General features: G+C 43.1%; 3 protein-coding genes across 7 annotated transcripts in view; 2 read left to right on the top strand and 1 right to left on the bottom strand.

Moving 5' to 3' along the window:
- Positions 1 to 25,847: 25,847 nt before the first annotated feature.
- On the top strand, positions 25,848 to 51,768 carry PIGZ (phosphatidylinositol glycan anchor biosynthesis class Z). Of its 4 annotated transcripts, none has more exons than XM_068281124.1 (4): positions 25,848 to 26,365; positions 45,667 to 45,786; positions 49,183 to 49,272; positions 50,257 to 51,768. In XM_068281124.1, exons 2-4 carry the CDS (start codon positions 45,669 to 45,671, stop codon positions 50,742 to 50,744), a joined length of 696 nt encoding a protein of 231 aa, XP_068137225.1. In that variant the 5' UTR covers positions 25,848 to 26,365; positions 45,667 to 45,668; the 3' UTR covers positions 50,745 to 51,768. The 4 variants fall into 4 exon arrangements, with proteins under 4 accessions (XP_068137225.1, XP_068137224.1, XP_068137223.1 ...); XM_068281123.1 differs by adding an exon at positions 40,357 to 40,490 and having other exon boundaries at positions 49,183 to 51,768; XM_068281122.1 differs by adding an exon at positions 40,332 to 40,490 and having other exon boundaries at positions 49,183 to 51,768.
- A 12,690-nt stretch (positions 51,769 to 64,458) lies between these two features.
- Positions 64,459 to 66,086, bottom strand: NCBP2AS2 (NCBP2 antisense 2 (head to head)). 2 transcript variants are annotated; one of them, XM_068281118.1, is made up of 2 exons: positions 65,978 to 66,086; positions 64,459 to 65,897 (listed from the first exon to the last, which is right to left on the bottom strand). In XM_068281118.1, the coding sequence occupies exon 2, from the start codon at positions 65,868 to 65,870 to the stop codon at positions 65,562 to 65,564; it is 309 nt and encodes a 102-aa protein (XP_068137219.1). In that variant the 5' UTR covers positions 65,871 to 65,897; positions 65,978 to 66,086; the 3' UTR covers positions 64,459 to 65,561. The 2 variants fall into 2 exon arrangements, with proteins under 2 accessions (XP_068137219.1, XP_068137220.1); XM_068281119.1 differs by having other exon boundaries at positions 64,459 to 65,900; positions 65,978 to 66,077.
- Positions 66,087 to 66,091: 5 nt separating this feature from the next.
- The window catches only part of NCBP2 (nuclear cap binding protein subunit 2), a 27,587-nt gene continuing 21,589 nt past the window's right edge, over positions 66,092 to 72,089 (top strand). The window contains exon 1 of the mRNA XM_068281117.1: positions 66,092 to 66,228. Coding sequence (XP_068137218.1) covers positions 66,163 to 66,228 — 66 coding nt within the window. The 5' untranslated portion in view covers positions 66,092 to 66,162. The remainder of the gene's footprint in view (positions 66,229 to 72,089) is intronic.

Here is a 72,089-nt window from a genome sequence, read left to right as displayed (position 1 = left end):
GATCTATATTTGTATGACCCACGAGAATTAGAATCAATATATAGGGGGATTAGCACAAAAGCAAATACCTGTTGCATGGCAGCCCTGCTGATCCTCTGCCTCCAATGCTAGGTACACATGATGCAATTTTCTGACAAATTTACTGTCAAATCAGCTATTTCCAACATGTCCAATGTGATTGCCGATCGATTTTCCGATCAATTTTTCATAGAAGTGAACAGAAAATCGTTCGGAAAATCGATCAGAAATCAGATCGGACATGTTGGAAATATTCGATGTGACTTTAATCTGTCTGAAAATTGCATTGTGTGTACAAAGCATTATACTTTTAGCCACAGACCCTGAACAAATATGCAGCAGATCAGGTGTTTCTGACATGATTAGCTGTATGCTTGTTTTGGTGTTATTCAGACACTGCTGCAGCCAAATAGATCAGCAGAGAGTACAAATGCAAAATCCACGGAGAGTAACCGCCAAGGAGTAATCTCCTGGACCTGGGCTTGTGCGAAGCCTCGAGTGGATTGCTCAAACAGTCTTGGTACTAACAAATCGAAGAAAGAGGCGGCACACCACTGCCTGCAAACTGTTGCTGTATTGCGGAACAGACACTACAAGTTACTACAAGGTCCTTCATCAGGAGTATATATGCCGCCTCTTTCTTCAATTAAATAGATCAGCAGGGCTGCCAGGCAAATGGCATTGTTTAGAAGAAAATGAATATGGCAGCCTCCATTTTCTTCTCACTTCAGTTGTCCTTTAAGTCTAAATTGCTCAATGAATATGACAGTGAGAACACTTGTCTTCCTCCCCCTCACAAGGCCTGAGGGCCCTTTTCCACTACAGCATTTGTGATTGCTTAATCGCAAAACCGCCAAGCGTTAGTGATTTTAAAAATCGATACGGTTTGCTTTTTAACATAGGAATTGCGGTAGGTAATTTCCACTACCGCGATTCGTCTTTTACTTAATCGCGTTCGTGCCGCGGAACGATTTTTGCCGCGATTTTGCTATGCAGTGCATAGCATAGCAAAATCGCGATCGCAAACGTCGGGAAATCGCCGGGAATTTTTTTCCTTTTGCTAAATCGCTAGCGCTCAGCACAAACGCCAGCAATTGCTAGTGGAAAAGGGCCCTGAAAGTGGTTTTAATTTGCCATGTTGTACATGTCATCATACAGCACCACTTCTGTTATTTGTAATGTTTTCATTAAGAAACTGACGGCCACAATGGGCAGCTGCCCAGCAGCATTATTAAAGTGGATCTGAGATGAAAAATTAACTATAACAAGTAACTTGTCTATATATCTTATCTAAAGTTTAGATACAGTGGCTTGCAAAAGTATTCGGCCCCCTTGAAGTTTTCCACATTTTGTCCCATTACTGCTACAAACATAAATCAATTTTATTGGAATTCCACATGAAAGATCAATACAAAGTCGTGTACACGTGAGAAGTGGAATGAAAATCATACATGATTCCAATTTTTTTTTTACAAATCAATAACTGCAAAGTGGGGTGTGCGTAATTATTCAGCCCCCTTTGGTCTGAGTGCAGTCAGTTGCCCATAGACATTGCCTGATGATTGCTAATGGCTAAATAGAGTGCTCCTGTGTGTAATCTAATGTCAGTACAAATAAAGCTGCTCTGTGACGACCTCAGAGGTTGTCTAAGTTAATATCGGGAGCAACAACACCATGAAGTCCAAAGAACACACCAGACAGGTAAGGGATAAAGTTATTGAGAAATTTAAAGCAGGCTTAGGTTACAAAAAGATTTCCAAAGCCTTGAACATCTCACGGAGCACTGTTCAAACGATCATTCAGAAATGGAAGGAGTATGGCACAACTGTAAACCTACCAAGACAAGGCCATCCACCTAAACTCACAGGCCGAACAAGGAAAGCACTGATCAGAAATGCAGTCAAGAGGCCCATGATGACTTTGGACGAACTGCAGAGATCTACAGCTCAGGTGGGGGGAATCTGTCTATAGGACAACTATTAGTCACGCACTGCACAAAATTGGCCTTTATGAAAGAGTGGCAAGAAGAAAGCCATTGTTAACAGAAAAGCATAAGAAGTCCTGTTTGCAGTTTGCCACAAGCCACTTGGGGGACACAGCAAACGTGAAAGAAGGTGATCTGGTCAGATGAGACCAAAACTGAACTTTTTGACCAAAATGCAAAACGCTATGTGTGGCGGAAAACTAACACTGCACATCACTCTGAACACACCGTCCCCACTGTCAAATATGGTGGTGGCAGTATCATGTTCTGGGGATGCTTCTCTTCAGCAGGGACATGGAAGCTGGTCAGAGTTGATGGGAAGATGGATGGAGCCAAATACAGGGCAATCTTGGAAGAAAACCTCTTGGAGTCTGCAAAAGACTTGAGACTGGGGCGGAGGTTCACCTTCCAGCAGGACAACGACCCTAAACATGAAGCCAGGGTAACAATGGAATGGTTTAAAACAAAACATATCCATGTATTAGAATGGCCCAGTAAAAGTCCAGATCCAATCGAAAATATGTGGCAAGATCTGAAAACTGCTGTTCACAAACGCAGTCCATCTAATCTAACTGAGCTGGAGCTGTTTTGCAAAGAAAAATGGGCAAGGATTTCAGCCACTACATGTGCAAAGCTGGTAGAGACATACCCTAAAAGACTGGCAGCTGTAATTGCAGCAAAAGGTGGTTCTACAAAGTATTGACTCAGGGGGGCTGAATAATTACGCACACCCCACTTTGCAGTTATTGAATGTTTGGACTCGTGTATGATTTTCGTTCCACTTCTCACGTGTACACCACTTTGTATTGGTCTTTCACGTGAAATTCCAATAAAATGTATTCATTTTTGTGGCAGTAATGTGACAAAATGTGGAAAACTTCAAGGGGGCCGAATACTTTTGCAAGCCACTGTAGTCTACACAGCAAATCTAGCTGCAAACAGCTTTAACCACCCTGGCGTTCTGATTAAATCGCCAGGGTGGCTGCGGGAGGGTTTTTTTTAAATAAAAAAAAAACTATTTCATGCAGCCAACTGAAAGTTGGCTGCATGAAAGCCCACTAGAGGGCGCTCCGGAGGCGTTCTTCCGATCGCCTCCGGCGCCCAGAATAAACAAGGAAGGCCGCAATGAGCGGCCTTCCTTGTTTTGCTTACATCGTCGCCATAGCGACGAGCGGAGTGACGTCATGGACGTCAGCCGACGTCCTGACGTCTGCCGCCTCCGATCCAGCCCTTAGCGCTGGCCGGAACTTTTTGTTCCGGCTACGCTGGGCTCAGGCGGCTGGGGGGACCCTCTTTCGCCGCTGCTCGCGGCGGCGATCGGGCAGCACACGCGGCTGGCAAAGTGCCGGCTGCGTGTGCTGCTCTTTATTTCATGAAAATCGGCCCAGCAGGGCCTGAGTGGCAGCCTCCGGCGGTGATGGACGAGCTGAGCTCGTCCATACCGCCCAGCTGGTTAATAGAATATAATTATTTTTTCCTGTGATATGACAGCAGCCATGGTGTTTGTAAACATTACACAGACGCAGGCTTATCTGCATCTTGAGCAAAAAAACCTAATCCCCCCTCCTCCTCCCTCCTCCCCTCTGCCTCTGAAATCTCTGGCTAGTAACACCCCCTCCTCCTCCTGCCCAGACTGAGCTCCCATGAGCCCTTGATACTGTCTGAAAGTGCCTTGGCTCTCTGAAAACCTGTGGGCGTGGCTTGTTTCGTTTATTGGGAATTAGAGTATTTAAACAAAAACAAAAAAGCATTTGGCTTGAGGAATGCCCTATAAGCAATAGGAAAGGAACACAATTATGCAATGTGTAAAAGTTCATCTCGGATCCACTTTAAATATGTAAGTACAATCTACTGGTTCAGATTCCCAATAAGGTATTAAAAAGATATTTGTGTGTCAAACCTATTTGTTTCCAACACAGTAAGAACAACATTGTATTAAGTGAAATGATGTATGGCTGTTTGTTTTGTATTAGTATTATGTATATTTTCATATACAGTGTTTTCATGTTTAGAACTATTTGATGTTTATATGTATATACCTTTCAGCAGTGTTTTACAGAAAACACGCACACATGAAAAGGACAGACAAAAACTCCATGCAGGAAGTGTCATTGGAAATCAAACACATCACCTCAGAGCAGCAAGGCAACACTGCTAACCACTTAGCTTCTGTGCACTATGCAACAAGCTTTGCTCTAATAGGACTGAAGCACTTTCTGCAGCTATAGAACAAATACAAGTCATTTAGAGAGAGTTGGTAGGAAGGTATGGTGGTGTAAGATGTCCTTGGATGCTATTATATTTCACCATTTCTCTGGTTTAGAATGTAGACTAATAAATGATGATTGTAAATTATTTGAAATAACATGCATTTATTTTACATCAATAAAATAAGTAGTAAAGTCAAGTCCTTCTTGTTCATGAAAGCTGCAACCTGCATACATTATCTCACAACTAAAAACAGACAAAGTGCATAACAGTAGCAGTAGCCCTACGCTTACCTCACTTTTGCTTAGTTACTTGGCTCCTTTCTCAAGGCCAGCTGATTCTAGGTGCACCCTTATGCCATCTAGTGTCTTTATTAGAGAATGCATGACACTCATTGTCCAACATGTCTGTGATATTAGAGACAAAGAACATTTATATTGCGCTTTGGTGGACTCAAAGCACCATGGCTGCAGCAACTTAAGGCACGCGCCATGGGCAACCAGGATTATTGGGGAGCCTTGCCCAAAGGCTCCTTACTGTTTTACATACGAACCCTTTTCAAAGGGCTCAAATCCCACATCAAAGGCAACAGCTTTACCAGTTTGTTATCCAGTTGACCCTATAAGAGGTGAAACATACAGTATGAATTCTATTCCTGACATTTTGAGCCATTTCAGGTTATTAATATGAAATACTACTACTATGACTGTGACCTCAGTGTCTCATTGACTATAAGCTGACCATTAGTTATGGATGTGCAATTTTATTCAGCCTCACCACAGCTGTTATATGTAGTATGAGAATCATCAGACTGAATATACTCTGAAGTGATGTAGTCCCTCACACTACAAAGAGGTGGTAAGATATGACAAGATTGTACAATTAAGATTGTGCTGTGTAGAGACTTCTACTGGCTGATTTAAGCAGAACCTTTTTCTCTCATTAGACTCTCTCATCCACAAGAAATGACCAAACACAGGTCCTAATAATTGTAATTCTTTCTCATGGGGTTAAAATATGTGACTACTCTACCTAACTCTGTCCTCAGTTCCCCCTATTTTCTGGAGTGGTTTTGTATAACACCAGTGTTGCATCATAGCAGATGACTACCACTCTTATTTTCATCACTTGTTCTCATTCTTTCACTGAGGGCCAGTGCACACCAAAAAGCACTCGCATTAAAGCAAACTCTTAGCGTTTTTTGAAGTGATTTTTTTAGGGTGAGGCATGTGCCTAGCAATTTTCTAATCATGCCTACCGATTTTTGGAGCGTTTTTAATGTAGTATTTTTTTATATTTTGTTACAATAGAGCTGTAGTTGAACAAAGTGTTCTCCCCAGGCTATTTTAGCCAGGGTGCTCCACCCGGCTAGTTTTTGTGAGCACCCGGCTGACTTTGGCTTATTTCCTCCTATGCTGTAAGCAGTTGTGCAGAGAAGTGCCGGCCCTGTATTCTCTCATCTTGCCCCACCTGGCAACTTTTTCATGCCACCCGGCTGGAAAACAATTCTGGGGAGAACACTGGAACAGCTTCTGTAACAAAAACACTTGGAAAATCGCTCTGATCTAGCGCTTTTCAGAGCGATTTTCCATTTTCCTATACTTAACATTGAGGCTGAATCACCTTAGAAATCAGCCCTTCTCAGCTATACTTTACATCTACAATAGCTACAAGCTTGGTACTCCTATCTAGCAGCCTATTAAAAACGCTGTTGTTTTTCTGCAAACAAAAAACCAACAAAAAAAGCCCTTTCACTTTCGTATCGCACAAACCCGGTCCAAATAATCTTTTTGAACAGCAGAAGACCCATATGCAATTAACTTTTTCTCAGGTGGTTTCTCCTAGGTGATATTTTAACACCTTGTCAATAAAATTACTTTTAAAGAGTAAACTCTCCCATCGCTCCACCAGGGCGGCTCCCCTCCGTGAATCCCTCCACTGGCTTCCTATCCAGTCCAGAATCAGATTCAAGATATTGTGTCTGACGTACAAATCCATCCACAAAACCTGTCCAACCTACATTTCTGATCTTACTCAGAGATACACACCAAGCCGCTCACTCCGCTCCTCCAATGAACTTCGCCTGACCGTCCCCCGCATCACCCAGTCCCATGCACGCCTCCAAGACTTCTCAAGAGCCGCTCCGACACTATGGAACTCCCTACCTCCACCCATTAGGGCAGCCCCCTCCTTCAACACCTTCAAGAAGGCCCTCAAAACTCACCTTTTCACTCTTGCCTACCACCCCTCACAATTGCTCTAAACCCACAGCCGAACTCTGGTCCCCTACCTCTCGTGTCCCTACCTCTCCCTCTAGATTGTAAGCCTTTGGGCAGGGTCCTCACTCCTTTTGTGTCCTACCTGATCATGCACATCTATTACTGTGCACCCATGCTATTCATTTGAGTGAACCTAACTTGCCTAACTCCATGCTCCCATCCAGTGACTGACTAAGCATTACCTTGTACTCATACTGTGCTGTGTGATCTGGTTTTCTTGTATTCCTGTATTGTCATATTGCTGTTTGTCACCCCTAAATATTGTCTGTAACCTAAATTAATGTCCAGCGCTGCGTAATATGTTGGCGCTTTATAAATACAACAAATAAATAAATAAATAAAATAAATAAAGAGTAACTGTTAGGCATAAAATCCTAAATCAATTCTCCATTAGTAGCTATTAAATATGTAAAAATGATGCTATCCAGGCGATTCAGAAGTTTAAACTCAATCTCACTTTTTTCCCCCAATAGATTTCTCATTCCCCATGCTCCAAGGCTCTTATTTGGTACAACGGCCACAGAAGGGAAGTTGCAGTGCATGCTAATTCAGCCTTATTGGCTGAAGCCTCTATCACTCCCATTTCCCCTCCCACACCTCTGTTCTCCTCTCTGATTGGCCGCCTGCTCTCCTTCACTAATGGTCGCAGAAAGCTGCTAGGGTGTGGGAGGGGGGCCAGAAGCTGTTCTCTGTCACTGTCCTCAGCCCCCTCTTGTAGTGTGCCATCTTTGCTTCCTCTCCGCACTCCAGCCTCCGCATCCCCCCTCGGCATCTCCTCTCCTCCCCGCACTAACTATTACAGAGCACAGCGGGGAGGAATAAAGGCAGAGCACACAGACTCACCTACTAATGGTTCCAGGCGCTGGAGCTCCCAGCTATACTCTGCACTACCGCCGGCAGTAGTGCAGAGATTATAGACGGGAACTCCAGCGCCTGGAACCATTAGTAGGTCGAGTCTGTGTGCACTGCCTTTATTCCTCCCCGCTGTGCTCTGTAATAGTGCGGGGAGGAGAGGAGATGCCGTGGGGGGGATGTTTCAGCCTGTGGGACCCAAGATGGCCCCTGCCAGTTGCAGATTTATCTTGATTTACTATATAAAAATCTCTGAAATCAAAACGTGGACAGTACAATACATATGTCATGTAAGTAGAGCCATTAATTATCTACTTGCATATGTATTTTTTATAGTATGGCTAATAGTTGTTCTTTAACCACTTCACATCCAGACCTTGTTTTTCCCTAATGGACCAGAGCTGTTTTGACGCTTTAGCTATGTCCCTGATTAATCAGCAATAACTTTTTCCCTACTCACTACACCTAAATGATCTATATATCATTTTTCTCAAGACAAACTAGGCTTTCAATAGGGGGTATTTAGTCCAAATAATTTTTTTGTTTTCTAGGCATTTTCATGGGAAAAAGAGGGGAAAAAATAAAAAATGCCTTATCTCTCAGTTTTTACCAATTCCAGTTTAAAAATAAAAAGCGCCACTGTGATAAAAAACCATGCCACCAGTTTTATGTCCCCCTAGTATAGTCAGATGTGTCCCACGTAGCAGCCCACTCCCCCCCCCAAGTATAGCCAGATGTGTCCCCAATATCAGTTCCCCATTATAGTCAAATGTGCCCCTTATATGTGCCGCCCCCAGTATAGATAGACAGCAGCACCCCCAGGATTGGCACCCCTCATTACATTCAGATATGTCCGCAGGATAAAATGGTCCACTATTACAATCAGATGTGCCCCAGGATTAGTGCCCCCCCATTATAGCCAGATGTGCCCCAGTATTAGGTTATCCCCCCACCGCAGGTTACCTAGATGTGCCCCATCATTAGATCCCCCCTAACCCTGATGCCTGCTAGTTACCCTGATGCCCCCTCCATAACCCCCAGATAACAGACCCCCCAGTGGCCATATAACAGCCCCCCCCATCAGATAGCCCCCTCTGTGCACAGATCGGCTATTAAATTCAGCAGCAAGCAGCCTTTCTCACCTTACGTCGTTCCAGCGACGAGCCTGCAACCCAAGCCTCCGATCCCCGCTCTGAACTCCACCGTGTATTGCCGGTTACCCGGGTCGGGACCCGGATATTCGGCATTATGCGGCTGAGTTCAGAGCGGAGATCGGAGACTCGGGCTGCAGGCTCGTCGCTGGAACGAGGTGAGGTGAGAAAGGCTGCTTGCTGCTGAATTAAATAGCCGATCTGTGCACCGAGGGGAGAGATGAAGGATTACCGCTGTTTGCTACGCGGCTAATTGGCTACAAGGGAACATGATCCCTTTCACCAATTAGTATTGCAGCTGACAGTGCCGGGGGTGCGCTCTTAAGCGCACCCGATCGTGCACAGCAGGGCTGCAAGCTGAATCAGTATATCCTGGTGGCTTGGAGCAGTGTTTCTCAACATTTTATTGGTATGTACCCCTTTTAAAACACCTGTACTCACCACGTATCCCCCTTGCATAGGAAACATCATCACAAGTACCCCTTGACAAATATATGTTTATTCATAGTACACGATAATTAGTTCTAAACAATTTACAACTATCGCTTTTAATAAGCTAAAACACTAATTTGGTGTTGTGTAAGTAAGATTTATCATTTTCTAAAACTCTAAATTTGTTATTCTTGGTTAAGTATATCAAGCCTGAGTACCCCCTGGGGTACGCGTACCACATGTTGAGAACCTAGGGCTTGGAGGATGCCACAGGTGATGTAGATATACTGTAGCAGTGGAAAAAGTGGTTAAATCACCAGCAAGCAAGAAAATGCTCCAAATACGTTTCATAGTACTTTTTCACATAGTTTTTGATACTTTTTTAATTGCAGAGCACTGTAAACTATTTCAAAGAGAAGATTCAAATATCTCCAAGGAGAAAACTCAGGCGAAAAAGTGAATTAAATAAGGGCTGCATTATTATAGAATGGCATGTTTCCTCTCCCAAGTGCAGTGGGTGCGGAATACACAGACAGGGCCGGATTTACCATAAGGCACTGTAGGCATGTGCCTACGGGCGCCTGATGATGGAAAAGCAGCTTACTCCCCTCCCTGAGTACTTCCATCCTCTTTCCCTATGCAGAGTCTTAATAAGAGTATAAATGAGAGGATACTCACTCTGCTCTCAGTATTCCACTGACCAGATCTCCCTTCAGTCAGGGGCACCAATAGCTACTTGATACAGTACAAAGGTTCCTCTGGTTACCTAACAATCGGGGGCACCACTAGCTACTTATTATTATTGAGGGTATTTCTGGCTACTGAATACTAAGGATCACCTGTAGCTCCCTATGATGGGCAAGGGAAATAAAGCTGTGACAATCAGCACACTTGTAGGGGGAGTTTGTAGGTTCATGGAGGGTGAAGTCTAGAATGCCAGGAGGTCTGTGCCTAGAGGCTCCTGTGAAGTACATCCGGGGCAGGTTGCAGCATATACTATATGATTGTGCTGCCAATCTGGCAAAGTGTGAAATAACCAATATTTAATCATCTTTTCAAATACTTTGATTACATTGCTGTGCTCTGAACAGCCATGTTGTATCACTATATAGATGGGTAGTAGTAATGCAGCATAGTGACTGAGCTCCTTTCACTGAACCTCTGTCAGTCTGGCATGATGATTGAACTCAAAATAAAGTTGAAATATTCAATATAGTGAACTCTAAGCAAGTGTAGTTGGCACAATAGACTACAGTTTATAGAGCCCTGCTGTTGGTAATGAGCTCCTATCTTCGTGATCTTTTGCTGACACATCCATGCATAGTTAATTATTGTATAGCTCTACTGGCAATCACATTCTGTCCAAGGACTGAAGTGACCTGTTATTACAGGGAATGGTATTTTTATGGAATTCTTTTTTATTAGGAAATAATAGTTTGCTCTGACAGTGGCAGGTCAAAGGTTTGCCCACAGGAAATTAATCGCTTTGCTGTTACTGTTGATTATAAGGGCCCTCAGAGCCATTTTGTCGATTGCAATAGCACCACAATTTACATATAAATCCCAGTGCTAATTTCCACTACCGCGCTTCGTTTTTCCTGAACGCAATCGCTGATCACAATTTGTGTAGTGAGAATAGAGTTCAGTATAGTAGACCGCTGCGGGGAAGAAGCTGTTCCTGTGCCTTGAGGTCTTGGCGGAGATGGACCTAAACCTCCGGCCTGAAGGGAGCCAACTGCAGAAGCAGTAGCCTGGATGTGAGGGATCGTCGGCGATCTGCAAAGCTCTGGAGCGCAGTCTGGTTTCTTAAAGGAGGTACAGAGGGGAGGGGTTTTCCAATGATTCTCTCCTCTGATCTGATGACCCTCTGTCGTTTACAGTGCTGCCCATAAGTATTCATACCCCTGGCAAATTTTGAATTAAAGTTACTTTTATTCAACCAGCAAGTAATTTTTTGATGGGAAATGACATAGGTGTCTCCCAAAAGATAATAAGACGATATACAAGATTATTGCATTATTGTGGGGAAAAAAATTCTCAGCTATTATTTACATTTGAGCAAAAAGTGTCCAGTCCAAAATTATTCATACCCTTCTCAATAATCAATAGAAAAGCCTTTATTAGCTATTCCAGCAATCAAACGCTTCCTATAATTGCACACCAGCTTTTTGCTACAGAGGTATTTTTGCCCATTCATCTTTAGCAATGAGCTCCAAATCTTTCAAGTTGGAGGGTCTTCTTGCCTTCACCCTGATCTTTAGCTCCCTCCACAGATTCTCAATTGGATTCAAGTCAGGACTTGGTTGGGTCACTCCAAAAAGTTAATGTTGTTGTCTGCTAACCATATCTTCATCACTTTTGCTGTCTGTTTTGGGTCATTGTCATGCTGAAATGTCCACTGGTGCCCAAGACCAAGTTTCTCTGCAGACTGCCTGATGTTGTTGTTGAGAATCTTCATCTATTGCTCTTCATGGTGCCGTTTACTGTGACTAGGTTCCCTGGTCCATTGGTTGAAAAACACCCCCAAATCATTAGGTTCATGCCACCATGTTTGATTGTGGAGATGGTGTTGTTTGGGTTGAAGGCTTCTCCTTTTTTATGCCAAATGAAGGAAACATGATTGTGACCAAACAATTCAATTTTTATTTCATTTGACATAACGCAGAAGACCAGAAGTCTTCTTCTTTGTCCAGATGAGCATTTGCAAAGGCCAAGCAAGCTTTTGTGTGCCTTATCTGGAGAAGTGGCGTCCTCCTTGGTCTGCATCCGTGAAACCAAGCAGTGTGCAATGTCCGTTGGATTGTCTGCCTTGAGACATTACCACCAGTAGAGCCCAGATTCACCAGGATGGCCTTGATAGTGAACCTTGGATTCCTTTTCACCTCTCTCACTATCCTCCTGGCCAGCACAGGTGTCACTTCTGGCTTCCGACCACGTCCTCTGAAATGTTCCATAGTGCGGAACATCTTGTATTTTTTAATAATACTTTGCACTGAAGCCACTGGAACTTGAAAACATTTATAAAATGGCCTTGTAGCGCTTTCCTGACTTGTGAGAAGCCACAATGTGCAGCCACAGGTCCTCACTGAACTCCTTTGTCTATGCCATGACTGTCCACAAACCAACTGCAGAGAGCTGCTGTTTTTCACCTGTTGAGTTGATTAAAACAGTTGTTCCCAATTCATCAGGATAAATAGGATGCTTTAGAACAGGTTGGACTATTTGGAATGGTATAGAACTTTGGTTTTTCCCACAGACTGTGACAGTTTGTGAAGGGTATGAATAATTTTGGACTGGACACTTTAAGTCAAAATTTGCCAGGGGTATGAATAATTATGGGCAGCACTGTATGCATATTGACAGAAACTCATCTGTATGGCAGCATGATACTTGCATTAAAAAACCTCGGGTGAGAGACTATTATAATGCCATGTACTCCACTTACTCCAGAGGTGTGGCGATTTTGATACACAAAACCCTACCATTCCAGTTACACCAGGTCATAACAGATGACAAAGGCAGATATATTATCGTTTATGCTAATATACACGGGGAAGATATAATCTTGATAGTCTTGTATAAGCCTCCCCAAGCCGACCTTACAATGCTTAACCTCCTGATCGGTACGCTGCTCAGGAGGTGATGAAACTTTGTGCCCCCCCCCCCGCTGAATAAATGTGCTGTAATACCTGCAAAACCTTCTGCTAGCACCAGGCTAGCTAGTAAATGAGTCCTGCACCCTCCGATCTCTGCCGCTCCCCCGTTTATACATTACCCTGCTTGGATCCAGTGATCGGCGCAGCCTCCGCGGACAGCTCCGGTCTTCACTATGGGGAGTCTTGCACATGACTTGGGGGGGGCACTCAGGAGGACAGATAGCGGTATGCCCGACACAGTGTCAGGCATACCACTAAGGAGGTTAATGAAGCCATGAGCAAAGTAGCGAAATTCCCAACCTCCAAAAATACTGATATGATGGGATTTTAATATGGTGAGGTCCCCCCTTGAGGATAGATTAAAACCAAACACCAGAGACACTTAACACCTTCAAAACTGGGCTCAATCCTATCACCTTTTAAATATTTGGAAATTATGAAACACTGCGCAGTCTGGATTTACATGCCACTCCGTATCCTACCAATCTTTGTCAAGAATAGACTTTATCTTAGCTACTCCCACAATGGCCATTCAGATCGGTCAGGTTAGACTTCTTCTAAGAGGAATCTCAAACCATGCTCCACTAGAAGCAATCATAATCTCCCCCCCCCCAACGACCAAGCCATTACGGAGATTGTCAACAAAATTGATGACCTATGGAGGAATACTGGGTGTTCAGTGATCGTACGGCTGATCCCTCGGTGGTATAGAACTCCTATAAAGTGACTACGAGTGGACATTATACTATCAACAAACCAATCTTTGCTTCCTTTATAATTGTTCGTAAACGATTGTTCTCATCCACGGAGATTATTTACAACCTATCCGATCATAATTTCTGATCGCTCTGATTTTTCGCTAGCAATTGGATAGTTTGTGGCCACCTTAAGGAATCAAAATAACCAGGAATACAACAGACATCGCTAAACTAAATCTGAAACCCATCCTTGACAAGCTAAAACAGAAATGTAAGACATGGCGGCCTCTACCTTTGACATTGGTGGGACGTGTTAACGCAATTAAAATGAATATGCTGCCTAACTTTTTTTTTTTTAAATAGCCCAATTATGATCTCAGCAAGTTATTTCAGGGAAATACATAAAACCATAACATCACCACTATGGTTCCCTAAATACCCGAGGATAGCACTTTCAGTCCTGCAACTAGCTCAAGGTCAAGGAGAAATTGGTCTACCTGACTTTGAAAGATATTATTGGGCCTCTGCACTGGTTATGGCTCGATGATGGTTTCAGCAATCCCCACAAAACCCAGCCACAGCATTAGGAGGAAATAATGGGTGTGACGCCGGGTGACGCCCAGTCGTCCAAAATGCCATCGCAATCGGTACTGCACCGATTGCCAGATCAGGATCTCCTGTTTGGGAGGGGGTAGCAGTCCCTCAGCCTGGGTCTCTCTTTTGGGAGATCTAACTTTCCTAGCTGCGGGAGGAAGTCTTTTCATAAGTACAGGATGCCAGTGCCTTGGTAACTGACTGGGATCTGGCCCTTGGCAAAAGCTTCTCAGGTTGTCCGAGCTGATCTCACTCAGATGCTAATTAAGCATCACAAGGCCTTCCTGGCCAGATACACCAGGTGTGAAACTTCCCCAGCAGCAAGCAGATGGCCAGTGTCCTGCCTTTGAAAAAGACAGGATGAGCTCACACAGCTCACACCTCAATGTGAATTGACTAGCAAATGGGGCTTCCCCCTGCTCTCCAGACAAAGCGTCTCCATGGTTCAAAAGGGATAGGATGCATGTGATTTATGATTTCTGCTTATTAAAGGAAAACCGAGTGTCACCCAGAGGTGGGAGTAGTGTTTTCGGATTCACTAAAATTTGATCAACGTCGTGGTATACAAATCAGTGCTGGGCCGAAATTACGCATTAGCGTAATTACGCATCGTAATTCACTACAAATGCACCGTAAGCGTTACGTGTAAGGTTACGGTATTACGCGTAATTAATTACACGTAGACCATAGGGTTACGTTTTACGCGTAACAAATTACGCGTAAGACAGTAAACTCCCATTGAAATTACACAGTCTGCCGTAATCGCGTAATATTACGCTCCCGTATAATATAAAAAAGCCGCCGACTTTAAAGAGACTCCGTAACAAAAATTGCATCCTGTTTTTTATCATCCTACAAGTTCCAAAAGCTATTCTTATGTGTTCTGGCTTACTGCAGCACTTTCTGCTATCACAGTCTCTGTAATAAATCAACTTATCTCTCTCTTGTCAGACTTGTCAGCCTGTGTCTGGAAGGCTGCCAAGTTCTTCAGTGTTGTGGTTCTGCTATGAACTCCGCCTTCCAGGCCCCTCTATGCACACTGCCTGTGTGTTATTTAGATTAGGGCAGCTTCTCTCTTCTCTCTTATCTTTTACAAGCTGGATAAATCGTCCTCTGAGCTGGCTGGGCTTTCACATAGTGAGGAATTACAGACAAGGGCAAAGCTGTTTGCAGGAAGAAAAGAGCAGCCTGAAACTTCAGTGCATGAGAGATGCAGGATGAGAGAAACACACAAATGATCTCTTGAGATTCAAAAGGAAGGGTGTATACAGCCTGCTTGTGTATGGATGTATTTTCTATGTGTGGACATACTGTACATCAACCTACTTCCTGTTTTGGTGGCCATTTTGTTTGTTTATAAACAAACTTTTAAAAACTGTTTTTAACCACTTTTAATGCGGCGGGGAGCGGCGAAATTGTGACAGAGGGTAATAGGAGATGTCCCCTAACGCACTGGTATGTTTACTTTTGAGCGATTTTAACAATACAGATTCTCTTTAAGGGTTAATAGCAAAGCCCCCTTAAGTGCTAAGAGCCTCAAATTTGGAGAATATATTAAGGAGATCAGAAGGAATAAGAGGAAAAATTTTTTTTTCAAAAAGACCTTATAGTTTTTGAGAAAATCGATGTTAAAGTTTCAAAGGAAAAATATATACATTTAAAAACCCGCCGACTTTAACGGTTAATAGCAAAGCCTGCTTAAAATTTAGGAACACCAAATTCACAGGGTATATTAACCACTTGCCGACCGCACACTCATAACGTGCGTCGGCAAAGTGGCAGCTGCAGGACCAGCGACGCAGTACTGCGTCGCCAGCTGCAGCCTAATTAATCAGGAAGCAGCCGCTCGTACGAGCGGCTGCTTCCTGTCAAATCACGGCGGGGGGCTCCGTGAATAGCCTGCGGGCCGCCGATGGCGGCTCGCAGGCTAGATGTAAACACAAGCGGAAATAATCCGCTTTGTTTACATTTGTACGGCGCTGCTGCGCAGCAGCGCCGTAAGGCAGATCGGCGATCCCCGGCCAATCAGCGGCCGGGGATCGCCGCCATGTGACAGGAGACAGCCTGTCACTGGCTGCACAGGACGGATAGCATCCTGTGCAGCCCGGCTTACCAAAGGGGGCCAGGTAGGAGAGGGAGGGGGAGCATTTCGCCGCGGAGGGGGGCTTTGAGGTGCCCCCCCCGCCAGCCACTCGCAGGCAGCAGAGATCAGACCCCCCCAGCACATCATCCCCATAGGGGGGAAAAAAGGGGGGCAATCTGATCTCCCTGCCTGCACCCTGATCTGTGCTGGGGGCTGCAGAGCCCACCCAGCACAGATCAATCAAACTAGCGCTGGTCCTTAAGGGGGGGTAAAGGGTGGGTCCTCAAGTGGTTAAGGGGATCAGTGGGAATAAGAGGAAAATTTTTTTTTTCAAAAAGACCTTATAGTTTTTGAGAAAATCGATTTTTAAGTTTCAAGGGCGAAAATGTCTTTTAAATGCGGAAAATGTCAGTTTTTTTTGCACAGGTAACAATAGTGTTTTATTTTCATAGATTCCCCCAAGTGGGAAGAGTTTTACTTACTTTACTTACTACCATGGACCATGCGGGATGGTATAGTCAGGGTGCGGAGCCCCACGCGGCCGGTGCTCCGCATTCTGGCTATCCCAGTCTGCATGGGGGACAAGGGGTTAAAGAGGTCTGGGAGGGGGGACCCCACGTCGTTTTTTTTTTATATTTCCCACACTCAGAACGAAGTAAGTAAAACTCTTCCCACTTGGGGGAATCTATGAAAATAAAACACTATTGTTACCTGTGCAAAAAAAACTGACATTTTCCGCATTTAAAAGACATTTTCGCCCTTGAAACTTAAAAATCGATTTTCTCAAAAACTATAAGGTCTTTTTGAAAAAAAATTTTTTCCTCTTATTCCTTCTGATCTCCTTAATATATTCTCCAAATTTGAGGCTCTTAGCACTTAAGGGGGCTTTGCTATTAACCCTTAAAGTCGGCGGCTACCTAACATTGATCCATGCGTCAACTTTTCCGCTTGGCAGCATGACCTTACGCATTAATTGCTAGTAGGATTTTACGCGTAAACCTATAACGTAATAACCTGAATTACGGTATACTTACGCGTAATTGCGTAAGTGCTACGCGTAATTATAGACATGTACCGAAATTGACTGTCTATGCCGTAAGCGTAATTTCGTAATGCGTAATAGCGTAAAATTCCGCGTAATGATCCGTAAGCGTAGCTTTCTCCATTACGACCAGCACTGATACAAATCATAATCCTGCCTTGTTCGGTTACGGCGTTATGGACCCCTCGGTAACCATACGCCCTAACACCTGCATCCAAGGTATCATATTAATCGGTCGGTTCTCGGGGTCGATAATATGTAATTATTATTTGTGTGCCGGCCTTGTAGGTCGGCCTAGAGAAAATGGCAGGGTTATGGGGCTTGTGAAAGGCCCTGCCCAGATGTGATTACCATAGTCCGGCCCGGGGGCCGACTCTGGAAGCCCGCCTCTGAACGCAGCTCCATTAAAAGTACATGAGCTGCTCGGGCAATTCAGTCCTCCCCTGTGTACCATCACCTGATCAAGCCAGTCAGAGGACCATGTGGCTGGCGGCCATTTTCCTGGACTGAAACAAAGGACATTTTCCATGTGCTCTGATTTTCCCAGAAAGGACATATTTCCACGAACTTTATACTTTTCTGTATATATTAATTATTTATATTGCATTTCAATAAACCGACGCTATCGTCAGTTGTTTGTCCAGCTACCCTATTATTCAGCCACACACAGAAACTGAACCCGGGTCTCTGAAGAGACGCTACTATTGTCGCTAGCTAGACAGAATAGAGTGTGTTTAACCGTTTTTATTTACAGGTCTAGGCTCAGCCAGTCAGTGGGTGGCTCTGTCCCATGATAACAGAGGTGGTGGCAGTTATACCCTTAAATAGTGTGTAATTTGTAATTACCGTAACTCACAGGCTCCTTTCTAGTTGGTCTGCTGCCAAAATTCCAGCGGTTTCTGCGCACTGATCGCGACCACAGCTTGCATGGTCTGTGTGCTGAAACCAATTGGAAGGCATTTTGCTTTCTGGCCACTAGGGGCCCTGTGACAATGGGCTCCTACCTACCACTTACCAGCCTCCCATTTAGAGGCAGCAAACAAATCCCACGAGCCGCTCCTAATATGCTGCCAACAGTACAAGTATGGGAAAAAATAAATAAAATGTGTAACCAACCAGGCCAAATTTCACCTCGTACACCTCTTTGGCAGAACCCATCTCTGCCTGAATTTCTAACATTACCTGATCCTAAAATTATGGGCAAGACATGGAATCTACAAACTCACAGATATTGTAGCTGACAATTCACTTAAAACATATACTGTACTTAAACGCGAGTTTCAGCTGCCTAACCACATGTATTTCAGGTACATGCAGCTAAAACACGCATTTGTAACGCAATTCTTTTCCAGAGACAGTCTTCTGCTTGTACAGTCGCATACCACCGAGGGGAAATAGCTAAAAGAGAGTTGGAACATGTAGTTTCAGTTTTATACAAAACCTTTCCCTTTAAAGAGAACCCGAGGTGGGTTTGAAGAATATTATCTGCATACAGAGGCTGGATCTGCCTATACAGCCCAGCCTCTGTTGCTATCCCAAACCCCCCTAAGGTCCCCCTGCACTCTGCAATCCCTCCATAAATCACAGCCACGCTGCTGACAAACAGCTTGTCAGAGCTGGCTGTGTTTATCTCTATAGTGTCAGTCTGCTGCTCTCCCTGCCTCCTGCAGAACTCCAGTCCCCGCCTGCATCCCTTCCCTCCCTGCTGATTGGAGGGAAGGGACGGGGGCAGGGACCGGAGCTATGCAGGAGGCAGGGGAGCAGCTGAGACGGACACTACAGATGTAAACACAGCCTCACAGCACAGCTGTGATTTATGAGGGATTGCAGAGTGCAGGGGGACCTTAGTGGGGTTTGGGATAGCAACAGAGGCTGCGCTGTATAGGCAGATCCAGCCTCTGTATGCAGATAACATTCTTTAAACACACCTCGGGTTCTCTTTAAGGGTCAGCAGCTAAACTTTCCTTAAATGGAAGGAAAATATACCTGATCTCACACCGGACTCCTGGAATAAAATGACGGGATATTTTATTAGTACTAACATCTCAGCAAGAGACAGACTTGTGTCGCTTACATTTTTACACAGGAGCTATCTTTCTCCTTTGCGACTACAAAAAATAGATCCCACAATGCATGGCCAATGTGCCAGATGTAAACAACAAAGAGCTGATTTTTTTCCATATAGTATGGCAATGTCAACAAATCCAGAGATACGGGTCCCAAATACATGCTGAATTACAACGCATATTAGGTATCTCAATAGATTATGCTCCAGAGCCCTTGTTGTTTGGAAATCTGGCAGATAATGCCCTTTCAGCACATCAGAATCTAATTTCCTATGCTCAGAAAATGATTATTTTTAAATGGAAGCTGCCTATACCTCCACGGAAAAGGGATTGGATAACATACGTACATAAAGAATTAGCCCTTCTAAAACGTGTATACCAAAAAACGTAAATGTTTTTAAAAAGTATGGTCGTGTTGGACTTTATTTTACAAACTGCAAATTGAGGAATAATATACATTGCTATAATGTATTACAAGGGAGTCTATGAGTCTTTGGGGAAGAAGGGGAGGATGACATATCCTAAATACTACCAGTCTATACTGTATGACGGACTATATTTGCCAACAATACACTTTGCATACTGCTTGTACACCAAAGAAAGCCACATTTTTTTTCCTGTTAATGTTATAATTGTTTATTGTTAATATTGCACTATAAAATAAATAAAAAATATCCTTTAAAAAAAAAAAAAAGAGTTCCTTAAACTGAAAAAATAAATAAAAAAATATTTTTTTCAGAGAGAATATGGTTGTCTTTGAGTTTGAGTGACAACTGTGCTGCTATGCCTCAGTGACCTTTTACATGATGTTTTGTGCCCAACTGTAGATGGCTGAAGTAAATGGCCGCAGGCAGACTTTTTGAACTCTTCAGTGACAATCACCAATCAGCTGACAGCTTCTCCTGTATACTAAAAGAATAGGCATTACTGTAACCTTGAGTGGCACCTTTGCAACCTAAACTTTGTTTCCCTTGAATCTAATTAGTTGATGCAGAATAACTGCAAAGGGAGAATCCACCTCTATAATAAAACCCCTTTGTCCCTGCGTCATGCTGTCCCTGTGTAGCTGGGTCCGTGCTTTTTGCTACTGTGCATGTGTGCACCACAGATCCAGCCTCAGAGAGACAGGGGGACGGGGCCAGGGAGCGGGCAGCCGGGTGTGTGGCGGGTGTGCGCGTGGCGCAGTAACATGCGGCGGCGGCGAGAAACACACCCTTGAGCCCGTTTTTAAAGGGGTTCCTTAACTGAGAGGGATAGGGATGTTTCCTTTTAAACAATGCCAGTTGCCTGGCAGTCCTGCTGATCTATTTGGCTACAGTAGTGGCTGAATCACACACCTGAAACAAGCATGCAGCTAATCCAGTCTGACTTCAGTCAGAGCACCTGATCTACATGCTTGTTGAGGGGCTGTTGCTAAAAGTATCAGAGACACAGGATCAGCAGGAGAGTCAGGCAGCTGGTATTATTTTAAAAGGAAAAATCCATATCCTGCTCAGTTTAGGTTCCCTTTAAACGGGCTTGGGTCTGCTAGTTATTCCATATAATGTAAATTAGAATGTACTGCACACTTTACAGGGTTGCTGCTCCTACATTCGTCTTTTAAAAATGTCATGTGAATAATTCATGCAGCAACACTAATACTGTAGTAAGGCTAACTATTGCTGTGTAGTAAGCCCTGAGATAACCTGTCAAACAGTGACATCTGCAGGGTAAAAAGTACTGATTGGTGTGTGCACTGGAATGACACATAAATGTAACAGTACTGATTGGTGTGCGCACTGGAATGACATAAATGTAACAGTACTTATTGGTGTGTGCACTGGAATGACACATAAATGTAACAGTACTGATTGGTGTGTGCACTGGAATGACATATAAATGTAACAGTACTGATTGGTGTGTGCACTGGAATGACATAAATGTAACAGTACTGATTGGTGTGCGCACTGGAATGACATAAATGTAACAGTACTTATTGGTGTGTGCACTGGAATGACACATAAATGTAACAGTACTGATTGGTGTGTGCACTGGAATGACACATAAATGTAACAGTACTGATTGGTGTGCGCACTGGAATGACATAAATGTAACAGTACTGATTGGTGTGTGCACTGGAATGACACATAAATGTAACAGTACTGATTGGTGTGCGCACTGGAATGACACATAAATGTAACCGTACTGATTGGTGTGCGCACTGGAATGACATAAATGTAACCGTACTGATTGGTGTGCGCACTGGAATGACATAAATGTAACCGTACTGATTGGTGTGCGCACTGGAATGACATAAATGTAACCGTACTGATTGGTGTGCGCACTGGAATGACATAAATGTAACAGTACTGATTGGTGTGCGCACTGGAATGACATAAATGTAACCGTACTGATTGGTGTGCGCACTGGAATGACATAAATGTAACAGTACTGATTGGTGTGCGCACTGGAATGACATAAATGTAACCGTACTGATTGGTGTGCGCACTGGAATGACATAAATGTAACAGTACTGATTGGTGTGCGCACTGGAATGACACATAAATGTAACCGTACTGATTGGTGTGCGCACTGGAATGACATAAATGTAACAGTACTGATTGGTGTGTGCACTAGAATGACACATAAATGTAACAGTACTGATTGGTGTGTGCACTGGAATGACACATAAATGTAACAGTACTGATTGGTGTGTGCACTAGAATGACACATAAATGTAACAGTACTGATTGGTGTGTGCACTGGAATGACACATAAATGTAACAGTACTGATTGGTGTGTGCACTGGAATGACACATAAATGTAACAGTACTGATTGGTGTGTGCACTGGAATGACACATAAATGTAACTATATAAGTAAATCAACTGTGTGGGTGTTTCCTAATTTCACTTGCGGTTCTCACATAAATATTAATGAATACCAGCTCTATCCCTAGTTTATCTTTTTACATTCACCTCACACAGTAAATTATACAATATTGAAATGAATTATAACAAATAAGAAGGCTTAAACATACATATCTCTCCTTACAGATTATGCCCTATCTATAAAGAAGGTGAACAGGCTGTCCAATAGAAATAGGCCACACACAGTATCTTTACATCCCCTGATGTAAAAAAAAATCCATCAGATTAAATAATCACCATTTCTATACAGGATCACCTCTTCCTGTGGGATTGCAGAACCACCATTATTAAACATACTTTAGTGTGGATCACTGCATTTATAAAGAGGCAAACAACCTGATAATGCTTTACAGATCACTGTACAGTGTCCCCACTTTCAAAGTGGCAAATTCCATATGCTGTAAAGGAGAATTTTCTCCTCCTTCAAATGTTGGTGTCTTCTTCAAACACTACAAAAGCAGGATTACAGCTAGTTTGTCCAGTGGCAGCGCCCTGGTGATGATCACTGGGGTTTGCCTATGCTACTGAATAGCACCTGCAAAGCACCCCCTTGATTTTGTCTGCTGAAGCTGTTGCCTTAAAGGGAACTTGAAGCGAGTAAAATTATTTAAAATAAACACATGCCATAGCTGGGAATGAATATTGCAATAGTGCTGAGTCTGACCAGAAAGCTGTTATGGGGTAATGGCCATTTTTAAAATGGAGGACAGAGAATTCCATTGATCACAGTGGACAAATGGGACGCAGGAGAGGAGAAAGAGATTGGGGAGTAGACTACACAAGAGGTAAGTATGACCTGTGTATGGTTATTTTGACTTTTTATTTTCAGTTCAGGTTCTCTTTAAGTCCATTACCCACACTAGCAGGGGCATAACAATAGCCCCGTGACCTGAAGTTAAGGCTTTCAGCACAAAGCAGCAGCCGTGTAGTGCCTGACTTCAGTGCCGCTATAGCACTAGTGCTATAGTGTGCACTCCGCACACGGGTAATTTGGAGTTCTGGAAATTGCTGGTTTCCAAATTACTTCTCCCTGCAAGTTGCTACTACTCGAAGGGGGAATAGTATTTTATGTTGCCGGGAATTTGAGCAGCAGCAGGGTGAGCCGTCATTCAGCTCACCCTGCGCCCAACTCACCGGTGGCATATACATCTGTACACCATGTGTCCTCTGTAATTGCGGGGGCCCACCTCCTCCCTCTCCCCACCCACATGCAGAGTAGCACAGGAAGTGGGTGTTTTATATACCTGTTCCATTGCTGCAGGTCTCCTTCACTACCATTCGCCTCCTCCCGATTCACATGACCGATACGTGTCACATGTTCGGGAGCCAGAGGATGGCAACAGAGAGTGTGCGGCATGGAAGAGACCTGTGAAGCATGGAAGAGACCTTCTCTCCTCTCCACCCCCTACCCCATTACAATTCACTTCTCTTCCCCAGGGCCTGGCTGCTGCTCTGTCCACCTACCCACTAGATCCCCCTCCCAAAGCAAATTCACTGCTACCATCCATAATGACAGCCCAGCACACTGAATATCACCAGGAAAAGAGCAGAAATCCATTTTTCCCTTTTATCCGTATGTCACTTAGAGGGGTTCTCCTGCGAGCGTCATCGGGAGCTTACTGCGCAGGTGGGATCGAGCATGCGCAGCCGCAGTTCTATTTGTCTAGTTAGATGAATAATCGCATCGGTGCAAGCGGCAGGGAACGAGTGATCGGAAGAGGACCGCGTGGGACATTACAGCTGCAGGGGGCCGATAGAAGCCCCAGGTAAGTGTCAGTTTTAGCTTTTTAAAAGACACAGGAGAACCCCTTTAAAGTGTCCCTGAGATCTGGCTAAAATAAATAAATTATACACACCTGGGGTTTCCTCCCGTCCCCTTCAGGCTGATCAACGTCTTCCCACGTCACCTGGATCATGATCTGGGCAGTCCGGTAATTCCGCCACTCAGTACAGGCGCAGAACAGCTGGGCAAGCTCCCCCATCATGCACCCGTGGCTGTTAGGTGTGGGAAAGGGGGGTTTTAGGGTTAGAGACTGGATAGGAGGATTCTGTGTAAGAGCAGGGTTAGGTTCAGCTGTAGTAAAATATCGGTAACATTTACTAATGCTTTACTGTAGTTATTACCACTGTAAATATTTATCATTTTCATTCAGTGCCCAATCCACAATGGTATTTATCATTTACACTTATATCCGCTTCACCCTGTGCCCATTTTTCCTTGCGCCCCTATTTCATGCTCGTGTGCATGCTGCAAACATGTTGTGGTAAATGATTCATATCTTTGTAATATCCATTGTTTACCACACTGCTGTAATGTCAGATATCAGCGGAGATATGATTGATTTTTTAAAAGCACAACTATAGTGAAAAAAGTAAGCAGTTTTAAAATCTGACAGAACCGACAAGTTTAGGACTAGTCCATCTCCTCATGGGGGTTTCTCTGGCATTTCTTTGTTTTGAAAAGCATTTCCTGAACAGCAGAAGTCTAATTGCCAAAATACTGTAGTAAGATACCAGCCAGCCTCCCCACTAGCTTGCACACTATTTTGAGAGTTGGACTGAGCAACTGCTATTCTGGAAATACTCGAAAACAAAACCCTGAGGAATACCCCATGAGGAGTTGGACTAGTCCAAAACCAGTCAGTTCTATGAGACTGCTTACTTTTTTCGCAGTAGATATCTCGCAGTAGATATAATGCAAGTGATGGCTTCATAGCTGTGAATTGCATTGAGCAGTACAAAGCTAGCAGGGACAGCAGGGCATGGGCAACAATGATTTTTGCAGCTAATTATTCATGCGCCAAAGTATTAGGCCTCATTTCCATATCTAGTCGGCGCAGATGGCAGTGCGATCAGAATGCAACGTGTACAATCGGATGCCATCTGCGCCGCTACCTGCTGCGGTGCTGATCCCATCCATTGACATAGATGGGATCAGCTCTGCGCTTGCGGGCAAAATGCAGGCTGCAGTACGCAAGCGCTTCATAGTGCATCGTACTGCTGCGCAGAGCAGTAGATGTGAATGGCAGAAGGGCTGTCTATGCCCTTCTACCGTTCCTGTGTGTCACCATGTCATATACGCTTCCAAATGCGCACGGAAGCGCGTATGATGTGATCGAGGCCTTAAGTGAGCTTCTGTCCGCTTTTTATCAGCACATCAATGTTACAGATTGATACATGTTGCTGAAAAGCAGACAGAAGGGCACAGATGGAAACGAGCCCTTAGTTTTTACCCCCTTTAGTTACCCCTTAACTTAACCACTCTTAACCCCCTATCCTTCCTTTCCTATCCTTATGCCACCAAACCTGGCCTCTCCTTCCTTCTTCCAGACCCCAACTTGACTCCTTCCTAACCAACCACCCCAACACACTGTGTCCACTCATATCATGGGCTAACCCCTCCCATCTATTCTACTGCCTCACCACTTCCACTACTACCTAGCTCGCCTCACCTGCCTGACCCACCACCATAAAACCACCACCCTATTATAATGTCCCCATGTTCACACGTCCTGCCCCTCTATTTACATCTTACCCACCCACACTCTGTGCTCAGTCTCCTTCTTATGCACAAGTAGAGATGGTTAAAAAGATGCACATCCTTCTGGATTGCATTCAAAATGAATACATAATGTATGCAGCTGGACCAATCAAATGTCCAGGAAGTGCATTTTGATTAGCCAATTCCAAGCTGCATGAACTTTGCATGCAAGCCAGAATTATCTACCTATCATTGACCATCTCTGGCCAAAATGATGACTCGCATTCTTTGAGCAACTGCCTATATGCAATCTTCATCCTCCTCTTGCCCTACCCATTCCCACTGTTTGATATATGTATATATATATGATTTATTCCATAAGGTAGACAGAAGAACAATGTGCTGGCACTGCTGGCTAGCAGGGCTCATGCAGCAGGATGGATGGGCACTAGCACTGCAGTAATAGCATTGCCAGTGCTGACCCGATTATCACAAAGACTCCGTTTTCCCACAGCTGACCCCATTGTTGTCACAAGGAGGACTCGCTCAGTGCTGGAATGTCCCGGCTGGCAGCACAGAGCTGGTTAATGAATGAGCGATCTGCCTGCCCGCTCTTCATTGGATTGTCTCTGCTGCTGATGCAGACAGTGATGGTGTTAAGAAGATTTAAGCTTGCGAGGAAGGTGATTGTCTGGGGATTTGTGCTGAGTGGTCATCAGTGTCACTAGAAACGATTTCTTTCAGCCCCCTCAGCACAATTAATTAGTCGGCATTATGTATGACAGCCCCCAACCATGGCTCAGCTATACCTGGAACATCTGATGGACCAATGATTGCAACGTGTAGAATAATAATAGCAACCTCATAAAGAGCAAGACAAGCACGTCCATCTGAGACTAGCCAGACACTAGAGGTAAGTCATAGCCTGAGGTTGGTAATATTGGGAGATGCACAGCATAATAAACAATGATAATAATAATTATTATTATTTTTAGATTGCACAATACTGCCGGAAATAGCATAAAACTGATTTCATAAAGCTATAGTAAAGATGAGGTTAAACCTGCCATAATTTTCACTGAGTTCTACAGCGACCTCCGGTGGCTAGAGTGGGAACAGTGTTCAGCTGTCAAGATTTTCAGTAGTAATCTGCTATGAGCAACCTACGGTACATGTCTGCTTAACCGCACATGGAACCATTGTTTTATTATTGCCTGAAGGGGAACCTCTGCTATTGATACTGGCACGCAAGATCAGTCCCTGACTGATAACATTATGTGCCAGAACATATATAGATTCTGTGGAACATAATTCATATTTGAATACATTTTGAAAAAAATATGAAAGTAAAGGAAAATGTAGCTGCAGAATAGAAATACTCACAACCCATGCGTAAAGTTTGCACCTGCCCCATCTCCCCCTACCCTACCTTGTATTGTTAGAAGACCACTGATATAATATGCCATATTCGAATCATATTCTTATATCAGACTGTACAGAGAGACGAATGCACAGGTTGATAACAGGCTGATCTGGCAAGCTATTGGTCAGTTTGATTGAATCTGCCAGCAAACTGAACCTATGAATTGCTGTGTTTAAGGTGTGTACACACACTAGACTAATGGCCAAGGTGGCTGCCAGTGCTGAGGATGTAGTGTGTGCACTGCGGCCCTGATGTGTCGGCAAGAGATCCGGCATACTGAATCATCAATAAAATTGGCAAGGTCGCAAATCGACAGTCCGCTGCTCTCCATATTTACAGAATGTGACATTAGCCTACAGGCTAGCAATGTGTTTGTACAGCCTCATCCACACATTGTCCCTCGAAGAAACACAATATTATTGGTGCTATTTCTCCCGAATATTTCTACTGCCAATAAAATCGATTGACTGACATGGAAGGTTAGGGTTAGTACATTCTGTGGGCTCTACCCATGTTCAGTTGCTTATACTAGTCACACACAGAATGGGGTGCAGCTGAGAACTGTGCAGGGAAAACTTACTCTGTAGTCAAATAGTGAACTCCGCTCATCACAGAAACATTTCTGGGTATTTCGGTGTCCTTTGGCAAGACACCCATTGTCACGCTAAGGACACTGTAAAGATTTGACAAGAGAGGGATCTATCCACAAGCACACAATAAAAAGTCTTCATAGTTACAAATAAATTCACTGCTGGGTGTTCTGGGTGTGTTTAGAGAGATATCAGTCTGTATAATTAGGGGTTATCAGCAAGTGTTAATCAGGGCTGTGAACTGTGCCTAAGCTGTACTGTGCCTTTGTGTTAATAAAAAAGTAAACAATGAAGATTAATCCTTTCTGTGCTCCCACTTCAAGTTTTTTTTTTTAGGATTTCCATAAAGCTTATTGAAGACATTTTTTCTCCTAAAGGTTATCATGCGTATTTTTAAAAGCAGAGAGGAATTTCTGAGATTAGTTCTACTTTAAGTACAAATCTACAAACCCTTAGGGCCTGTTTCCACTACACACACGCAGATTGGATGCAGAATGGAAGCAGAAAAACTGACTCCAATGTATGCCTATGGGAAAATCTGCATCAGAAAAATCGCGTTTATTGGAAACAGGCCCATAGGCATTCATTGGAATCAGTTTTTCTGCATCCATTCTGCATCCAATCTGCATGTAGTGGAAACAGGCCCTTATTCTATTGGAGATCCCAGAGCGGTGCTTCTCCTGCTCAGACTCCTCCTTCCCGCTTACAGAACAGGATTCTCCCCAAATAGCCAAGCAGTATGTCCATATAATGATTACTCCAGCATCATGCTATCCCCGCTTATGCCAGATAATAGAGACCCTACTATATATTCATAATAAGCCCACACAATCGTGGGGAAATTGCTGACTTGACAGTTATTCAGAACAGTTTTCCATCTAGGTTCCTTAACATGTGGTACGCGTACCCCAGGGGGTACTTCTGATGGTACTAGGGCAGGGGTCTGCAACCTTTAACACATAAAGAGCCACTTGGACACGTTTCCGAAAAGAGAAAAAAACTGGGAGCCGCAAAACCATTATAAAACAAATCTAACACTGCATATATTGTTTCTTACCTTAATGCTATATACAGGATCAGATATGACCCCAATATGCACAAATCGTTAGCAGATATGACCCCAATATGCACACATTGTTAGCAGATATGACCCCAATATGCACACATTGTTAGCAGATATGACCCCAATATGCACAAATCGTTAGCAGATATGACCCCAATATGCACAATCCTTCAGCAGATCTGACCCCAATATGCACAATCCTTCAGCAGATCTGACCCCCATATGCACAATCCTTCAGCAGATATGAAAAGAAAAACCCATTTACTCACCTAGTCAGAAGACCTCCTGTCACGATCTCCTCCTGTCCCGACCTCTGGTCCCGACCGCCTTGTGGCGCGCAACTTCCTTCCCGACGTCAAGTCCTGCCTGCATTACACTGCAGGGCTACAGGAAAATGGCTGCCCGAAGCCCTGCACTGCATCGGTCCGGCGGCCTCTCTGATAAGCTGCCGGCCAGCGGCAGCACACGTCACACGCGCGCCGCAGCCACTGACACACACTACCTGAGCCGCAGCTGAGCCGCGGCCTAGAAGCCGCTGCAAAGGTGAAAAAGAGCCGCATGCGGCTCTGGAGCCGCGGGTTGCAGACCCCTGTTCTAGGGGGTACCTGGGCTTGATATACTTAACCGAGAATAACAAATTTAGAGTTTTAGAAAATGATAAATCTTATTTAAACAACACCAAATTAGTATTTTAGCAAATTAACCACTTGAGGACCCCCCCTTTACCCCCCCTTAAGGACCAGCGCTGTATTATGTGATCTGTGCGGGGTGGGCTGTGCAGCCCCCAGCACAGATCAGGTTGCAGGCAGAGCGATCAGATCGCCCCCCTTTTTTCCCCCCTATGGGGATGATGTGCAGGGGGGGTCTGATCGCGTCTGCCTGCAGGCATGTTGCGGGGGGGGCACCTCAAAGCCCCCCTCCGCGGCGACATTCTCCCCCTCCCTCTCCTACCTCCCTTCCCCGGAGATCTGGGCTGCACAGGACGCTATCCGACCTGTGCAGCCAGTGACAGGACGTCCCCTGTCACATGGCGGCGATCCCCGGCCGCTGATTGGCCGGGGATCGCCGATCTGCCTTACGGCGCTGCTGCGCAGCAGCGCCGTACAATGTAAACAAAGCGGATTATTTCCGCTTGTGTTTACATTTAGCCTGCGAGCCGCCATCGGCGGCCCGCAGGCTATTCACGGAGCCCCCCGCCGTGATTTGACAGGAAGCAGCCGCTTGCGCGAGCGACTGCTTCCTGATTAATCAGCCTGCAGCTGGCGACGCAGTACTGCGTCGCTGGTCCTGCAGCTGCCACTTTGCCGACGCACGGTATAAGCGTGCGGTCGGCTAGTGGTTAAAAGCAATAGTAAATGCTTGGAAATTGTTTAGAACCAATTATAATGTACTACGATTAAATATAGCAGTAGGAGAACAGAGGTGCCAGCAGGATAAAAGTGGATAAAAACTTTAAAATTTGCTGGGAGGAAGTGGTGGACTTACCTCCATAAAGCAGACACGAAAGACTGTCTGAATAGTAGCAATCACATTTATTAAATAGTACCCCAAAAAAGTGCAAGGCGTTTCGCAGGCCCAGCCCGCTTCATCAGGCAATAAACATGGGGACAAGACAGAATTTCAGCAATAGCAGGTGTAGTGCCTCAGTCAACTGAGTCAACTGAGGCGCTACACCTGCTATTGCTGAAATTCTGTTTTGTCCCCATGTTTATTGCCTGATGAAGCGGGCTGGGCCTGCGAAACGCCTTGCACTTTTTAGGGGTACTATTTAATAAATGTGATTGCTACTATTCAGACAGTCTTTCGTGTCTGCTTTATGGAGGTAAGTCCACCGCTTCCTCCCAGCAAATTTTAAAGTTTTTATCCGCTTTTATCCTGCCGGCGCCTCTGTTCTCCTACTGCTATACCGTGTCCACCACTGGTGGAGGGGTGATCTACCCCCTTTCGCATCTACAGAGAGCAACTTCTTATCCCTGAGTGAGGACATGTCTAATCTCCTCACCTGCCTATACAGTGGTTGCCTTTGTGGTAACCCAGGTTTGTGAGTATAATTTTCTCACGATAACCTTTACTTCATTTATGCTTAACATACTACACTATATTGGGCTCTCGGTTTCTCTACACGATTAAATATAGATTTGTCAAGGGGTACTTGTGATAATGTTTACTATGCTAGGGGTTACTTGGTGAGTACAGGGTTTTAAAAGATGTACATACCAATAAAATGTTGAGAAACACTGGTCCAGAAGATAGTCATTGACATCCTCCACAAGGAGGGTGAACCACAAAAGGTCATTACTATGCAAGCTGGCTGTTCACAGAATGCTGTATTCAAGCAAATTAATGGAAAGTTAAAGCGGATTCGGGATGAAAAACTAACTATAACAAGTAATTTGTCTATATATCTTATCTAAAGTTTAGATAGTTTACACAGCAAATCTAGCTGCAAACAGCTTCAATAGAATATGATTAATTCTTCCTGTGATACAATGCCAGCAGCCATGTTGTTTGTAAACATTACACACAGGCAAGCTGATCTGCATCTTCAGCACTCAGCCTGCGAAAAAAACCTAACCCCCCCTCTTCCTCCCTCCTCCCCTCTGCCTCTGAAATCTCTGGCTAGTAATACCTCCCCCTCCTCCTGCCCAGACTGAGCTCCCTTGCTACTGTCTGAAAATGCCAAGGCTCTCTGAAAAGCTGTGGGCGAGGCTTGTTTAGTTTATAGGGAATTAGAGTATTAAAACAAAAACAAAAAAGTATTTGGCTTGAGGAATGCCCTATAAACAATAGGAAAGGAACACAATTATGCAATGAGTAAAAGTTCATCTCGGATCCACTTTAAGTTGAAGTAAAAAAAAAGGGGCAGAAAAAGGTGCTCCAACAACTGGATTAACCGCAGCACTGAGAGGATTGTAAAGCACACTCCACTGAAGAATTTGAGGGAGATTCACAAGGAGTGAACTACAGCTGCAGTCAGTGCCTCAAAAGCCACCACACAAAGATATATCCAGATCATGGGGTACATCTGTTGCATTCCTTGTGTCAAGGCACTCCTGTACCATAGACAACGTCAGAAGCTTCTTACCTGGGCGAAGTAGAAAACAGACTGGACTGTTAGCTCAGTGGTCCAAAGCCCCTCTTTTAAGTACATTTTGCATTTCATTTGGAAACCAAGATCCCAGAATCTGGAGGAAGAGGCACATAATACTAGTTGCTTGAGGTCCAGTGTGAAGTTTCCACAGTCGCTGAAGATTTAAAGCGGACCCAAACCAAACATTTTTTTAATTCAAAATATTTAGTTGCACCACTCTGACACATACAAAGATAAATAAACACTCCTTCAAGCCTATGAGCATTTCAGTGCATGCTTTTCACCCTTCTCTTTTCATTACTAGGGTTATACTGGGGGCAGCCATTAGCAATTCCTCCATTGCCAGACACCACCTACTTTACCAGTTTGCCGGGTTCTGTCCCGGCAATATGAAAGGAAGGGAGGGGTTCCTCCAATAAATGTAAAATATTTTATATTTCTCATCATGCAGCTGAAAAAAGGCTGCTCTTTAATATTATCATTTAGAAAATAGTTTTTATTTTTGAAATCTTGTATTTTTAATTTGGGTCCACTTTAAGGAGCCATGTCTAAGTCCAAAGTCAGTGCTGCCATCTACCAGGAAATGTAGGAGCATTTCATGCTTCCCTCCACTGACAAGCTTTATGGAGATGCTGATTTCATTTTCCAGCAGGACATGGCACCTGGCCATGCTGCCCAAAACACCAATACCTGGTTTAATGGCCATGGTTTCACTGTGCTTTATTGGCCAGCAAACTGGTCTGACCATGAAGTATTGCCAAGAGGAAGATTAGAGACAACAGACCCACAATGCAGATGAGCTGATGTTTGCTATCAAAGCATCTTGAGCTTCTATAACACCTTAGCTGTGCCATACACTGATTGCCTCCATGCTACACCATATTGAAGCAGTAATTCATGCAAAAAGAAGCCCTGACCAAAAATGTTGTACATGGACATACTTTTCAGTAAGCTAACATTTCTTTATTAAAAATATTTTTTAATTGGTCTTAACCTCTTGAGGACCATAGGCTTACACCCCCCTAGTGACCAGGCTATTTTTTAAAATTTGGGGCTCTGCAGCTTTAAAAGCTTGCTGCCGAGCCATACCACGCAGCACACAAATGAATTACCCCCCCCCCCCCTTTTCTGCCCACCAACAGAGCTTTATGTTGGTGGGTTCTGAACGCTCCCACAATGTTTATTTTTTTTAAATAAATTTACGTATTTTTTTAAATTATTTTTTCCCCTCCCTTCCCCCACCAGCCAATGACAGCGATCGGCTGTCATAGGCATCATATTTTATACAAAAAACACTAGCCGGCGCTGGAGCACTATCTCCTAACAAGCTGTGTGACAAGTAGAGGGATCCCTTAACCCCCAAATTGCTTAATATATCCACTTAAATAATACTGACACGCGCTATATCTATCTATTTTATTGATATCTTCAGCACTAATTTTCATTAAAACATAGAAAACACATACACTCATTCCAGTGTCAAAACACAATCATAAACATTCATCCCTAGAGAGGCCTCTCTTATATGATAAAAAAGAGAAAAAAGAAAAAAATGTTTCCTATGATTCCTCATAAAACACAGTCTTATAAAAAATTCCTTAAAATTAGGTATTAATTCATCAATAAATTGAATAGTCCGTTTTCCTCAGCAGATATATGATGGTAACCTTTAGTACATGCAGTAGATTATCCCAACTGCTCCTCCAATACACTTTACTAGTCCGTGCCAACCGGTTTATCACCTGCACCCAAATATAGTAATCTTGCACTCACGGTTTCCTCCTCAGATACTCCACCGTTTAGTCAGGTCCACTTAGGATCTCAATAGGATAGCCGTCTCATTGCCGCTCCGGCTCCCAAACAGCCCCGTACAACTGTCTCCGGGGAATTTCAATCTGCGTGCCGCTCTTCCGACCGACGTCCTCCGTACAGCATGCGTCACTTCCGTCTGTAAATGCCAGAGGTCCGCTCACTGTACCACACGTATCTCGGTCTTCCGCAAGCACTTTCCTTTAGGTGACGTCACCACTTTAGGTTACTGGAACTCTGTTGGCGGCTGCTGCGCGCTTACAACACGCCAATTCCAGGACCCATACAGATTGTTACACGCTCTCCAAACACTTGAACTAAGCACCTCAACGCGTTTCTGCCAATTATCGTTGGCCTTCTTCAGGAGGGTTCAAAGCTGCGGGGGCTGCTGCATCCTTCCATTTTTATAGTCCTCTAACCATGATTACTCTCAACTCCTCCCCACTCAGGGCACATTTCCATTAGCTGACGGTCTCCATTTTTTTGAAGTCCATGGACACTACTCATACAAATTTTGATGTTATTACTCATTCATCCACTTCGCCAGGCTAAATTATTTAGCTTTCATATCACACACATAATAAAACATGCTAAAATATATTCCCCATCTTCCCCCCATACACTCCATAGCTCCCCAGAAAGAGACCATTGATATTCCTAAAAAAAGGCAAACAGCTCCATTTCGCTGTTTAAACCTTTAGGCATTAGTGTCTCCAATTGATAAATCCATTTGGATTCATTTCGAGACATCTTTTGAATATAGTCACCCCCCCTTCTCCCATGGCCAATAATCTCTAGCCCGAAGAAAATTGTTCCTTTAAGGCTTCCCCCATGTTTCTCTTTATAATGTTTTGACAGTGGGTGCACTTCACTTTTCTTTTCTATTTTATTAAAATGTTCCCCAATCCTACTCTGCAACATTCTCTTGGTCCTTCCCACATATCTCTTCTGACAGGGGCACTGGATACAGTAGATCACACCGCATGTAGTGCATGTGATTCGGTCCTTAATTTTATACTTAACTGTATCCAGTGCCTCCACTTCCACTATCCTACCCGGGTTGCTGGTTCTCTTACAGTTGAAACAAAAGCCACATCTCACAAAACCAGCCCTCCCCCTCCCATTCACCCCCTCAATTGCCACACCTTTGACCTCATTGGCCGCAGTTGCTATGGATAGTCCTATATTGGGGGCCCTTTTAAAAATGATTTTCGGTATTTCCGGTAATAGTTCCCCCAGGGTTTTGTCCTGTTTCAGTACATTCCAATGCTTGTTAATAATATGCTTCATTTTCTTTGATTGCACACTATACTGTAGTGTCACACTGAAATCAGTTCCACCCCAGTCCCGTTTGTTGCTGGGTACCAGCAGCTCATTTCGATCCCTCTGTCTAACCATTGCTTTGGACTGCCCAACCTTATCCGCTGGGTATCCCTTTTCCAAGAGGCAGTTCTCCAGTTCCCGCGCCTCTAGATCATATTCCTGTATATCTGTGCAATTTCTGCGCAGCCTGGTGAACTGCCCCTTGGGAACCTCATTTAGCCATCTTGGCAGATGGCAGCTTGTATATAAAATATAACTGTTGACATCAACTGTTTTCTGAAAGGTTCTCGTATTAAAGAAGTTTATACCCATATACACCTCCAAATCCAAGAAATGTATACTCTCTTTACTGATCTCCGTAGTGAATCTTATCTTCCAATCATTACCATTGATTAGTTCAATATACTCCTCCAACACCATTCTATCACCGCGCCATATTAATATCACATCGTCGATGAAACGGCGCCATAGGACCAGGTCCGCACCCGGACCCCCCATTCCATAAACATATGTTTCCTCCCAATGGGACATAAATAAATTTGCATACGCAGGTGCGAACCTGGTCCCCATCGCCGTTCCACCGATCTGCAGGTACCAGCAGCCGTTATATTCAAAATAATTATGTTCTAAAATGAACTTTATTGCTCTTAAAATAAAATCTTTCTGTGCATCAGTCATATTCTCATCTTTGTCCAAATAAAACTTAACTGCTTCCAGTCCCCTTTTATGTTCAATGACGGTGTATAAAGATGACACATCCATGGTACACTTGTGTACCATGGATGTGTCATCTTTATACACCGTCATTGAACATAAAAGGGGACTGGAAGCAGTTAAGTTTTATTTGGACAAAGATGAGAATATGACTGATGCACAGAAAGATTTTATTTTAAGAGCAATAAAGTTCATTTTAGAACATAATTATTTTGAATATAACGGCTGCTGGTACCTGCAGATCGGTGGAACGGCGATGGGGACCAGGTTCGCACCTGCGTATGCAAATTTATTTATGTCCCATTGGGAGGAAACATATGTTTATGGAATGGGGGGTCCGGGTGCGGACCTGGTCCTATGGCGCCGTTTCATCGACGATGTGATATTAATATGGCGCGGTGATAGAATGGTGTTGGAGGAGTATATTGAACTAATCAATGGTAATGATTGGAAGATAAGATTCACTACGGAGATCAGTAAAGAGAGTATACATTTCTTGGATTTGGAGGTGTATATGGGTATAAACTTCTTTAATACGAGAACCTTTCAGAAAACAGTTGATGTCAACAGTTATATTTTATATACAAGCTGCCATCTGCCAAGATGGCTAAATGAGGTTCCCAAGGGGCAGTTCACCAGGCTGCGCAGAAATTGCACAGATATACAGGAATATGATCTAGAGGCGCGGGAACTGGAGAACTGCCTCTTGGAAAAGGGATACCCAGCGGATAAGGTTGGGCAGTCCAAAGCAATGGTTAGACAGAGGGATCGAAATGAGCTGCTGGTACCCAGCAACAAACGGGACTGGGGTGGAACTGATTTCAGTGTGACACTACAGTATAGTGTGCAATCAAAGAAAATGAAGCATATTATTAACAAGCATTGGAATGTACTGAAACAGGACAAAACCCTGGAGGAACTATTACCGGAAATACCGAAAATCATTTTTAAAAGGGCCCCCAATATAGGACTATCCATAGCAACTGCGGCCAATGAGGTCAAAGGTGTGGCAATTGAGGGGGTGAATGGGAGGGGGAGGGCTGGTTTTGTGAGATGTGGCTTTTGTTTGAACTGTAAGAGAACCAGCAACCCGGGTAGGATAGTGGAAGTGGAGGCACTGGATACAGTTAAGTATAAAATTAAGGACCAAATCACATGCACTACATGCGGTGTGATCTACTGTATCCAGTGCCCCTGTCAGAAGAGATATGTGGGAAGGACCAAGAGAATGTTGCAGAGTAGGATTGGGGAACATTTTAATAAAATAGAAAAGAAAAGTGAAGTGCACCCACTGTCAAAACATTATAAAGAGAAACATGGGGGAAGCCTTAAAGGAACAATTTTCTTCGGGCTAGAGATTATTGGCCATGGGAGAAGGGGGGGTGACTATATTCAAAAGATGTCTCGAAATGAATCCAAATGGATTTATCAATTGGAGACACTAATGCCTAAAGGTTTAAACAGCGAAATGGAGCTGTTTGCCTTTTTTTAGGAATATCAATGGTCTCTTTCTGGGGAGCTATGGAGTGTATGGGGGGAAGATGGGGAATATATTTTAGCATGTTTTATTATGTGTGTGATATGAAAGCTAAATAATTTAGCCTGGCGAAGTGGATGAATGAGTAATAACATCAAAATTTGTATGAGTAGTGTCCATGGACTTCAAAAAAATGGAAACCGTCAGCTAATGGAAATGTGCCCTGAGTGGGGAGGAGTTGAGAGTAATCATGGTTAGAGGACTATAAAAATGGAAGGATGCAGCAGCCCCCGCAGCTTTGAACCCTCCTGAAGAAGGCCAACGATAATTGGCAGAAACGCGTTGAGGTGCTTAGTTCAAGTGTTTGGAGAGCGTGTAACAATCTGTATGGGTCCTGGAATTGGCGTGTTGTAAGCGCGCAGCAGCCGCCAACAGAGTTCCAGTAACCTAAAGTGGTGACGTCACCTAAAGGAAAGTGCTTGCGGAAGACCGAGATACGTGTGGTACAGTGAGCGGACTTCTGGCATTTACAGACGGAAGTGACGCATGCTGTACGGAGGACGTCGGTCGGAAGAGCGGCACGCAGATTGAAATTCCCCGGAGACAGTTGTACGGGGCTGTTTGGGAGCCGGAGCGGCAATGAGACGGCTATCCTATTGAGATCCTGAGTGGACCTGACTAAACGGTGGAGTATCTGAGGAGGAAACCGTGAGTGCAAGATTACTATATTTGGGTGCAGGTGATAAACCGGTTGGCACGGACTAGTAAAGTGTATTGGAGGAGCAGTTGGGATAATCTACTGCATGTACTAAAGGTTACCATCATATATCTGCTGAGGAAAACGGACTATTCAATTTATTGATGAATTAATACCTAATTTTAAGGAATTTTTTATAAGACTGTGTTTTATGAGGAATCATAGGAAACATTTTTTTCTTTTTTCTCTTTTTTATCATATAAGAGAGGCCTCTCTAGGGATGAATGTTTATGATTGTGTTTTGACACTGGAATGAGTGTATGTGTTTTCTATGTTTTAATGAAAATTAGTGCTGAAGATATCAATAAAATAGATAGATATAGCGCGTGTCAGTATTATTTAAGTGTCATAGGCATCAGCCTATGAGAGCCGATCGCTCCTGAGCCTCCCAGGTGGACAGCGTTACCGTAGATTGCAGTGCTGTACAGTGTAAATAGATGGTGGTTTTGCCATATAACTCTCCTGGCGAGACTGATGACAGAGCGGAGGTGATCAGAGATGCTCGGCATCTCCTGCAAAACACGCCCCCAGAACTTGATGCCAATTGGCGTTACGCGGTCCTGGGAGAGCCGCCGATTTCACGCCAATTGGCGTGACGCGGTTGTATACGGGTTAAAGGACCACTATCGTGAAAACATTTTAAAATTTAAAATACATGAAAACACATAAATAGAAAGTACATTTCTCCCAGAGTAAAATGTGCAATAAATTATTTTTCTCCTATGTTGCTGTCACTTACAGTAGGTAGTAGAAATCTGACAGGTTTTGGACTAGCCCATCTATGTGTAGATCCTCTGCAGGGAATGCTTTTGTAAAGATTAGAATAAATTAAATACTAAGAATCCCCTATGAAGAGATTGACTAGACAAAAACCTGCCAGTTCCATCAGATTTCTACTAACTACTGTAAGCAACATAGGAGAAAAGTTATTTACTTTTGAAGAAACATACTTGTTATTTGTATGTGTTTACAAGTATTTTAACATTTTTATGATACCGGTCCTTTAACTAATTATCTGGGTTACGGAATTTTGGGTTTTCATTACCTGTAGGTCATAATCAGCAAAATGAAAAGAAATGTTTGAAATATATTACTCTGTGTGTAATGAATCTACTGTATATTATATATGAGTTTCACGTTTAGAATTGAATTGCTGAAATCAACTTTTTGATGATATTCTGATTGCACTAGTACTATTAACACTTTAATATGAGCATTAGCCTATGAGAAAGGATCGCCCTGAATGGTTCTTGGGGGGAGGGAGAGGAAAAAAAAAAAGAAAATAGACATATTTATTACGAATAAAATAACAAATAAATTAATAAAAACAAAACAAAAAACAAAACAAAAACAAAGCCTGCAGCAGCGATCAGAGCCCCCCAACAGAAATCTCTGTTGGTGGGCAGAAAAGGGGGGCAGACTAATTTGTGTGCTAAGCTGTATGGCCGTGCAGCACACTGTTAAATCTGCAAAGTGCTGAATTGTAAAAAAGATAGCCTGGTCACTAGGAGGGTGTAAGTCTGTAGTCCTTAAGTGGTTAAAGGAAACTCAAGGTGAAAATAAATTGATGAGATAAACAGTTGTATCTATCCTCTTACTCCTGACAATAACTTGTTTTTCTAGATTCTTACAATTTTATTTTATTTTTTAAAAAAAAGCTAAACATGTAGGTTGAATGTTGTACTGTCTCACATGAATGATAGAGTCTTTCATGCAGTTTCAGCATCCCAAAGCTAAACTACATGAACTATTGACTTTTGTGTATATTCCCTGCACTCAGATGCAGTTCTCTGCCAGGGAAGGGTTTAATAGCTGTATCCTTATGTATTTCTTATCAGCGAGGAGTATGCTATAGTCTGACTAGAGAGAAACTGTCACTTGCATACCTAAATGATTAACTCTTTCAGGCAGAAAAGGAACACAGTCTAGTTAATTGTATGCCTCTGGTACCCTTTAAGCCAACCTATGGCGGTGTGCTTAAAATTATCCTAGTAACAAGCACATTTCTACTGACTCAAGAGTAGAAAGACATTGAGCCAGTTACAGCCATTAGTTGCCTCTCAATTATCCGGCAGCTAGTTAGGTAAGAAGCAGCTAGTTCTCATTGGCTAGAATTCTCTTCCTCGGTTAGTTGTATATTTGCATGTTAGGAAATGTACCGTATATGCTTTTCCCTACTAACCACTTATATACACATTGTGAAATATTGAATTGGACTAATAGGCATACAATGCAAATTTGTGTACAGAGGCGCCAACAAGGTTAAGAAACGTTTAAATAGGGGGAATTTTGGTGGACTTACCTCCCTCGTAGAGAACCAGACTAAAGAACGTTAATGTAATTCACATTTATTAGATACTCCAAAGTGCAACGCGTTTCGCAGTTCTCAAGCCTGCTTCATCAGGCAAATAAATTGGAGAAGGCAAACTGGGTCTGTGCTGTGGCCAAGCGCCTCTGTGATAGGCATACAATGCAAGTAAAGCAATCAACTAGTAGAATACATTTAATAACCATAGTTATTTTATAGTTTACCAATTTACTGGTGAAATGCATGAAGGGAACATTTTTTTCATTATTGTTATTATTGGTATATGGTATTAAGCTTGCTTAATTCCTCTCCTGTATTACTTAGAGAAGCCACAAATTTCTCCCAATAGACCAGTTTTGTCTGTGAAGCCAACCAGGACACATTGTGATGTGCTGAAAGGAACGCTGGATACTTTATTGAAAATGGAGAGACTAATATAATTGTGGTGGCACAACAAGGCAGGCTGCAGTATTGTATGAAAAGGTAATATTCTTACAGGTGACCTTTAGAGACTCTGATTCAGATAACCGTATAAATCATCTCCTTGGTAACATTGCTGGCACTATGACAAGTTATTGTAGTCTATATGTGCTGATATTGTATTGCACTTGACCTCGTAGCTTAAGATCTAATTATTGGGTGATATTTAATGGTAGCCGCCAAAAACACGAACATTGCTTACAATGTGAGGGTGGGTGAAAATGTGCAGGCATATATTGTGTGTTAATTTATATTTTAATATTACCCTGATATTCAAACTTTAACTCTGTGCCACCCTAGAATGTAAGGCTACTTTCCCATGGACACATTGCATTATTAGACAATGTAATTGTGTGGCAAACACAATTTGCATTATACATAGATTATCTCTACTTTTGATCATGTGATCGTGTCATGTCACTTTTGCTTCCTGTGCAGACCAGCCAATGGTCATTGTTACTGTTTGTAAGCAATCTGCAAATAGAGTTAAAAAATGCTTATTCGAACAGTCCCTCCAGAGAGCTGCCCATATAACTATTTATATATAGACTGAGTCAGTGGCATAGCAATAGAGGATGCAGAGGTTGCGACCACACTGAGGACCCTGGACCAGAGAAGCACACCTTCTTTAAATGCCGTATTAGCCTTTCATTGGTGTTCCACTGGTAACATATATATGAGGTTTAAATGGTGGTAATCATTAACAAGCTGTTCCCACTTCTCTACAAACCCCAATGTAACCGCCTAAAAGAACAAATATCAGGAAAGTCTTTATTTTATAAAGTGAACCGTTATAAACCAGTATTCCTTAAAGAGGAACTCCAGCATAAACAAACATACTGTCATTAAGTTACATTAGTTATGTTAATTAAAATAGGTAGGTAATATAATCTCTTACCCACCCTGTTTTAAAAGAACAGGCAAATGTTTGATTTCATGATGGCAGCCATCTTTTTGGTTGAAAGGAGGTGACAGGGAGCATGAGACACAGTTCCAACTGCCCTGTGCCCTGATCACCCCTCCCAGTTGCTAGGCAACGTGAATAACAACTTAGGAAATTCCATCATGCTTTGCACAGCATCAGGGAAAAACTGCCCGGCAGTTTTCTTTGATGGGTGGAGTTTAGCTAAAAATGCAGCTAAAAATTATGCTTTGGTAAGAAAAACAAAAGTTGCGATGCTGTGAATCTGTTAAACAAACACCAAGCCTTTTCAGTTCTGCTGAGTAGATTTTTAGTCCGGAGGTTCACTTTAAACTGGGGACAGTCTCAAATCAAGGGCAGGATGATACATTTTCTATTCTGCTTATTTAATTTTAGCTAATCTGCTGGTGAATAATGCACATAAAGGAACGGAATAAGTTTGTCTCTGGTACTTATAACTGTCTTCATAAATGTAGTTTATAAATGCCCAATCTGACTCTGTTAATGTAATATCTTCTCTCTGCCAGCACAATTGAATTGTATTGTCCTCTCCTGTATTTATTTGCATTAATAAAGAACCATAATGACCAGAGATTTGTTTGGTGGCATCATTTTGTAATAAAAGCTTGTCAACAGCCATGTTTGTCAATGTAATGTAATGTCGTTTCTAATGAGTCCTAGAGGCTGATTCACAAAGGTTTTGTGCTGAAATATCTCACTTTACTTACTAACTCATAATTTCTCTCAATTTCTCTCTCCTTAATTGACTTAGCTTATGATTTATCTCTGCTTATCTAACTTAACTCGTAATTTGTCTCTCCATAAGTACTAAACTCATGGTTCATCTCTCCCTATTTGACTTAAAGGTGTACATGGCAGTACTCCGCCTGGTCATTTTGGCGCAGGGTGACCCGAATGACGGCTCACCCTGTTGCCGCACAAATTCAGAAGGTGTTACTATTCCCCCTCTGAATCGTAGCAACTTGGAGGGAGAAGTAATTTGGGGTCCAGCAACCACTGGATCCCCGAATTAGCCGTGTGCGGGGCGTGGACTATAGCATAGTGCTACAGCTGCGCCGAGATTCGGGGCTACGCTGTGCATGGCAGGCGCCGAAAAGCCCCGCCTCAGACTTAAAGAGCACCTGTAATTAAAAAAGTGCCCCTAGGGAGTACTTACCTCAAGAGGGTAAAGCCTCTGGATGCTAAGGCTTCCCTCATCCTCATTAGCAGTATGCACTTTGCGCAGGCACAGTAACAGCTTGTTGCTCGAGCTCCATGGAAATAATTAAGCTTTGTGAACCAACCCCCGTGCTACATGTCGCAGCTGAAAATATTAGAATTGTCACTGTTCCCACACTTCCAGATAAATAAAGTGTTCTACAACTTCCAGTAGCGAACTAGGGTTGCAGTACTTAAAGAGACACTGAAGCGAAAAAAATTGATATAATGAATTATATGTGTAGTACGGATAATTACTAGAACATTAGTAGCAAAGAAAATATTCATATTTTTATTTTCAGTTATATAGTGTTTTTTATAACATTGCATCATTCTCTAATATTTGCAGTTTACACACTACTCAGCAGTCTAAATGATTTTACAGAGCAGGCTAGTAAACTTTTGACCTGTCCTCTGCATGAAAAAAAAAACATACAGTGACTGACAGTTGAGATAACAAGCTTCAGAAGACAGAGCTCTCTGCGACTTTGAAAGTCGTGGAGCTCAATGGATCTTTTGCATAGATAACTGGAGTTTCTTAACTCTTCCTGTACTGGAAACAATATTAGACTCATGGCTCTGCTCCTAATGTTTTATTTCTTAGCTGTACTACACATACAAATCATTATATCATAATTTTTTTTCGCTTCAGTGTCTCTTTAAAGATTCAAACCCACCCATAGTTCAGAAAACAGAAAAAGCCACATTCTCTGCAGATATTTAAAACTGTAAGCCTGGAGTCAGCTAAATAGATTAAGATGTTCTTCTATCTGGTCTATCCTTGGACCATGTAACCTCCCCCGAGATATGGATTAGTTACACCAAGGTCTTTAAACCAAAACAACCAAATAAAGTGACAAGGCATACCATGTCTTGTCCCCATGTGAATGTCAAATTAATCTGAACGACAATTATTAATTCAAAATTAGCTCTGGGATCTTCATAAAAGATCTGGGACCAGCATCATAAACAAACTTTGAAGGATTTCAAGCATAATATTCCACTAAATGGAAATTAATTTTCTTCAGGAGGCCCTCCTTTCCAAGATGCTGTGTAGGGAACTGGGTATTTGAGAAAAGGTATTTCATTTTGTAGAGCTACCATGAATAATTTCTATTTGGTCTTGATGAACAGTTGTTCGTACATGCTGATTGGGTCTATTTGCCATACCTGCATTCACATTTTAGTGTCAGTATAAATTAGGACTACTGAGTGATATGAGTTAGAAAAAATTGAAATCTTTATAAGTTTAGGAACTAACACAAGCTTCTTTTATTGTATATGTTTTTCACATGCATTTTGGAATAATTGCAAATGCTTAGGTATCACTATAGGTCTGCATGTGTTTGGTACCACTCAGTATCCCATAAGAGCCATGCATTCCTGCTTTTCTTGAATGATAATAGTCAGTGCCCAATGCAAGAAGTGTGACGCTGTTTAAGAAACTCTCCAGTTATGACTTATTTAATATAATTAGATTGTGAGGTATAGACCACACTGTAACTGCTGATATGTATGAATGAGTGAAAGAGGAGATCAGCCCTGAATTACTGAGTATCCATAGGGCTGGGCAGGGTAGTACTCTGTGCTGTCAACAGGGACATCAATACTTGTTTTGTTGCCTAGTGTAAAGATTTTAGAGCCTCACTTGACCCTTTCCAGTGAATTGATGGTCTCTACAAGCTTTAACCCGACTTTGATAATTATCTGGTTTGGCTAGATATAACCTTTCAGACTTTGTGCCAAAAGAGTTTGGATCTCGAGCCACCTCATCTTCCATACATCTCATGCCAAAGTACAGAGGATAGGAAACTAGTCTGATATTCCATGGGGCAAGTATACAATTTTATCTATTGATGGTAATAAATCTGTAGCTTAACTAAGATTATAACTATTTCAAACTCCACTCTAATTAAACTCTTCCATTACACCATCTTTTCATGTGCCATCTTTATGGTGAATGGTTCACTAAAATTGTACCATTAATGGGCACCTTTACCCATTTAGCACATTAATTAAATTACCCTGTTGATTTTTAAATAAAGGGCAAATTATAAATGAAACCAATGAATGTCAATGGAGTAATTTCCATTGCATGTGAATTTTGACATGCATTGCGATGCAGAAGAAATATGGATTGCATGCTTCAGATTTCTGCACCACGCATCCGATTCCCATGTCAGATGCTAATGAAAAATTATTATAAAAATGTGAAAATTCACATAAGGGAAATATTTGCACACTAGATCTCTCCTGAATCAGCCTTGTTATGCCGCCTCGCTACCCCCGGCTGCCGTCACCCCCCCAAATGTTATTTGTGCCCCCCGCCCGGTGCCTGTGCATGAAATACTTTACCTGTCAGCTGTCACCGAGTGTTCGCTGTACCTCCACATTGCTGCCCCATGTGGCTGCTGGTGTTATAGCATGTGGGGCGCATGTATAATCTATACAAGCGCCCCATGTGCTATATGCCAGGAGTCATGTGGGACGTGAATGCAAGAGGTGATTTATTATATCTATCTATATAAAAAAAGAGAAAAAATGTGCATAACCATGGCCAAAATCCCTTGGATAAGTGTAAAGGCTGCCTAAAGCATAATGCGTGTTATTGAAGTGCAAATGATTATCTCTGCGGTCTTGTTGGCCAAAAGTGGTTAACTTGGAATAGGAAATTGGAACAGCTGATCTGGCAATGGCAGCTCCTTTATCCCTGTTGCCTAGGAGACCTCCTTGATTGTCTCATGACTCATTAAACAAATTCAGATTTTTTTTATATCATATCCTAATGTAGGCAGTACCTGGTACAGGAGCCGGAGGAGAATGGGTGGATTGCAGCACGGTACAGTTAGTTATTAAAGGTATTTGATGAATCAACATTTTCTTATTTGACGTTGGCATATCTGCTCCACAACTAACGCCGGACCATACCTGACTTGCCTTACAGCTGAGTGAAGCACTAGAGATTTCTGCATTGAAGAGAAGGGAGGCTTCTAATGGCCATTATTTATTAAGAAATGTTTTCATTGTACATATCTGCAGACATGGAAGAACGGATCCTATGGGAAGCTCTGAGCCTTCTGCGGTTAATATGGTGTCTCACACCTCAGAAAGGATACCTCCATCCAGATGAATTCTTCCAGTCCCCTGAGGTCATGGCAGGTATGCGAGTTTTAAAACTAATACAGTTTGCTGTGCACATTACTAACTACAGTATACCACAGTATTTATAGTTTTATTTAAAATAGTCTGGTGCCCATTTCATTACATATGAGGCAAATCTATACAGTGGAACCTTGGCTTGTGAGCATAAGTTGTTCCGGAAACATGCTTGTAATCCGAAGCACTCTTATATCACAGCAAATTTCCGAATTTACCCATAAGGATTAATGGAGACAGATGATTTCTTGTTCAATCCAAAAACATTTATAGAAACATTCAAGGTATTGTATAAAGTACAAATGACTTTCACTTTAACAGAATCATTGCTATTTGTTGGCTAACCCCAACTTTTTGTTTGTGGCTTTAACAAGGAACTTACACAATGACAGTTGATTTTGCCTACTGTTAAGGATTTCATGGAAATGTGACATTGCACAGTCACTACACTCAGATTACAAATAGTTCCCAATCAGTAGTGCTGCGCTTAACCTTTTTAATAAGGTTGAACATACACATGCATATACACCAGTCCTTATTCCCAGCGGATCATGCTGCTCTTAGATTACCAATTCGTATACACTCTACCAATGCCTGTATAGCAGTTGCGATCACTCCGCAGTTATCCTTCAATCCTGTGTCCAAGATTGCATTTTGAGAAAACGCCTTCAAAAAGAACAGAGAAAACCATACATAGTATAGCCTGTTAACAGCCTTATTATATCACCCTTCAGTGGCAGGCATGCATTTATTTCACAAACCAGGGAGTGCATACTCAGAGGGGTCCACCACCTGCGGGCTCAGGCGTTCCCCCCCCCCCCCCCCCACCTCATATGCCCCTGCTCACCAAATAGTTGCTTTGAATCAACAGCCAATGGCCTCAATTCACTAAGTTTATCTCCTGTCTTTAATAACGTTTCTAGAGTTGTTATGGTGATAAGGCATGTAGTATTCAGGCAACTTTTCACCTCAGGCAAACCTAAAGTTAACTCTTCTGTATTTAAGTTAACTCTCCAATCCTTAAAATAACTCCAGAGTTAGACAGGCTGTTAATTAACTGCGTGTGAAAATAACTACAGAGGAGGTAAATTAACTACAGAAGAGGTAATTTGAGTAATGAAGAGATAAGATAACTCTCTCACTATGTGGAGGTAAGTTTTCTCTTGCCTTATTATCTCCAGCATGATCTTAGTGAATTGAGGCCAATGGCCTCAATTCACTAAGATCATGCTGGAGATAATAAGGCAAGAGAAAACTTACCTCCACACAGTAAGAGAGTTATCTTATCTCTTCATTCCTTACGTTACCTCTTCTGTAGTTAATTTACCTCTTCTGTAGTTAATTTACCTCCTCTGTAGTTAATTTACCTCCTCTGTAGTTAAGTTACCTCCTCTGTAGTTATTTTCACACGCAGTTAATGAACAGCCTGTCTTTAACTCTGGAGTTATTTTAAGGATTAAAGAGTTAACTTAAAGACAGAAGAGTTAACTTTAGGTTTGCCTGAGGTAAAATGTTTCCTGAATACTACATGCCTTATCACCATGGTAACAACTCTAGAAGAGTTATTAAAGACAGGAGATAAGCTTAGTGAATTGAGGCCATTGTCTGCCACCTGGGCTTTTTCCACATAGATACTTCTGCAAGTAAGCTCAGAGAGAAAGTAGATATGTGTAAAACTCTTATTTTATACTTAGATTAAAACCGGTATTGCCCGTTACAACATTGTATATCACCATCTCTTTGTCCAGGTAGGATTTCAACGTCTCGCCTCTCCTTCCCTTTATAAGCTCAGCGCGTGTGTTCCTTGGTTCCGCCCTACCGTTTCTTCATGTCACATGACTCATCATGGGCTAATGGTAACAGTCGTGGCTGAACCATTAAATCCTCCCTTGAAATAGGATGCGGTTTACCAAAATCGTGCCGTGCGCATATGTATAGGGAGGAGAATATGATAATGGCGAGGGGAGGTAGGATTTAAGGGCTCAGCCAGGCGTGTGACCATTAGCCCCTAATGAGTATGTGACATGACAAAACCAGTTGGGGCGGAGCCAAGGAACACACTCGCTGAGCTTATGAAGGGAAGGAGAGGTGACACGCTGAAATCCTACCTGGACAAAGAGATGGTGAATATACAATGCTGTTAATGTCTTTTAAAATGTACGGGCAATACCGTTTTTAATCTAAGTATAAAATAATGCAACAAACAATGCACATTAATGTCGTATACAGTACATACAGTGAAGCAGACAATGAGAAGTATGCTTCCCTGTATCTGTTAATGTGTGCGTTTAGAGGTAATGCATTGCAGCAGTGTGTTACGATAACTCAACATCAACACGCCACAAACGTTGCACTGTGAATGTTGCATAGCCTTAACATTGCAGTGTGATAAACAGCGTTATATGACTTTATAACGCGGGACAATAACATACCACTGTGGACCAAGCCTGAGAGATTTAATAAAAGTATCATTGTATGCTAAGTGGACCTATGAGACCCCTAGACCTAGTTACAAAATTGACTAGACAGATGGCCAAGGGAATATGAAAAACTTTTGCAGGACAAAAATATTAAAAAGTTATAAATTACAAATGTTAATTTTATCAGTTTCCATTGCAATGAAACATCATAGAGTTATTTAAAGAGGAACTTTACTGAATATAATGTACTTTTTTTATTTTTTTTACAATATTACTTAATAAGTTATTTAGTCAGTGTTCGGCCACTGTAAAATCTTTCCTCACCCTGATTTACAGGTGCATCACTGCAGAAAGTTTGTTTACTGAGTGTCCTGAAGCCAGCAGAAATAATACCTCGCCCCCTGCCCCCCCCCCCCCCAGAGTGGAGTACACTGGGAGAAGAATTCTGGATAATAAACAGCCTAGGCTAAACATCACTGAGAGGGTGGGCTTACATATCAATATACAGCAATATAGGAACGGTTTCTTATGCTACATTCCACCATAGTTCCCCGGAGTTCCTCTTTAAGAAAAAGTGATGTAGATCTTGTGGCTGGATAGTGTACTGGTTAAGGGCTCTGCCTTTGACATGGGAGACTAGGGTTCGAATCCTGGCTAGGTCAAGTACCTATTCAGTAGAGAGTTCAAGGCAAGACTCCTTAACACTGCAGGGTGGCCTCTTGAGTGCGTCCCAGTGGCTGCAGCTCTTGAGCGCTTTGAGTCCGACAGGAGAAAAGCGCTATACAAATGTTTGGATTATATTATTATTATTATTATTATAGATCTGTTGGGGTGATGGGTTTGCAGTTATGACATGATGGTCAAAATACGCTAAGAAAGAAAGAGGCACCCTACATTCCTAAGTATGTCACATCTTATAAAGAAAGTCTGTCGTATTTTGTATATAGTCTATTTATTGTGTCCTTTTCCTTTCTACAAGGTGACATTTTGGATCTTGACATCAATCGTCCTTGGGAATTTCTCTCTGCTTCCCCCTGCAGGACGGTACTCATTCCTCTTCTGACATCTGGTACTGCCTTCTGGATTGTTAGAATGCTACATCAGTTAGGATTCTGGACAGCAATTAATTACAGCTACATTCTCCTTGTGCTCCCACGTCTTTTTATAACTATGCTCTCTTTTCTGCTAGACTACGCTGTCTACCAAGTAGCACCTGTCTTTGCTTCAGACCCATGGAAGGCACTAGTCCTCCTAGCTGCATCACATGTGACTCTAGTATTCTACACAAGAACGATTAGCAATGCAATAGAAGGAGTGATATTTGCCCTGTTACTGCTTCTGACATCACCTCCGAGCTGTAACATCACATCCAAGTTTCACCAAACCAAGGCTCATCATTTCATTGGCATGGTCTTGACAGTTGGATTTTTTAACAGACCCACATTTTTCTGCTTTGCTTTTATGCCAGTATTTTACTGGGCTTGCAAAAATGACTTCTCACAGTTCTCATACACGTTCATCATGTTAAAATTACTAACCCTGCTGCCAAGCGTTATTATCACTGCCACTGTCTTCATTGTGTCTGATACGATGTACTACGCAGGACGTTACCCAGATTTTATAAACAGTATGGATCATAGTGCGCATAACCAGATGCAGAATATTATTTTAACTCCTCTTAACTTTCTATATTATAACCTCAACCCAAACAATCTTGCACAGCACGGTGTTCACCCTCCAATAACTCACATAACAGTCAATGGTCTAATGCTCTTTGGCCTCCTTCATTTAATTGCTCTGTTCTCTGGCTTTATCTTCCTAAAAAAAAACCTATGGATCAAGCATAACTGCTATAACAAGAAGTGTGAAAGCCCTTCGCCTTCTGAGGCCAGATTATTGTCATTTTACTTTGTTCCACTGACAGCTCTGTCATTATTTAATCACCAAGAACCTCGCTTCCTTATTCCGCTGGTCTTACCCCTGGTTTTACTTGTTTCCAATTACAGATGGACCATGAAAATAAAATGTGTTATTTTTGTGTTTAATGTCCTAGGAGCCCTCTTCTTTGGCTGTCTTCATCAAGCTGGATTAATTCCCAGTTTATTCCACATCCAGCACATTCTGCAGTCTAAGCCTGACACTGGCAACATGTCCTATCATCATACCATCCTATTCACGCATACATACATGCCACCCCATTATCTGCTAAGCTTGAAGAAAGGACAAACTTCTGTGAACATAACTGATCTTGCCGGCTTCAATAAAAACCACCTGTGCCAAAAACTTCAAGACATCCACGATAATCTTTCACTGAGAAATGCACAAGAGCTGGGGAACAGGATACATAAGTTCCTAGTTGTGTTTCCTGGCACTGTTGCTCCAGTTATAGAGAACTGTGGACTAGTTTATAAATCTCAAACTTGGTTTACACCACATTTATCTATGGAAGATCCTCCCAAGTTTTCTCAGTTGCTGAGTGGTAATTTGATGAATATTTTAGCCATGCATGTAAAGGAAGTGGAAGTGCCTACAACAAGATGATGTATGAAGAAATGTTTTCATGGACAATAGACTATTATGTTTATACAGTAAATATTTTTGATAGATTTTTAGAGAGTGAAAAGATATGATTTTTTCTACATTACAGTGAATCAAATGAAGTGTAAGCTGTTTACATTCCACGCCACAGCTTTATGTGGCTTAAATGAGGTTAACCCTACTCTTTTTCTTAGGGCTAACTCATTCCATTATGTTATTGTACAGGTGGGACATCCCTGAATGACTGTGTCAGGGCATTGTGGATTAGTAGCTGGTGCACTACTATGGGACCAAATTATTTTGATTAAATAATTGGAACCATGATTCTACCAATTGTGGGATTCTACAGTTAATCAATGGAAGCACAATGAGGGCACTAAAAACAATAGTGGCATCATGAGGGCACAATAATCAATGGTGGCACAGTAAGGGCACACTATAGTAATGGTGACACAGCGTCATGAAATGAGTAAGAGCATATTAAATGAATGGATGTACATCACTGAAGGCACAATAAGGTGATGAATGGGGCACTTTGTAGTACAATGTTGTAAATGAATGAGGTACCTTGGAAGTTGTGTAGGAATATACTATAGCAATGAAGAATGTACAATATATAAGATTTCTGCATTACTGTACAGGGGCGTAATGATAGGGGATCAGCCTTGCATTCACAGGGGGGCCGAGCTGTGGGGAGGTTCACACTACTTATCAGGTGGTATTGTGGCCACACTTGCAATGGACGAGGGGCCATGATGGCCACACATGTTATGTGATCCAGTCTGTAAAGGTTACCTAGGGGTAATGGGGAAAGTGATGTGAATAATTGGGGGTCCATCAAGGTTTTGCTGGGGAGCCACATGATTCGTAGTTACAAATAGATCTTGTATGTACAGTAACAATCTTGTTTCAGTCACATACTTTATTCTCTGTTTAACTATAACCACTTTGCTCCACAGGGCTCATCAGACTCTCACCCATTTCCACAAAGAACTAAAAAAATAAATAAAACCACTACTACGAGAAATGAGTTTATGGCTTAATTATTCATAAATACTCACCTTTAATGTTCCCATGCTAATATCCTTGGAAATGTCAGTATTGTCTCATTATGCTGATTGAAGATCTTCATGCACCAGCCCACACGCATCCTTGCCGGCACTTGGTATACAAAGTATAGCGATCCCTGTCCTGCATGAGTGCTGCCAGGACCCGCACCCGGCCAACAAGAGCACGCCTGCCAGACACAGCTCCCCTAACACCCTCCACCACCCATTACATCGCCACACAGCTAACCCTGCTGACACTCTGCGCTACACTGATGGGAAATCCTGGCATAAAAATCTTTGAATTAGCCACCAGGGTTTCCCATTGTTTTTTTCACTGACCAATGGGGTTCCACCATTTTAAAGTCAACCCGAGGTGAAAATAAATTGATGAGATAAGCAATTATGTTTCTCCTCCTACTCCTAAAAATGACTTAAAGGGAACCTTAACTGAGAGGGATATGAATATTTCCTTTTAAACAAGGCAGTCCTGCTGCAATAGTGGCTGAATCACACACCTGAAACAAGCATGCAGCTAATCCAGTCTGATTACAGTCAGAGCACCTGATCTGCATGCATGTTCAGGGGCTGTGGCTAAAAGTATTACAGACACAGGATCAGCAGGAGAGTCAGGCAACTGGTATTATTTTAAAAGGAAAAATCAATATCCTCCTCAGTTTAGGTTCCCTTTAAGTATCCCATGGTTTCCTTTTATATTTAAACATTTACAAAGCAGGTTCAATGTTTTACTATCTCTAATCAATGGCATCCTATTAAGTGTCTCAGAGTTAGAAAAAGGTCAATAGTGCATGTATTTTATCTCTCTGCCCTCAGAAGTTGTATTCTGCCAGGAAAACTTTTATGGCTGTTATTTGCTTATCAGTGGTGTTCACTATATTCCTGACAAGGTACCGACAAGACAGAAGCTGTCACTTAAATGCCTAGAAATTAACTCTTTCAGGGAGCAAAATAAAACAAGTACAACAGCCTAGTTATTAATGTTTTGTACAGTGTATACACGTTTATCTCATGTCACATATCACCTCAGGTACACTTTAAAGTGTACCGGTGCTGACAATTAATACAAGTTTTATACATACCTGGGGCTTCCTCCAGCCCCAGCCACACAGATTTCTCCCACACCGCCGTCCTCAGCCTTCTCCTGCTCCAGGTCCGGTAACTTCAGCCAGTCGCTGCCGGTCTGCACAAGGGAAATGTTCTCTTTATGTATCTCTCCAGCAGCTGCAGAAAAGATACTTAGAGGGTGCACTTCTCTTGCGCAGACTGGCATAGACTGGAGGAAGTTACGGGACCCGGTACCGTTGCAGGAGAAGGCTGAGGACGGCGGTGTGGGAGCGATCCATGCGGATGAGGCTGGAGGAAGCCCCAGGTATGTATAAAACTTTTATCAATTGTTAGCTCTGGTTTCCTTTAAGGGATCCCATTGGTCAGCGTAAAAACTGATGGGAAACTCCAGAAGCAACTTCAAAGATGCTTTTGCCGGTTTTTTTTTAGACTTGTTCACACTATTCCTCCTAACTTTCCTGGCGGTATGATTTTAGGGTCTAAAAGTGGTACAATTTTTTCATTAGCTTTTAGACCCTAAAAGCAAGAAACAAAAATCACCCCCCGAGATCTGCAGCAGCCCTTGCTATTACTCACCTCCCTGGGATCCAACGCTGCAGTTCTCCCTCCATCCTCTGGGTGCCATACGGAGCAATTTTGGTGACAATAGCATGTATTGGAGCTTTGCTATTTATCACTAAAGGTTGTGAAATTCAATTTAATGTAAATTACGAAGATCCACATATTAATGTGTAATTACGGATCCTGATTATAATTACAATCGAAAGTAATTACAATGTTTCTGGAATTTCGCATTGCAATTGCAAATTACAGCGTGAAATTACGTTTATGCAAATTATGTGCTCATAACAGGAAATCTGTATGGTCAGCTTTTAGCTTTGCAGTGGGAGAAACATTTCTGCCTCTTTCACACACAATTTGGTGTGTCATGTGGGATTCCATTGCACATGTAATGTATTTCAATGGCACTGCATTAAAATTGTTTTTCCATGCAAATTTTCTGATCTATTTTTTATGCATTTTTAAAATGGCTGGCAGATCCTATATAATGAAAGTCAATGAAAATGCAGCAAATTTGCATTCGGTATACAAATACTCACATGGGAATATTAGGAAATGTGCATAAAATTTTATGAAAATCAACTTCAGCGTTCAAAAAAAAAAAAAAAAAAGGAAACGAAAAAGTGCAAAAACACAGCCGCAAACTGCAGGGATAAGTGTAAAATAAGGGCCTGAACCCACTAACGCAGTTGTGTCCGCTTTTCAGCAGCACATCAATGTTACAGGTGCTGAAAAGCGGACACAACTGCGTACAACTGCATTAGTGGGCTCAGGCCCTAAAAGGCTTTCTACCTTGAAGCATAATGCATGTTATCTCTGCCATCTCATTAGCCGAAAGTTGTTAACTTGGAATATAAAAAAAATCAGCTGATCTGGCAATGGCAGTGGCTATATCCCTGTTGCCTAGGATACCTCCTTGAATTTCATATGGCTCATTATGCAAATTCAGATTTTTATATCATATCCAAATGGTGCCAAAATAGCTAATACTACATGTAAAGGTTTGTATCTTCTTTTATTTTTAGACCAATGCAGTGTTAAGAGATTAACTCATTAAACATACTGGTGGGTTAACTGGCATCCTCTAAAAATTATCCATAGGAGTAGTGATGCTTGTATCTATGGGAACTCAAGATGTAGTACCTATATAGTACTGAAATAGAATCTGCAGCGTCTCCCCGCAAGTGATTTGAGTGGGGAAACCCTGCCTATTCCACCAATAGGCTTTCTGTACGAATCACATACCGCCGCAATTCGGACGGCAAGCTGCAGTTTACTGTAACATGCATCCAAATCCCTGTAGCTGTGTCATGAATACGTACTTGTATCACTGCAAGTGCCAGACTGCATTCTGCAAGACGCACAATGGCTCAGTGGAAACCAGCCTTTACTGAGAGTTCTATGCACAGAGGGAGATAAGGCTAGCTTGACAGTTGAACACAGGCCTTATCACCACCTTTCAGTTGCCTGTGTGAAAGAGGCCTCAATATGACTCGATATGGTGGCCTTCTCTCCACTGCCTGTGCCACTAACAAGTACCCGGCCGATGCACAGGTGCATTCACTCTATATGTACTACTGAATGTAAAAGCACTGCCATGTTCACATCTTTGCCTTGTAACAAATTATCTCATCCAATCGCATGTTCTACAACGTGTTTCTAGAACGTGTGCAAGAACGAGTACTTTGCCATGGCAATTCTACATGCAATGAAAAGTAAATGTGTGTTATTACTGGTATGTGTAGAGTGTATGTTGCACAATGCCTGCTTTGTGGTGCAAACATTATGCCACACACATAGGCCCCTATTCAGGTTTCTGCAGAGTTTGGTCCCAAGAGATTTTTTTCTCATGCTTGAAACATTATTTTTCAACATATAACAATTGAAAAGGTACTAAAAAGTAGGTAAGGAAGTATTTTAAGTATGTCCTTGCTTGTTGCGGGCCTTAAAGGGACACTTAAGTCAAACAAAAAAAGAGTTTTACTCACCTGGGGCTTCCAATAGCCCCCTGCAGCTGTCCAGTGCCCTCGCCATCTCCCTCCGATCCTCCTGGCCCCGCCAGCAGCCACTTCCTGTTTCGGTGACAGGAGCTGACAGGCTGGGGACGAGTGATTCTTCGCGTTCCTGGCCACAATAGCGCCATCTATGCTGCTATAGCATATCATACACCATATAGCAGCATAGAGGGTGCTAATGTGTCTGGGAACCTTTATGTGTCCCTTTAAGAGGTATTGAAAAGGTGTGAAAACCTCTCCTGTGAGAAAAGATAAATCAATAGGGGCCACAGTGTGAACGGAGTCTACTTTACTCCACCTCTTGATGTGCTTTCGTAACAAAATAATCAGTTATTTTGTAAATCTGTTAGCCCTGTTTTCCATGAGCAACTGAAGAAGGTGGTGAATTCACTGTCAGCTACTCCCGTCCACAGGCCGGGCACTTGCTAGCACAAGGGGCAGGCGGGGGGACAGCTGGCTCCCCCAATACAGTTGCATCTGTGAGCTGCGGTTGCTGTGCTCACATGCAACACGAGATGGTTTTTCGCTGACTAGTAATGCTGCCACCTGTCAAACGTGACACGCTGTGTTACTGAATGCTGCCATTCATTGCATGTAGTTGGAGCCAAAAGGCACTTATGGTCGGCAGCAGAACTACTAGGACAGAAACGAGCAGTTCAGCTGTCTGTGGCTGGGAGCAACCTGGGCAGTGCAGATTGAATGCATTTTGAGTTTGCGTTTTTCATGCCTTTTTGAGGTTTGCATTTTTTTAAATATTTTCCCATTATCAATGGAGTAAAATACAGTACATTTAAAAAAAAAAAAAAAAATATATATATATTGCATCAAAAATGCACTCCTCTGCGTCTCCATTGAGAAACATTATGTGTTGTACATGCTTTTTTAAAAATCGTGCAACTAATTTTGCATTTTCAAAACACATTGTAAAACACACATATATGAATTTTTACATGTGGCTCATAGACTTTCATTATTGACAAAACCGCTAGGATTTTCCGCAACACTAGCATTTTTGCCTAGTCTGTAGCCTCTAGAAAAGAGGCCTTAGGCCCCATTCACACTTACAAAACGCTAGTGCTGTTGCGAGCGTTTTGCTCTGCCGATTTTGCGCGATTAATGGTAAAAAAAACATTCACACTTGACAATTTTTTAGCGATTGCGTTTAGCGCTTCTATAGTACTGAAACGCGATCGCTGTGAAATCGCCTAAAAATGGTGCAGGCTTGCGTTTAGCGTTTTTGTTGACATTCACAGTAGTGCGGTGTAAGTGCCGATTTGTACCGTAGCTTGCCGCACTGCAATGCACCACCAATGCAACGGCACAGTGCAGAGCTGTGGTGTGGGATAATGGTGTGCAGCATTATATATGCACTGCATGCAGTGTGTTACCACAAACGTGTGCATTACAAGTGACAATGAAGCATACTTTTCATTAACTCAATGGGCGGGGTTGATGTGTGGCATCACTGTTCTGTTCCATTGCATTCCTGCTGCTACAGGGAACACAACGCCCCCTATGAACCTAGCTTTATAGTAACAAAAATGATTCATGGCCTGCGCCTGCACTTTGCCAAAAAGCAGATTGCACTAGTGGAAACCGAATACCATTATTTATAAAATGTCTTTACCACCACTGTAAAGACACTACATGCTATGCATCATCTGGACAAAACCCACTGCACTCCCAACAATGCATCAAAATGTTTGTTACTTTTATTCACTATTCCAGTTGGCTCATCTTCAAGCTGCATATATTTGAATAAAATGAACATACAAATTTGCATCAACTCAAAATTTTCATCCCATTGACCCTTCCTACTGGTAATATCAGGCAAGCCATGGATGGTGCTGATGGAAAACACAACTCGGGAACTTGCTACAGGTGATGCATGTACAGGTCCTTCTAAAAAAAATAGCATATTGTGATAAAGTTCATTATTTTCTGTAATGTACTGATAAACAGACTTTCATATATTTTAGATTCATTACACACAACTGAAGTAGTTCAAGCCTTTTATTGTTTTAATATTGATGATTTTGGCATACAGCTCATGAAAACCCAAAATTCCTATCTCAAAAAATTAGCATCATGAAAAGGTTCTCTAAACGAGCTATCAACCTAATCATCTGAATCAACTAATTAACTCTAAACACCTGCAAAACATTCCCGAAGCTTTTAAAAACTCCCAGCCTGGTTCATTACTCAAAAATCATGGGTAAAGGTGCATACACACATCAGACTATAGTCTTTGGAAAATGAAAGATCACAGACCAATCTTACCACCCTTCATGTAGTATGAGAGCCATGCCTACACAGTCTATTCTATGGAGCTGAACTACCCATCAGAAAAAAAATCTTTGCAAGATGCTGCACACAAACATGCTGCACACACTCAAAAGATCTGTAGCTGCAAAAGATCTGTTCGAGCCAAAAATCCATTCCTGCAAATTGCAATGATAGTCTATGACAGTGGTCCCCAACCTCTTCCGGCCCGGGGAGCACTTACTGACCAAATTTTTATCCGGGGAACGGCGCGACCTAGTGGACAGTGTCGTGCGCAGCGGGTTATGGGGGGGGGGGGGGGTGCGGCTGCATAGCTAGCATAGTTGCCCCAGTATAGGGAGTTTATTGTCCCAGTATGGATAGTATAGTTACCCCAGTATAGCTAGTATAGTGCCCCAGTATAGCTAGTACAATGACCAGTATAGCTAGTATAGTTCCAGTATGGATAGGTAGTGCCCCAGTATAGCAAGTAAAGTGCCCAGTATAGCTAGTATAGTGCCCCAGTATAGTGCCCAGTATAGCTTCCTAGTATGGGTAGGTAGTGCCCCTCCCCTCCTGTTACCTTATCATGAGCGGGTGGCCGCTTGTCTGATTAGATTCCCCCGTAGCCGCTCTCCTCAGTGGCATTTCCTATTACAGCAGCGCGCTCGGCGGCTGCTGTGATGAGCAGGAAGCGGTACAGTGGCCTCCTGTAGCGGCGATATGCATCGCCGTTACCATGGAAACCGCTGTATCGCTTCCTGCTCATCACAGCAGCCGCTGAGCACGCTGCTGTAATAGGAGAAAACACTGAGGACAGCGGCTACGGGGGAATCTAATCGGACAAGTGGTAACAGGAGCGGCGGCCGCGGGGAGGGGAGAAGTGAGAGGCCAGACCTGCTGTGGCCCGGTGGTTAGGGACCCCTGCCGTACGGCACACCAGGCAGCGGTTGAAAAACACTGGTCTATGAGATCTGCAGATCATCATACACACGATTTAACTGACATTCATCTGCAGATCAGATCCACCAGGATTGATTTTCAGATCTGCAGATGATTGCTTGATCTGCAGATGAATGTCAGTTAAAGGGGTTCTTTTGCGAAAAAAGTAGACAGTTAAAATGTGATAGATGACAGGTTTTGGGCCAGTCCATCTTTTTAAGGGGGATTCTCAGGGCTTTCTTTGTTTTCAACAGCATTTCCTGAACAGCAGTTTAACTGCCAAAATAGCAAGATACCAGCCGGCCTCCCTAATCACTTGCACACTAATATGTCAGTTAGATTTTGCAACTGTTGTTCAGGAAATGCTGTTGAAAACAAAGAAAGCCCTGAGAATCCCCCTTAAAAAGATGGACTGGCCCAAAACCTGTCATCTGTCACATTTTTTAACTGCCTACTCTTTTCGCAAAAGAACCCCTTTAAATCATGTGTGTATGATGATCTGCAGATCTCATAGACTATCATTGCCATTTGCAGGAATGGATTTTTGGCAGGAACAGATCTTTTGCAGATACTGATCTTTTGTGTCTGTACAGCATCTGTGTGTGCAGCATCTTGCAAAGATTTTTTTCTGATGTGGAGTTCAGCTCCATAGAAAAGACTGTATAGAGTATGGCTCTCATACTACATGAAGGGTGGTAAGATTGGTCTGTGATCTTTCATTTTCCAAAGACTATAGTCTGATGTGTGTATGAGCCTTTAGACTGCCGACCTGACTGCTGTCCAGAAGGCCATCATTGACACCCTCAAGCAAGAGGGTAAGACACGGAAAGAAATTTCTGAACGAATAGGCAGTTCCCAGAGAGCTGTATCAAGGCACCTCAGTGGGAAGTCTGTGGGAAGGAAAAAGTGTGGCAGAAACCGCTGCACAACGAGAAGAGGTGACCGGACTCTGAGGAAGATTGTGGAGAAGGAGAGATTCCAGACCTTGGGGGACCTGCGGAAGCAGTGGACTGAGTCTGGAGTAGAAACATCCAGAGCCACCGTGTACAGGAAATGGGCTACAGGTGCCGCATTCCCCAGGTCAAGCCACTTTTGAACCAGAAACAGCGGCAGAAGCGCCTGACCTGGGCTACAGAGAAGCAGCACTGGAATGTTGCTCAGTGGTCTAAAGTACTTTTTTCGGATGAAAGCAACTTTTGCATGTCATTCGGAAATCAAGGTGCCAGAGTCTGGAGGAAGACTGGGGAGAGGGAAATGCCAAAATACCTGAAGTCCAGTGTGAAGTACCCACAGTCAGTGATGGTCTGGGGTGCCATGTCAGCTGCTGGTGTTGGTTCACTGTGTTTTATCAAGGGCAGGGTCAATGCAGCTAGCTATCAGGAGATTTTGGAGCACCTCATGCTTCCATCTGCTGAAAAGCTTTATGGAGATGAAGATTTAATTTTTCAGCATGACCTGGCACCTGTCAAAACCACTGGTAAATGGTTTACTGACCATGGTATTACTGTGCTCAATTGGCCTGCCAACTCTCCTGACCTGAACCCCATAGAGAATCTGTGGGATATTGTGAAGAGAAAGTTGAGAGATGCAAGACCCAACACTCTGGATGAGCTTAAGGCCGCTATTGAAGCATCCTGGGCCTCCATAACACCTGAGCAGTGCCACAGGCTGATTGCCTCCACGCCACACCGCATTGAAGCAGTCATTTCTGCAAAAGGATTCCCGACCAAGTATTGAGTGCATAACTGAACATAATTATTTGAAGGTTGACTTTTTTTTTGTTTTAAAAACACTTTTCTTTTATTGGTCGGATGAAATATGCTAATTTTTTGAGATAGGAATTTTGGGTTTTCATGAGCTGTATGCCAAAATCATCAATATTAAAACAATAAAAGGCTTGAACTACTTCAGTTGTGTGTAATGAATCTAAAATATATGAAAGTCTAATGTTTATCAGTACATTACAGAAAATAATGAACTTTATTACAATATGCTAATTTTTTGAGAAGGACCTGTATTTCCCTAGAGCAGTGTTCTCCTACCCTGTCTTCAAGGCCCGCCAACAGTGCATGTTTTGTGAAAATACACAGAGGTAGGTAAACAGCTCTGCTGAGACACTAATTGCCTCACCTGTGCATGTTTGTGGTTTTCTGCAAAACATGTACTGTTGGTGGGCCTTGAGGATAAGGATGGGGAACTGTGCCCTAGATTATTTCATATAGAGCACATGTGTAGAACTCCAGGCCTGGAGGGCCAGATTCATGCCAGTGTTTAGGATGGACTAAGAAAGAGAGGAATGTGTTCTACCTGATGGACCACACCTTTCCTGATTCAGAACCATCAATTTGAGCTGTGTCAAAAATGTGTGAGGGCCTCTGCCCTCGTAGGACCGGTTTGACATACCTGTCAAACCGTCATGTCAAGTCATCATTGCTTAAAGAGGACCTCCAGAGTGAAAACGAAAATCTGGCAGCCTGCAAGTAAAGCAAAGTTATATTTACCCGAGAAGTCTTGTCCCGTGATGCCGTCCCGAAGTCCCTGCATCACCCAACTTCCGGCGCCTGGCCCCGCCTCCTCTCTCTCCCCAGAGAAAATACCAAGCTATTTACTGTCCTCTACTGTGCAGCTATCACAACTTTTTCAGGTTTAAAAAAATGCACACAAACATTTTACCTTGAGGGTAGGTGCACACATAACATAACAGGTCGCGTTTTAGGACATGTGGGGTATGTGTGCGTTTCTCTGCGTTTGCATGTTTACCGCAGATGCGTTTTTCAAGCATTTTAAAGCTTTTCGCATATGTGTTTTACAATTGCGTTTTATGCAAATAACTAGGAAGAGGAAATTCATATAAAAATTTTTTTTAAAGGGATATAAAAACGCATGAAAAACGCATACCATTGAATTTCCATTGACTTTCATTATGTGCAATTTTAGAATATTATGCAACAAAACCATCATATTTAAAACCGCACGTGTACAAAACATTTTCATATGCGGTTTTTCCTGTGGCCCATAGACTTCCATTAGCGGCACAAACGCATTTTCCGCAACACTATAGTGTCTGCTAAGTGTGCACCTAGCCTCAAACGTCCATTACTCTTTCAAAGTCACTAGGACTTCCACACTGAAAATAGTCCCAGGAGTTGCAACTTTGATATATTAAAGTAAACCCGATGCCCCCCTCCCAAAAAAGGTTACTTTCCTAGGTAGAGCTAAATGTAATTTTTCCCTTCTTAAAGGGGTTCTTCCGCGAATGAGGAAAAAAAATCAAAATGGTTTATGCATAATCTATTAAAAATCCTTCTAAAATAGTGTGAAAAGTTTTTTTAAAAAATGAATGGTTTCACCAATACAACATGTAATGTATACAGTGACGGCTGAGGTGACTGTGAGGCTAATCCATTTGTTAGGGGTGGTTTTTTTGTTACTGTCATTTCACAAGCTGCTCCCTACCTAGTTTTCATTGCTGTAATGCAGGGCTATGATGAAGTGCTGTGCAATGGCAGTTACAGCTGAATAACGGCTGTGCTGCTCTGTAGTTTCTGCTTGTACTTCCTTACAGAGCTGACCCCCCTCCCCCCCCCCCTCTCTGTACTGTACTGTACTGAACTGTAGCTCAGGCAGCTAACTTGCCGTGCAATGGATAGGAAGTCCTCTGCACAGACGCTGAAGTCTGGTTGCCCGGCAACGAGGTAAACACGTGATTTGCTCCGAAGAGCTGCCCGACCTCTGCCTACAGGGAGAGGCTGGGGGAGGGGGGTCAGCTCTGTGAGGAAGTACAAGCAGAAACTACAGAGCAGCACAGCCGTTATTTTAATAGCTGTAACTGCCATTGCACAGCACTTCATCATAGCCCTGCATTACAGCAATGAAAACTAGGTAGGGAGCAGCTTATGAAGTGAAAGTAACAAAAAAAACACCCCTAACAAATGGATTAGCCTCACAGTCCCGTCAGCCGTCACTGTATACATTACATGTTGTATTGGTGAAACCATTCATTTTTTTGAAAAAATTTTCACACTATTTTAGAAGGATTTTTAATAGAACATGCATAAACCATTTTGATTTTTTTTCCTCATTCGTGGAAGAACCCCTTTAAAGAGACTGAAGCGAGATTAAAGCAATGATTTTAACATGTATTAATGTTAAGCATTATAGCTAGTGCTAAACTGCCGCAACCCTGCAGCAAAACAAGGGATTTATAACCCCCAAATCCCCTCTGCAAACTGCGGGGTGCGCTATCTGATTGAGGCAGAGCTAATGGCTGTAGCTCTACCTCTTCGCGCGTCAATCCCCACTGATCGCCGCCTCTCCCCGCCCCTCTGTCTTCCTTCACTGAGAGGAGCGGGGAGAGGTGGAGTTATGTGCGGCGATTGACATGCATGGAGGCAGAGCTGCAGCTTATAGGGGGGGTTATATCGATGAATGGGAACATGGAGGCAGAGCTGCAGCTCATAGCTCTGCCTCCATGAGCAGCAAATCCGCAACCAAGAAAGTCGTGGCATTTGCAGAGGGGATTTGGGGGTATAAACCGCTCGTTTTGCCGCAGGATAGCGGCGTTTTAGCACTTGCTATAGTGCTTAGCATTAATACAAGTTAAAATCATTGATTTAATCTTGCTTCAGAGTCTCTTGAAATCAAAATGTATTTGCAATAATTAAGCTGAGGAACTGTGTTTTTTTCATGATGCATTACTCTTAAATATGCAAATTATCTCTTTGTGCTCAAACCCACTAGCAGCCTTTTCTAAGGGCTCTTTCACACTAGAGCCCTTATTTTGCATTTCAACACAAAGTTGAAACTTCGTATAAATCAAGGTAAAATGAAAGTGCATAGACTTTCATTTTACCTTTCACACCCGACGCTACATTTCGATGCGTTGCGGTACGACGCACCAGGGAGCTTTTTATCGTTGGGAGCCAGCATTTTCCCGTTGGTTGAATTAATAGCTACTGCCGCTGATTGCATCACACCGCAGCATCCTGATGACACGCCGGAGGATATTCAACGCGTGCAGGGAACGGCTCCAGCACGCGTTGGTAGATGTGAAAGAGGCCTTAGCGCTAGTGAATTGAAAAGCTCTTGCTAATGCAATGCTATGGGTAATTTTTTATAAAATCACATCGCTAAAGTGGGACCACAACCATAGCATTACAAGCAAGAGCTTTTCAAATCACAAGCACTTAGAAATAGCTTAGTAACATACTGCTAGTGGGTTCCAGGCCTTTATGTCCTTGAAAGCAAGCAATTTTACAGAGCCGCTCCAATCCAACATACATGACCTGTTTTGACTGGCCCATTTTCAAGCTGCATAAATTTGCATCCAGAATTTGCTTAACTATTTTCACCTTTTGGACATGACTTTCACGTCCAAAAGGCTGCTGCGCGCGATTGTATGTGTGCTGGCGTTCTCCCGTGCCGCCCTCCGGTAGCCCGGAGATCAATGAATGGGAACATTGTTCCCATTCATCGATCTAAGCCCCCGGTAGAAAAACCGACGGCTTCTTTACAGAGGCCGCGGTCTTTCCCGAAAAAAACAAAAACAAAATATAAATCACATCCTCCTTGTAGTTCCTGTGAGCGAGCGTGCTTCCTCACAGGATAGAAAAACAAAAAAACTCACTGTGGCCATCTTGTGGCCAAATAGTAAAACTACATGCATACATTTTTAATACAAAAAGACACAAATTACATTTAAAATTAACTGTTTACCTCCCGCAATCAAAAAATACCCAAATAAAACTAAAAAAAAAAAAAAAAATAAAAAAAAATTTACAATTTAAAAAACAAAACAAAAAACAGTTACCTAAGGGTCTGAACTTTAATATGCACGTCAAGAAGGTACACAACTAATATTTTTTAAATTATAAGCTTGTAAATAGTGATGGGCGCAAAACTAAAAAAAAAATGCACCTTTATTTCCAAATAAAATATTGGCGTCATACATTGTGATAGGGACATAATTTAAAACGATCGTTTCAAACGACGATCGTTTAAAAAAAGCAACCAAGGATCATTAAGTTAACGACGGACGAGCTAGATCGTTAAAAACGAACGATCTAGCTTGGCGGATTTTTTCCAACGACGATCGTTTGCAAAAGTAGTACATCGTTGGAAACTGGTCGTTCGTACTAGGCTTGACATGCGCATTTTGCTATTTCTCCATGAAACTTCTTATTTTTATGCGCAAGCGCAATAGTTGCTTTACGTGATGTAACGTTCGTTCTAACGATCAGATCGTTACACACATTTAAAAACTAACTTTACTTAGGTCGTTCTTTCATCAATTAAAAGTTTGTTCGTCGTTCACAACGAACGATCGTTGTCGCATGTGTGTACGTAGCATTGGTCTGGGTAGCTTAACTACATAAACTATGCAATGCCAGTGGGATTGTGGGAAGTTTTTTTTTCTTTTAGCTATAGTAACAAGCTTTTCTCAGCAAACAAATAACAGAAAGCTTCCCATTTTTTATAAGATAAGGACACTATAACAAAAATGTAATTGAATCCCCCACCCCTTGAAGAGTTTACACTGTGATATAAGCCTGAAATTACAATTTTATTAAATTGTAATTCACATTTCTTAAAACTTTACCTAAAAGTAAGAATTTAATTTAAATATATTACAGCACACCTAGAGAGATATATGAAGGCTCCCATATTTAGTTCCTTATTTGACAGCAGCCAGAACGTTGATTCAGTTCAGGTAACAATAATTATTAAACACTAGATGCCAGACACACCTTTGGCTCATGAGCGGTAGAGGGCGCAGCAGAACAAGTCTAATCACATGGTGGTGACAGTGGCATATTTTGTTAGCTAATAGCTATTGTTATTACATATGTGGAAGATATTAGAATTTGTATCGGTGATCCAGTCAGTGTCCTTCAGAGCAGCAGTCCATGTCACTTGCCGCCCCTCTTCATGCCTTCCTTAACCTCCTTGAGACCAGTCTTGACCTCCTTTACAAAAGTGTCCTTCATCCTGTCCATCTTGCGGCCCACGTCGCCCAGGTCCCGGGGGGCCTCCTGCTTGATCTGCCGCAGAGTTTCGGAGCGGAGGAGCCGCTGGGCCGCGTCCTTCCCGGTCAGCTGTGCCTTGGTGATGGCGAAGGCGGTGATCTGCGCTGCGCGGCGGATGATCCGGGACTCGGACAGCTTGTCTATCAGCTGAGGGTTATTCAGCAAGCCGTAAAGCAGCCGCCGGAGCACCATCTCTGCCAGGCTGGCCGGAGCTCGCTGCTGCTGGGGCAGATCAGATGAGACAGTCAGGGCAGCCGTGTATATCACTCATGTACAGTCACCTACCTCACCTCTCTTACCTCCTACCAACTTCAGTTCACCTTCAGTTCTCACCGCTCGGCTGGCTCATACACCGAACCGCCCACATCAAAGATGGCGCCAGCGGCCTTCCTCCTGCACCCGGAAGGAGTTAGTTTCTGCGGAAACGGAATTACTTGACGACAGTGAGTGCCGTGGTAGTCGGCGTTCTGGAGAGGTCTGGAGAATGCTGAACGCACTGAGGAGCGACTCCTACGTGGAGCTGAGCCAATACCGGGACCAGCACTTCAGGGTACCGGGCCTTTACCCTGTGGTTATTGCTGCCTACTGAGTGTGTCTGTATACAGGGGCTGCTGGATTGGGGGGGGGGAGGGAAACAGCGTGGAGCGCCCACCACTAGGGCCTGACCACTGTCCGAAACCCACAATGGGTTAACCTATTTATTTTACAGCCTGAGTTAAAGGAAGCCTTAAGTTAGTTCAGCTTTACTTATCTTGTAGTGGGCAGCATCTGCATGATCCAGACGCTTCCTGGTGTTATGATCGTCTCTCTGTGACTTTGGTTCACCACTGCCCCATTGAAATTGCACACTTTGGGACTCCTAAGCAGGCTTCAAAAGCACTCATGTCCCCAAGTGCTTTGGAAGACTAGTGCATCTGTTCTGCGCATTCACTCGCCTGGAATTGTGCATGTGCAGTGCGAACCTGCTCATCTTTGGAAGTACTTGGGGATGCGAATATTAAAGAGGAACTGTAATGGCAAAACGTCCCCCGGGGGGTACTTGCCTCGGGTGGGGGAAGCCTCAGGATCCAAATGAGGCTTCCCACGCCGTCCTCTGTCCCACGAGGGTCTCGCTGCAGCCCTCCGTACAGCCGTGACGTAATATTTACCTTCCTGGCTTCTGCGCAGGCGCTCTGATGGCTGTCGGCTCCGAAGTAGGCGGAAATACCCGATCGCCGTCGAGTCTGCTGTACTGCGCAGGCGCAATTCTCCAGTGCCTTCGCAGTAGAGCCGTCCCGACGGAGATCTGGTATTTCCGTCTATTTCCGAGCCGAAAGCAGCCACAGCGCCCCCTGCTGGAGCCAGCAAAGGTAAATATTGGGTACTTATCCGTTAGCCGGGCGCATCCTTTAGGTGGCGACAAAACTCCACCAGAGTTACATCTTTCCCTACTATCCATGTCGGCCTGGAGGGGGAATAGTAATTAGCGCCACCTGCCGGATGCGCCCGGCTAACGGATAAGTACCAAATATTGAAATTACAGTTGGGCCTGTCGCCGACTGTTCAGAGGGCTGCAGCGAGACCCCCGTGGGACGGAGGACGGCGTGGGAAGCCTCATTAGGATCCGGAGGCTTCCCCCACCCGAGGTGAGTACCCCCCAGGGGATCTTTTTGAAGTTACAGAGTCTCTTTAAGGAGCCTCAAAGCGAGTGCTGTTAAAGGATACCCGAGGTGACATGATGAGATAGGCATGTGTATGTACAGTGCATAGCACACAAATATCTAGGCTGTGTTCCTTTTTTTCTTTCTCTGCCTGAAAGAGTTAAATATCAGGTATGTATGGTAAGTGTCTGACTCAGTCCTTACTCAGACAGGATGAGACTGCAGTGTGACCCTCACTGATAAGAAATTACAACTATAAAACACTTTCCTAGCATAAAATGGCATCTGAGAGAAAGAAAGAGATAAAAAGGGCAATTTCTTAACAGTGAGGGTCACACTGTAGTCACTTCCTGTCTGCGTCAGGACTGGGTCAGCCACTTACATAGCTGATATTTAACTCTTTCAGGCAGAGAAAGAAAAAAAGGAACACAGCATAGTTATTTGTGTGCTAGGCACTGTACATACATATGTCTATCTCATCATGTCACATGTCACTTCGGGTATCCTTTTAAACTGAGCAGGAGATTTGGGTGCAACCAGTGCCACGACAGGACATAATAGTAATTGCACTATCATAACGCACAGTCAGTCACTTCGGCACTGCCAGAGGGCAGCGCTTAAGTTGCTTTTAAAACACTTTAATTCCCTACCATCCACGTCAACCTGGAGGAGGAATAGTAATTAACACCGCCGGGATTTGTGCAGGAGCAGGTATCTGCACCTAATGCTTCATACACACTTGAGATAAAAGTCTTTGGAAAATGCAAGATTACAGACCAATTTTACCCCCTTCCATGTAGTATGAGAGCCATACTCTACACAGTCTATTCTATGGAGCTGCACTCCCCATCAGATAAAATCTTTGCAAGATGCTGCACACAAAGATGCCTGTACACATTCAAAAGATCATTATTTGCAAAAGATCTGTTCCTGCAAAAAATCCATTCCTGCAGAATGCATTCATAGTCTATGAGATCTGCAGATCCTCATACACACTTGGTTTAACAGACTTCATCTGCATATCTGGCAATCATCTGCACATCTGAAGATCCATCCTGGTGGATCTGATCTGCAGATGATCTGCAGATAATTGTCTGTTAAACCAAGTGTGTATGAGGATCTGCAGATCTCATAGACTATGAATGCATTTTGCAGGAATGGATCTTTTGCAGGAAAAGATCTTTTGCAGATAATGATCTTTTGAGTGTGTACGGGCATCTTTGTGTGCAGCATCTTGCAAAGATTTTATCTGATGGGGAGTTCAGCTCCATAGAATAGACTGTGTAGAGTATGGCTCTCATACTACATGGAAGGGGGTAACATTGGTCTGTGATCTTGCATTTTCCAAAGACTTTTATCTCAAGTGTGTATGAAGCATAAGTCTACCAGCGCATATTTATAGGTATGCGTCCCAAAGGTATACACTATGGTTGAGGTAAGCCGGCAGGAAATTCCACTAATGTGATTGGGTGGACGACTCCCTCTCAAACTGCTAGGTTTCAGATAGGTTGTAGTAACAATAATATGTTCATGCTATTTGGTCAATTAACCACTTCACCACTGAGGGGTTTTACCCCCTGACCACCAGAGCAATTTTCACCTTTCAGCGCTCCGTCCATTCATTCGTCTATAACTTTATTATTACTTATCGCAATGAAATGAACTATATCTTGTTTTTTCCGCCACCAATTAGGCTTTCTTTAGGTGGGACATTATGCCAAGAATTATTTTATTCTAAATGTGTTTTAATGGGGAAAATGTGGGGAAAAATTATTATTTTCAGTTTTCGGCCATTATAGTTTTTAAATAATGCATGCTACTGTAATTAAAACCCATGAAATTTATTTGCCCATTATTCCCGATTATAAAACCGTTTAAATTATGTCCCTATCACAATGTTTGGCCCCAAAATTTTATTTGGTAATAAAGGTGCATTTTTTTCAGTTTTGCATCCATCCCTAATTACAAGCCCGTAGTTTATAAAGTCAGTGTTATACCCTCTTGACATAAATATTTAAAAAGTTCAGTCCCTAAGGTAACTATTTGTTTTTTTTTTTTTATTGTATATATATATATTTTTTTTTAAAATTACAAAAATAAATAAATTGGGGAGTGTGGGAGGTAATGAGTTAATTTATTATGTAAAACAATTTATTTGTATGTGTAAAATGCATTAGGGTGTAGTTTACTATTTGGACACAAGATGGCCACAGTGAGTATGTTTACATGCGACCTGTAAGCGACCGGAAGGACGCTTACAGGAAGCAGTAGGAGGCTGGGAGACTCACAATGATCGCGCTGTTTCTGAAAGAAGCAGCAGATCATTGCGGGGGCTTAGATCAATGAACGGGAATGGATTTTCCCGTTCATTGATCTCCGGGCAAGCGGGCGGCGGCGTGCACGAGCGGCGGGTGCGCGCGCACGAGCGGCGGCAGCGCGGACAGCGGTGGGAGCGCGGAAGGTACGGATTTCTCCGTCCCTGGTTTTTTAGGAGGGAAAAAAGGGGCGGAGAAATTCGTACTGCCGGGGGTAAAGTGGTTAAAATGCTTTAAAGGGAAGGTTCAGGGAGTGGGGAAAAAAATAAAAATTCATATCCACTTACCAGGGGCTTCCTCCAGCCCGTGGCAGGCAGGAGGTGCCCTCGCCGCCGCTCCGGGGGCTCCCGATAGTCTCCGGTGGCTGACCCGACCTGGCCAGGCCGGCTGCCAGGTTGGGCTCTTCTACGCTCCGACGGGCTCTTCTGCGTTCCACGTGGGCGAGCTGACGTCATTGGACGTCCTCCGGGCTGTACTGCACAGGCGCAGAACTACTGCGCCTGCGCAGTACAGCCCAGAGGACGTCCGATGACGTCAGCGCGCCCCCGGGAGCCGCAGATTGGAGCGCAGAAGAGCCCGACCTGGCAGCCAGGTTTGGCCAGGTCGGGTCGGCCACCGGAGACGACCGGGAGCCTCAGGGCACCTCCTGCCTGCCACGGGCTGGAGGAAGCTCCAGGTAAGTGGGTATGGATTTTTATTTTTTTTTCCCACTCCCTGAACCTTCCCTTTAAGTTGTAGACATTGCTGTGGTTAGAGCGGAGAATTCAGTCATATTAGGATAGTGTAAGAGAACAGGAATATTTAGACCTCAGATATACCCTACAGGTCTGCATAAATAAATGATAAAGAATTTGTGAACTGATTTATCAAGTCTAGCTAGTTTAGGGGACCCAGCAGGAAATCACAGCACATTGGGCTTTATTCACAATGCGTTAGGCCCCGTTCACATTACAAACGCGGATGGCCACGCATGCGGTACGCAACGCGTGCGGTACGCAACGCATGCGAACGCACGCCATCCACGTTTGTGTGCGTTGCGTGGCTGATCCCATCACTGAAAAGTGAATGGGACAGCCACGCGTTTTTACAAAAAATGCGTGCAGCATGCGTTCCCGGACCGCACAGGTCCGGAACGCATGCAGTGTGAACATCAGACATTGCACTCTATGCAATGTCTGATGTCGTGCGTGTCGGCCACCTGCACGCGTTTCCAAAACGCGGCTGGAAACGCGTGCAGTGTGAACGGGGCCTTACCGCATGAGGTAATTTAGGTAATTATAAATACTGTCCAAAATATTTCCTTTTTGAAATTCACATTTTATTTCCCCCCAAATTATCTCTTGCTTTAAAGGTGAGGGAATTATCTCCAAATTTATCTCCCATTTGAGATTCTCAATTGAATCAGTGTGCGGCTTGTTGGTGTTAATTAAGGATCTTTTTTATCGCCTACAAATGGCAGGTGATAATTTTCACTTCTCTGCTATTGGCCTAATTTTCTGTTAGATTTCACTATACAATTTTCTGTTAGATTTTCTGTTCTGATTATTTTCTGTAGAGAAAGGTCATGATCCCTGGTCCATTGTCTTCTGGTTATCTCCTGCTGAGTAGAATAATGCCTAATTGCTAGGCAGATAGATGGTTACATAGATAATTTCCAACATATTGGAAATTATCATCTGCCAGGTGCCCATACACTCGTCAGATTGGCAACAGATAGATAAGAAGTGCATATGATGATCTATCTGATGTGTTTTTAGAACATTTTTTACCAGGATAGAATTCCAATAGATTTCAGTTTGAAATCTATTGAAATTCGATCTGATGGCATTTTTCCCAGAACGTCATTTCGGACAGCACCCCTGGATGAGACCCATCTCCCTCCGCACTGTGGACAGGAAACTGTTAAAACAAACATTTGCATAAGCAATAGGCAGCAGTACATAAGATACATTCAGGCTATAGTACCTCAGTTTAGTTTCCTGTCCCGGACGGAATGCGTGGGGAGATGTCTCCAGGAGTGCCATCCATGTCAGGCGGCAGGGGCAGCGTTTCTCAGGGCTCCAGGTGCAGCTGTACAGGGAGACAGTCTGGAGCCCTGCAGCGTGTCGGAGGCTTCTCCATTGGTGGCAGCGGATTTATGCGCACAGGCGCGCGCATGGAAGAAAGGTCACTTCCGGTTGAACCGGAAGTAGTCACGCGCATGGCGTCCCGCGTGATCTGAGGTCTGAGCTGCGCGGCAGGGGCCGCGGCGGTGATTGGAACAGCACACAGCTGTTCCCTGGAGGCGACATTAGCATACAATGAGCGGCAATTGCCGCATGATTAATGAGGTAAGCAGCATCTATTTAAAGTATATGTGGACATGATTCAGTTGGTTTGTGACTCTCAATCATGGAGGACGCCGCTGGGTCAGCTCCTGCACAATCTGTCAAGTCTGCCCAAGAACCCTCTCTGGC

Source organism: Hyperolius riggenbachi, chromosome 4 (genome assembly GCF_040937935.1).
Source record: "Hyperolius riggenbachi isolate aHypRig1 chromosome 4, aHypRig1.pri, whole genome shotgun sequence".
Lineage (NCBI taxonomy): Eukaryota > Metazoa > Chordata > Amphibia > Anura > Hyperoliidae > Hyperolius > Hyperolius riggenbachi.
This window is presented reverse-complemented; position numbering and strand designations above follow the sequence as displayed.

Excerpts from the sequence above, each read along its gene's own strand:
- NCBP2AS2 (XM_068281118.1), bottom strand. The coding sequence starts at position 65,870 with ATGGTGCTCCGGCGGCTGCTTTACGGCTTGCTGAATAACCCTCAGCTG.
- PIGZ (XM_068281121.1), top strand. The coding sequence starts at position 45,669 with ATGGAAGAACGGATCCTATGGGAAGCTCTGAGCCTTCTGCGGTTAATA. Across the intron at positions 45,787-49,182 it reads GTCCCCTGAGGTCATGGCAG|GTGACATTTTGGATCTTGAC; the intron begins GTATGCGAGTTT and ends CCTTTCTACAAG.